The sequence below is a fragment of the Eschrichtius robustus genome, chromosome 11 (assembly GCF_028021215.1).
Source record: "Eschrichtius robustus isolate mEscRob2 chromosome 11, mEscRob2.pri, whole genome shotgun sequence".
In the NCBI taxonomy this organism is placed as follows: Eukaryota; Metazoa; Chordata; class Mammalia; order Artiodactyla; family Eschrichtiidae; genus Eschrichtius; species Eschrichtius robustus.
In genome coordinates, this window is record NC_090834.1 from 92,761,143 (window position 1) to 92,833,231 (window position 72,089).

Sequence of the window (72,089 nt, forward strand, 5' to 3'; positions counted from 1 at the left end):
CACATGAGCAAGACTCTCATGAAAGGCCAAGTAGAGAGCAGGTATTGTGAGGTTAAGAGCTCAAGAGAAGTATCAGAGGTCACTAAAGCTTGGGAAGTTTAGGGAGCTATCCTAGGAAGGATGTAAAGATCTCACTGTGATCCATGGATACTAACTGACAATCCAGAAATAACATAATTTCAAAGTAAAGATTATGCCCTAGATTAAGGGCAATAGAGAATAAATTTTACCTCATACACTGAGAAGCTAGGTTTGACAAGATCAAGAAAATTTGCATCCAGTAATTTATATGCCTGCCAGCGGAAAGCATAAAGCCTGAATCATGTTATTTTCCTCCTTAAAGGAAAATAACATAATTCAGACTCTTTATAACATGTTTTCCACAATATACAGCATTTAATAACAAAACAAAACAAAACATTAGACTTGCACTTAAAAATCAAAGGGGGGGAGGATTCTATGGAAATTCAATGTAAGATGCCACTGATGTTGCAATTAGCAGACAAGGACTTAGTCAGCTATTATCGTTATGTTCAAGAACATAAAGAAATAGGGCATAAGGACTATAAATATTATAAAAATGAATCAAATGGAAATGAGAGAATGGAAAAGTATAATAGGTAAAATGAAAAATTCCTAAAACAGGATTGAGATCAAGTTGGAAAGTAGATAAGAAAGGAACAGTGAAACAGAAACAAGTAAGAAGAAATTATTCAACCTAAAAAACAGAGGAAAAGGATTGAAAAAAATTAAATAGAGTGTCAGTGGTCTTGGGACATAATAGCCTAACCTAAGTATAACTGGAGACTAATAAATGGAAAAAATAGAGAATTGTGAAGGAAAATTTATTTTAAGAAATATCTTAAGCAATTTAAAAACATGTACACTGTAGTGTTTTTTTTTGCAAAATTTTATTTTGCAAGAGAAAATATAAATAACAACAACAACTAGAAACACCTAAATATCCATTTAAGAAAATTGTAAACTCACACTTTTTTACATCTATAATCTGTAATAGTTCACTGCACTCAACATAGAAACATTTCCAAGGTATATTGCTGTGTTTAAAAATAAAGTTGGGACTCTAATTTCAGCTCCAAAAAGAACAAAAAAGCTTGGAAGTCATTATTCCTGTTCTTACAACAAGAAACAGCTGGTCACACTGAAAACAACAAATTTGTATGGACCCATTAGAAATTAGAGGTTGCAGGGCAAACTATCACCCTGAAATCTGGAGACACAGTTTCATCCAGAAAGACACAACCAAGATCTTCTTACACAGCGTAAAGTGAAAGGAACACTTACTGTCAGTTTTTTGGTGACCATATTTTCTCGCTTAATGTCAATTTTGATCAATTTCTGGAGGCTCAGTATGAACTAGCATGAGACTGAGAAACCCCTGAGGATTACGGTATTAGCAGGGACACAAGACTTCCAGGAGCTTTATCTCTAGGAATACCCCCCACTCCCACTGGGTTCTTACCGTGGGGATCCAAGAAAGATCCCCACGTAGATCTGACTGGGGTAGGGAGAATTAATAATTCTGAAATAAGCTCAGCGTCTTCTCCATAAGGAAAATTTATGCTCCAGGTAATAAGACCTCATCATAGCCTTCTCCCAGCTAGGAAAATGACATTCCTTCCACTCCTGCCCTTACTAGTTTTCCAGATTCATCAAGGTAAGGAAAAGTATTCAAAAGGGGTCAAGGGCTTCAAGAGAACTTATTGATAATGCTGTAATCCCAGAAAAGAGTAGAGTACAGAGAGAGAACGTATGTGTGGAGGCGGGGGGCAGGGGGAAAATATGCCAAAAGAAAAACACTTGTGAATGTTACATATCTAACACATAGGACCACTGACTATTTTGTCAGAAGATTGTATTGAAGTCTCCCTTCTCTTCCACCTCATCACCACAAAAGAGTTCCAGTAAAGCAATGAATTACAGCAATAAAAGCTTCAAGAAAAAGACTTATTCTCAGTAGGAGTACTAAGAAAACCCAGAGACAAGAGGAAAGACAAAAAGGAGGACACTAGAATAATTTGAAACCTCTTTCGTTCATAGGTATGGCAAACATTGAAAACAATCCAACTTCTAGACAGGTTACTATAACTTCTTACAGGCTTGTCTACCTAAGTTCTTATTACAGATGTATACCAGAGTTTCAACAAAAAAATACAAGGGATACAAAAGACAAGAAAAAACACAATTTGAAGAGAATAAAAGAAGAAATCAGAACCACAGTCAGATGTGACAGAGATGTAGATTTTTCAGGTAGGAATTTAAAAATAACTATGGATAGTTTACCAAATGCTATAATGGAAAAAGTAGACAGCATGAAGAGGCAGTGGTAAAGGAAAGCAGAGAGATACAAACTCTAAGAAAAAATCAAGAGAAGATGCTAGAAATCAAAAACACTGTAACAGAAATGAAAATTTACTTTGATAGGGTCATCAGTATACTGTTGCAGCCAAGGAGAGAATCAGTGAGCTTGAATATAGGTAAACAGAAACTTTCTGAACTGAATTACCAAAACAAAAAAGAATGAAAACAAGAAAACATTCAAGAATGGTGCCAATTTCAGAGGTGTAACACAGGTGCATTTTAATTACCAGAAGGAGAACAAGAGAAAAGATTGGAAGAAATATCTGAAGTATTAATAATAAGGTCTTAAACTTTCCAAACTTAAGGACAGAAAAGAAACCACAGTCAAGAAGTTACAAAACCAAGTGGGACACACACCAAGGCTTGTCCGGCCCTGAGCTCACACACACCTAAGCATAACATATTCAAACTGCAGGAAACCAAAAACAAAGAGAATATCTTGAAAAAATCCTGTGGAAAAGAACCTACTTACTTAGAGTGGAACAAATATAAGAATTATCATCGACTCCTCTTCAGAAACAATACAAGTATGAAGAGAGGGGGATGAAATAATTTCAGTGTTGAAATAAAAAGCCATCTGACCAGCCTAGAGTTCTGTGTCTATGAAATTATCCTTTAAAGGTGAAGGAGAAATAAAGATTTTCTCAGACAAATAAAACCCGGGGGAATATGTCAACCACACCTCCTTATAAGAAATGCTAAAAGTTTTTTATTTTTATTTTTATTTTTTTTGTCAGTATGAAAATACTAAAGGTCAGTAACAAAGAGCTATCTAGAAAAAGAAGTCAGAGAAGGAACGAATGAGGACAAAATGAAATCTTTTATTTTTCTTATTTTTAATTGATCAAAAGTTAACTTTATGTTTAATATAATAATGGAAACAATGTATTAGGTGATTATAGCATGTAGCTGAAGGGAATGAATGCTGGAGTTGTCATAAGGGAGAAGAGGAATGAATTTGGAATACAATGTTTCCCTCACTACACATGAAGCAGTACCTGCAAAGGTGCCCCTAAAACTGGTTAAAAATGCAAAATATATACTATAGGATTACTACTATACTTATTTTCAAAAGAAATATATCTTATATTTTAAGGAGGGGAAGATAAAGTGAAATCATATAAATGTTCAATTAAAAACAGATAAGGCAAAGAAAGTAATAAAGTTATAAAAACCAAAATCGATGAGTAGAAAACAGTATAGACATGATAGATAATAATCCAATTATATCAATAATCACTTTAAATGTGACCTGACTAAATACATCAATCAAAAGACAGGAATCATCAGAGTGGATTAGAAAACATCACCCAACTATATTTTGTCTACAAGAAACCCTTTTTAAATATAAAGACTGACCTAGGCTAAAAGCAAAGAGATGGAGAAAGATATACCACGCGACAACTAATCAAAACTCTGGAATAGCCTTATTAATTTCAGACAAAACAGACTACAGAACAAAAAAGATTATCAGGGGATAATAAAGAGGGGACATTGCATAATAATAAAGGAGTCAATTCTCCAAGATAACACAGAAATCTTCAATGTGTGTGTCTTGAACAAGAAAGCATCAAAATACAGGAGGCAAAAACTGACAGACCTGGAAGGAAATATAGACAAATCTACCATTATAGTGAGAGATACAAAAAACCCACTCTGTTAGTAATTAATATATTATGTAGTTAGAAAATCCATAAAGATATGTTACCTGACCAGCACTATCAATTAAATTGATCTAGTTGCCATTTATACAATACTCCCTTGAACTAGAGCAAAATATATATGCTTCTTAAACCAATATGGAACATTCATCAAAATAGGCCACTTAATGGGTTATAAAGCTCACCTTAAAAATTCTAAAGAATAATGTTAAAGGTTGAAAAAATATGTTGAAGCTCTAATCCCTGGAACCTGTGAATTTGACCTTATTTGCAGAAGCAATCAAGTTATAATGAGGACAGGAGGATGAGCTCTAATCTGATATGACTGGTGTCCTTATAAGAATGGAAGAGGTGGAGATATTTAGAGAGTAAATAGCAATGTGAAGATGGAAGCAGAGATGGGAGTTATGTTGCCACAAGCCAAGGGGCACCTGGGGCTACTAGAAGCTGGAAGAGGCAAGGCAGAATCCTCCCCTTGAGTCTTCAGAGATCACATGGCTTAATTTTTGGACTTCTAGCCTCCAAAACTGAGTGAAAAATTTTCTGTAGTTTAAGACACTCAGTTTGTGGTACTTTTTTATGGCAGCCCTAGGAAACAATTACACATAGAAATCATACGAAGTGTGTTCTCTGACCACAGCGGAATTAGACTAGAAATAAATAAGAGAAAGATTTCCAGATCATCCATAAATATCTGGAAATTAAATAATACATTTCTAAATAACCCAAGAAAGAAGTCTTAATAGAAATTAAAAAAATATATTTTGAACCAAATGAAAATGAATACACACACAACTTGATCAAAGTCTATAGAATGCAGCAAAAACACTGCTTAGAGAGAAATCTGTATCTTTAAGTGCATAGTTAAGAAAATAAAAAAGAAATACCTAAATCAATAACCTAAGTTTCCATCATAGGAAACTGGAAAAAGATTGGCAGTTTCAGCTGAAAGTGAGAAGAAACAGGATACATTAAAGTTAGAGCAGAAATCAATGAAATTGAAAACAAGACAACCATAGAGAAAATCAACAAAATCTAAAACTGGTTTTTGGAGAAGATAGATAAAATTGATATATCTGTACTCAAGATAGCTAATTGTGAAAAGGAGAAGAGAGAAACAGAGAGAGAGGCAGAAAGTTATCAGAAACGAACATTTTCCACAAATATATACCTACACATTTGCAACTTAGATGAAATGGAACAATTCTTAAAGGTCACAAACTATCAAAACTCACATGAGACAAGAGATAACCGGAAAAGCCTTACAACTATTATAGTAATTGAATAAAAGTTAATCAACTTTCAACAAAGAAAGCACAAAGCACAGATGGTTTGACTGGCAAATATCACTAAATACTTAAATTAGAAATCATCCCAATTCTCCAAAATTCCTCCCAGAAGGTAGAAACAGCAGGAATACTTCTTACCTCATTTTTATGAGGCCAGCTTTACCCTAATTCAGAATTAGATAAAAACATTTCAAAAGAGGAAATCTAAAGACCATCTCAAATAAACATAGTTTAAAAATTCTCAACAAATATTAGCATATCAAATCCAATAATGTAGAAAAATAATTATAATTATACACCACAACCAATTATGCCAGGCAGGTTTCACATTCAAAAATTAATTAATGTAACCTACTGCATCAAGAAGATAAAAAAAGAAAAATCATATGATTATATTAATGCATGAAAAGAGCTTGAAAAAATCCATCATCCATTTTTGATAAAAACTCTCAGCAAACTAGGAATAGGGAAGAAGTTCCTCAACTTGATAAAGAACATGTACAAAACCCAACAGCTAACATCACAGTTAATTGTGAGAAACCTGATGTTTACCTTCTGAGAGTGGGAACAAGGCAAGGGTATTCTCTCTCCCCACTCTTACTCAATGTCATACTGAAGGTCCTAGCTAATGTAATAAGATAAGCAAAGCAAATGAAAGATATACATATGAGGATAGAAGAACTAAACCCATATTTGTTTACAGATGGCGTGATTGTCTGTGGTAGAAATGCAAAATATTGCAATCATTTTGGAAGACGGCTTGACAGTTTCTTACCATATAATCCAGCAATCATACTCCTAGGTATCACCCAACTTATCTGAAAACTTACGTCCACAGAAAAATTGGAACATGAATGTTATATCAGTTGAATTCATAACTGCCAAAACCTGGAAGCAACATAGATGTCCTTCAGTAGGTTAATGAATAAATGAATAAATAAACAGCAGTACATTTATACAATGGAACACTATTCATCACTAAAAGGAAACATGCCATCAAGCCATGAAACAAAAATGGATGAATTTTAAATCTACATTGCTAAGTGAAAGAAGCCAGTCTGAAAAGACTATCATTCCATTTACATGACATTTGGAAAAAGCAAACAATAGAGACGGTAAACATATATATGGTTATCAGAAGTTTTAGGATGTGGAAGTTTTACTGTGTGAAGTACGGGGGCTTCGGGGGGGTTGGTGAAACTAACTTGACAGCAGAACTTGACAGAACTTGACAACACAAAGCATATACATTCAAGTATGCAAATTTAAAGAAAAAATGTAGGCCGTTGGGGAAACCCAGGCTAGAATGTAGACTATGACAAAACAATCTGTGTTAGGAATATATGAAACAATCTCATTAAAGGGGGTGGGGGAAAATGTTGCTGACTTAAGTAACCTTGAAAATGAGACCAAAGGCAAAAAGAGCTGTGTATATTTACTGTTCTCTTGTTGATGAAGTTTTTTCTCATGGGGTTACATGTTATCAAAACTGTCAAGGTTATCAAAAGCAGTCTGAGAAATTGTCACAGCCAGGAGGAGTTGAAGGAGACATGACAACTAAACACAATATGGTATTCTTGCACGGATCTATGCTAGAATAAAGGGCATCAGATTAAAACTAGAGAAATATGAATAATGTATGGACTTTATTTAATAATAATATATTGGCATTGGTTCATGAACTATGACAGATGTGCCACAGTAATGTAAAATGTTAATAAAAGAAAACTGCTTGAGGGATATATGGAAACCTTGTATATACGTCTTTGCAAATCTTTGCAAATTTTCTGTAAATCTAAAATTATTCTAAAATAAAAATTTTCTTTTAAAAAGTAGTTTAGGAAAATTGTATGCTATGCTATGATTTATTTTAAAAAAAAGACCATCACATTTTCTGTGCAGACATACTTGTGTGTGTGTTGAATGTGGAAGAAAATATTCTGAAAGAATAGACAAAAAACATAAATATTTTTGTAGAAAATTTAGAATCGAGGTTATGATTTAAATCGAATCTTAATGTTATCTATAATGTTTCAAAATGTATGAGGAGAATTATGCAACGGATTACTTTAGTGAAAATTTTTTTTTTTTTTGGAATATTAAAGGGGCTGTGTACTTAGAATCAAAATATGTGGGCATTAACTGCCATATCATTCTTTGTTAGCTGTGTGGTTTGAAAAATTCTTGAACAACGTTTCCCTCCTGTGAAAAATATAAACAATAATATCTACCTTAATATTGCAGCAGTTACCTTTACCTTGTAACTCTCACCTCCCCACACATAGAATTATTTTCTAAGCTCTCACTTCCTTCTCAAATTATTTTCTAATTGAGTGATCTATATAGCAGAACAACTAGTTCACCGTGTTAAGGATCTCTGGATAGGTGCAAGAGTTGAGGTGAGAGATTTGTTGACAAGGTTAAAGATTAACTTTAGATCCCATATAATGGTTCTCAAAATTTATACTATTGTCTAGTGCATAGTTAATCTGTAAGGCAAAAATACATTATATAGATAGCTAGTGGGAAGCAGTTGCATAGCACAGGGAGATCAGCTCGGTGCTTTGTGACCACCTAGAAGGGTGGGATAGGAAAGGTGGGATAGGGAGGGTGGGAGGGAGGCTCAAGAGGGAGGGGATATGGGGATATATGTATACATATAGCTGACTCACTTTGTTATACAGCAGAAACTAACACAACATTGTAAAGCAATTATACTCCAATAAAGATGTAAAAAAAAAATACAGTATAAAACCAAAACATCAGCCATTATATAAGCAGTTGTATACTTATGTACAACCATCCAGAGTACATTGTAATTCAACATTATGTACATAAGTCCCTGTTTTGCATGTATTTTTTCACATATAAATGATTCATCTATAAATGAAATCTGTCACACATCTGACTATATCACATACACAGTGTAATAAAGGCTCTTAAACAGACCAAAACAGGAATCTCAGCAAGTGTTGCATCTACAGTTTTTGTCAAGTTACCATTTGTTTCCCTTTTAATTCCCTGAAAATCCTAAAACAGTACTGCTTGCAACAGAGGAGCTACAGAAACCCAATACCATCATAGCAGATTCTGAAAATGGCTCAAAAGCCTGGAATATTTATGTTAGATTCATTTTATATCTAAATCATGAGAGGACTAGAATAGATCATCTCTAAAATCCAATCTTATGCATTTTCCGATGCCAATAAATATATAATGTCGTGTTAAACTAGTTAAACAAGGCGGCTATTAGATTGAGGTGGCTCTTATGCTGTGGTGGCCTATGTAAGCAAACCAGAATGTAAGCCTGGAAATGCCTCGACATCATGAAATCAAAACACTAGGGACGGGGCTTCCCTGGCGGCGCAGTGGTTGAGAATCTGCCTGCCAATGCAGGGGACACGGGTTCAAGCCCTGGTCTGGGAAGATCCCACATGCCGCGGAGCAGCTGGGCCCGTGAGCCACAACTACTGAGCCTGCGCGTCTGGAGCCTGTGCTCCGCAACAAGAGAGGCCGCGACAGTGAGAGGCCCGCGCACCGCGATGAAGAGTGGCCCCCGCTCGCCGCAACTAGAGAAAGCCCTCGCACAGAAACGAAGACCCAACACAGCCAAACATAAATAAATAAATAAATAAAAATTAAAAAAAAACAAAAAACAACACTAGGGACAACCAGTTACAAGCAGCCAACTAGGTTTTAAGCTATAACCAATCAAATAATTTCCTTTCTCTGCTTCTCACTTTCTCTGATAAGTCTGTCCCCTGGCTCTCAGGGTGGAGGGCTCCCAATCACTTCCGGTTTGGTGCTGCCTGATTCCAATAGATTTTTGCTCAAATAAACTTAAATTTTTAATATTCCTGAGTTTATCTTTTGATAGTTCACAGCAGAAAAAGAAGGGGATTTCCCCGAACAGCAATACTATCATTTCTCAAATCATATAAGGCATTGGTTTCAAAATAATACTGAAAATCCGAATTGTCTTGCTCCAAGTTCAGGGGTTTACCAAGGAACATGTTATAGTTTGGACTATTATGACTTGAGTCATCAGTGGTCCTCAGAGATCCCAGGGTAACCTGGAGAGTGAAGACCTGTGTAGATTTATATAGATCACAGGACATGTCCTTTTCTCTGGGGAAGGAGGAGCAAAAACATTTGCTGTCTATGTTTTTCTGGCAGGCAGTGTTTTTTATGACATGTTTAGCAAGCAGAACTTGATGTTCTATCTCCACATTTCTGAAATTCAAAACAACAGCTAATTTTGAGAGTCCCAGCTTGTCTAATATTGTAATATCAGAAGGAAATGTAGACGAGCATTCATTTTATAAAAGACCAAGCATAAGAGATAGGTGTGATAAATGCAAACTAAAGAATCAGTTAATCTAATAGGAGGAAATAAGGAAATTTTATAGGTAGGGAGACAAAAATTACTCCTTAGGTGATTCTTAGATCACCAATAATAAATATGAGTGTGTTAGCATATTCTAAAGTTTGTGCTTACTGTAGTACTTGATCCTCTCTGTTCAGAATATATCAACATACCTTACTGCTTGGAACTAACAAAGTCACACAACATACATGATTTTAGGCTATAGAATGTACAACCTTGCTGAAAATGCTGTGAATGATGTACAGATGAGATCAACATGACCTTGCATACATTCAAGGCCAGCAATCAGAATCTTTATTTATCCCTTTATGGTATGGGTATGTCTGGATATCAACTCTTTCCCAAAACATTTCTCAAGGTGTGGATGTTCTGTAAAACCGCTTCAAATCATTTGGATCTTTTCTTCTGAATTCTCTTAAGGCAGAGGGAAAACCAGGGTCTAATTTGTAACTGAAGACCAGGACCTAATTTATAACTCTGAAGTTCACTGGAGATTTTAAGATACAGCAGTCTCAGCTCACTGGCTACTGAATGAAAGGTCCTTTTTTATTTTTTAGGAACAAGCATTATATTACAGCTGTGTTTAGCCCAGCTGGGGATGCTTAATGTAGCTTGAAATAAGTTTTGTTATGAAGTAGTGATTCTGAATTGGAATCTCTAGTCTTTGCTGGCCAGGGGTGTTTACAGAGTCTAGCACCATCTTGGGAGAAGAAATCTGAAATAAAGGCATGCATTGTAAGGGATTATAAATGCTGCTCCAGCTGCGACCACAGGGTTTGTGGTTTCATTTGTTTGCGGCTCTGTTCCTGTGCTGTACTTTCCCTTCCTCCGATATTGCTAACTTGAGCTTCTTTGGTTTCCATAGTGATATCCCCAGGGAATTTCTCTTCTACTCGGTGTTTGGCTTAAGATCGCTGATTTCTGGTCTTACTCTGCATCATAAGCCCATTTTATGCTGAGTACCACCGAAAGGTATTAGAGAATCCATTTGGAGAATCAATTTGTCAGTCTTCTACATTACCCAAACTGGATAAGGCTTGAGATTCTAAAATGTAGCAATTCTTCTAAAAGAACCAGAATAAATCCTTAAGAGCAAGCAGTCCCAGATACTTTCCAAATAAATGTTAAAAAAAAAAGAAGGACATTTACCCAGATATTTTTAAATCACCTCAAAAGCAATGAAAAAATCTACCTATAATGATTAGCTAAACTTTTTGATTAGTGATTACTGATGAGCTTATTACATAATTTAAAATATTAATTTAAAAGACAGTATTAATAAATTTTAGAGGCAAAAATTACCATAAAGACCATTGGGTAAGACACTATGGGAATGGCATGGAATGAAATGGGATGGAAGTTAACAGTCTGGGCTCTAGTCCTGGGATTTAATCAGAAGCTACATGACCTTGGGCAAATCAATTCATCTTTCTGGGTAAACACTTTCTCAGCACTCACATTTTAACGAGTACTCTAAGCACATTACATGCACTCGATAAGTACTGTTATTTTCCCTATTTTTAAATGAGGAAACTGAGGCACAGAGAATCTAAGTGATATAACCAGGTTCACACAATTAATAGGAGACAATGATATTAATCAGCTTTTAAACAAGTCCAAAAGCACGTCTGCTCTCTTAACCTAGACAGTGTATGTTATTTGAACTGAATAACCTTATATGCTTATAGAAAAGTAGACTGAGGTTAAGTAACTCACGGAGGGATACTTAGCTACTCGGCAGCATCTTTTAGATGTGTATCTTGTATTCTTTTCTCAAACACACATCATAAGAATGTCTTCATTTTTTTCATACTCAGCTATGCTTTGTTCTTTGAGAAAGAGAAATTAAAAGAAGCAAACACTGTAGTTGAATTCTTAGGAAGAAAAATAACAGGGCAAACATTGTAAATGTACACTTAGGATTCTCTCAAACAACTGGAAAATATTAGAGAGGAAACTTAATCTTATTCTCAGTGTCTATTTTCAAAACTAAAAGATCATTTAGGATAAAGAATGTCTTAAAAATCAGCCCTTGTCTTATAAGAGTTACTAAGTAGTGTTTTACCTACTTATGGATGAATCACACACCTCGGAGTCCTCCCAAGACTCCACAGCACTTGTCCTGTGACTGACCCCCATGCTCCAAGATCCCACTGTGCTTTTCTTTGACTCGGACCATTTTTGTTGTAACCAGCTTCATTCGGCTGTGACCCCATCTTGCCTCAGCTGAATCTTCTTTTTCTGCCCAGCTTGTTTCTGAGGCTTCAGTCTGGGACAGGCATCTTTTGGAAACTGCCAACATTTACACATCTGTAATTTGGAAAGGGGTTAACTGGACCAGTATGGGCATAATGCTCATCTGTGCTAGAATCACTTCACCAAATAAACTACACGCATGTCATCCCTTGACGTGGTTTCTGCTTTTTGCGGAAACCCAAGCAAAGACGTGAAGTTAGAAGGTCTAGAAGCTATATTTTTGTGACTTTGCCCTTACTTTCTACCTGTATCGGTAGGGTACATATTATATTTTAAAGATTTGTATGGACATCCTTGAATGGGTTAATTCTGAAGTTTGTTTCAAATAATCAACTGAAAGTTACTTTTCATCAAACTCAATTTTTTAATGCTGTGCATTGGAATATATATATATATATATATATATATATATGTATACACACACACATATATATCTTCAAAATATAATTAGTCAATTAAAATCAATTAAAATGTATACATCTGGATATATATTAAGTACATATCGTATATAAGAAAACATATTATATGCATGGTATATACTGTTTTATAGTTTGTTAAACCTGTAATTTTAGACTATATTAAAACAGAAATAAAAGGATGCTATGAGATAGAAACCAGCCTATAGGTTTCATAAACGGTTTCTTCCTTATTTAGTGCAGGGCCTAGCAATATCTAGAAATCATGGCCTTGCTTTCAGATGTCTGTGGGCCCTTTAATCTGCTGAATGGTTGTGAGCCTCAGACCAGCCATTTCTCATTTGGTGACTAAGAGCAGATGACAAAGGTGTCATGCTTACTGCCCAGAGCTAAGGCAGTAATGTTCAGAGTCAAAGGTGGTGAGAAGAAGTGGGCAATGATCTATCCCCCTATATTGCTTTTCTCAAATAAGAAAGTAAGGATCCATGGTAACCTCCAAACACAATTTTAATATTTTTGATTTTGGACATTAAAAGGCTGGATTCTCCTTATTATTGAAATATGAAGGAGAATAAGAACGACTTCTAAAGAAATGTGGTTAAAGCACATGGTATACAGATGTCTAACATTCACTGTTTTTGAAGATAAGCAACCTATTTTGGTAGGTGTATACTGATCATTGTACAACTTTAATAATGTTAATATTCATAGTAACTGTAACAAAAACTGTATAAGCTTTTAAGAACGTTTATGGAGCATAGTACATTCATATAGACCAACCTCTAGTTTCTGATTAATCTTCACTCACCCTATAGGTTAGATAATTATCCCTGTTTTATGCACTGTAGTATGTTCTTGGCATGGTTACAAAAAGTTAACTATGAGTTAGGTAGGTTATTACCTCTGTTTTCAATAGGAAAAAAGTAAAGCGCACATAGATTAAACTCTATGCCTAAGGTCGTAGAACAAGCTTTGGAACCATGATGGCAGCTGGACAGTCTGACCACAGAACCTACAGCGTTGAGCATTGAGATGCAGGGCTTGAGACTGTCAATGGACAAGAATTCCCAGATTATTCGTGTCAACTCATGAGAAGTATAAGCTGTTACATTTGTGGGTTACAGAATGATGGGCTTTAGGTAGAATTTTTTTCTAAAGGGTCTCCCCCCAAAAATGTACACAAAATGCAGATAGTGATAGAAATTAGTGTTTATTTTCATTTTGTTTGCTTTGTTTTTTTGCATTTCCAAATTTTCTATAATGAACATAATTACCTTTGTAATAAAACTGATCATTAAAATGTATTTGTGTCATAGAGCTACGGAAAACATCTAACAAATAAATCTGTAAAGTATGCCACAGTTAAAATTTGTATCCTTACAGTAATATTTTAATTATAATTTTTATATTATATGTTTCTGTGTATTACATGCCAAAAGAACTCTAATCATATCTGTCTCAATGGAATATTAAAATACTGAATTTATAAATATAATGTTTGCTATTTAATTTTATGATGACAATTCTTTGATATACAATCTTTAGTTATTTTTCTGTCATAATATTTCAAACTGTAAAAGTTATCAATAAAATGACATATATAAATTTTATATCACACTATATATGCAAGAGATATTTAAACACCTCTAAAAGAAAATCTCTTGCTGTATCCAATAATTTCCATATTTTTATAATCTATCTTTCATATAGAATTATGTTTCATATAAATGAATGTTTTATATTTATATCTTAAGAACATATTTTAATCTTCATAATGATTAAAAGATTGAGTGTCAGTGATTTTTTCTTCCACAACAAAAGCCTGATGGTATCTGTCACTTATTAACTCATCATGAATATATTAACAATCTCACTTTTCCCCCAATTATTTGACTATGGGTGCGAGAAAATCTCAAGGTACATATTCACTCAGTTCAGTTAAGTTAGTACAATTGCTTTTATTTTTAACTAGCTTAATTTTTATAGAAAGTTCCCATTTCAAGATATGGCAAGATTTATTATACGTATCAATTAAATCAGCATTCTCTCCACCATCCTTGGGTTCTATCTGCATTGCACTGTGCAGGGTTGTGGCTGGGATCTGACTTTGATGGTCCACATCTCTCTTTCCTGGTACTTGGTCTTTATCCCTACCAGGTCTCCCTCCTTTGGACAGTAAATGTTACTACTTCATCCCTCTCTGCTGGACCTCAATGTCTCTCCAGGCCAGTCTGCTTTTAAGAGGCTCATACAGTTTTCTTTGGCTACTGGAAACTCAACAAGGCTATTTATGGGGCTTCACAACACTTGTTCTAACTTTGGGCACATGAGAAATTGTTCCACTACTTTCTAATCATTGTTGGGATAAATAGGATTTCATTTTCAAGGTCATCTGCCTAAACATATTAGTTAGCCATTTTTAATAGGCCCCATGATATGCTGCACTTAAGAAGATATAGGACTTTGTACAGCCCTGGGCCACACACAGGCAGAGAATTCTGATCTCCTTTGCTTTTACTTCTCTCAATCCAATCTAGAGTTTCTGCTTGTATTATGATAACAGTGAACCAGTAGAAGTAATTATTTATTTGTCACCATGAGTTATTGCTGGAGTAAAGCAACATATACATGAAGTGAGTGATTTCATTAACATGTAAACATATAACATTTTCTTCATATTCATTTCCATTTAATAAAATCTAGTAGGCTTCCATTCTTAAATGTTATTTATATAGTATCATCGAAAACACAGTAAGGATGAGACTAAGTTTTGTTGAGATGGCATGGATAAAGTGAAATCATTTCTTTTGAATCAATATATTCATCAACATAATGTACCAACCTTAAAATTTCAGTGGTTTGACGTGTATAACATTTTCTTCTCATTGTATCACAGTCTAATGACTATGTTGCCAGTAGATGCCTGGGTCCCTTAGTATGAGATGGTGAAATTCCAAGATGTTTGAGCTAAAAGCTCAGAATAGTTCACTATCTCGTAATGTAGACAGAAGAATGGCAACTAAAATTCAGTGTATGAAATGTCAGTCATTATATTTATTGAGGAATTTAAATTATATTTATGAAACTATAGCCTCTGAGCTTAGCTAGAACCCACAAAAGTGAACTAAGTATCCTGTGTGCCACTGTGGATAAAAAAGGATCATCACATTATCTTTATCTACAAACACGGTGTATGTGTGCCCAGACTTCCGTATGATGTTCTGTTTGTAAGTTATAAGACAGTATTTTCTTTTTTGCCCAAGTGGGAGAGAAATGCAGAGAACAGCTAAAGAAATAATCAAAAGTCCTTTTACAGGATTAAACTGAAAACAGGAATTCATTATTTATAAATCTTTACAGATAAAAGCTAAAAATATGATCATCCAAGGAATGGAGTGGATGAATATCAAATGCTCACCAATCCCTAACCATTAATATGTGAGAAAATCCTTTGAGGCAGCATAAGGCATCATAAGGCCTCATAAGGCAGATCAAAATAAAATAAAATAAAATTACTGTCCTGAACCACAAAAGACAGACTGAGGGTGAACAAAAAATGGAGTAAATTAAATTTAAGCTGTATTTGTAATGGGAATTCAAAAAATGATCTGTTTTATATTGTTATGAAAAGATAGAGATGTTTGAAGTTATATTTATCTATCCATCCAACTGCAGTTCATAATTACATCTAAATATACACACACATATTCCATTTACATGTTTACATGTTATGTAATTACTAAAATTGTTGATAAGGTTGTGTTAATATACACCATATTGTTATTCATTTTGTATAGACTTATCTGTTTTATGTTTCTTTGAGTTTGCTTTCTTGCCATCTTTTAGACTAATCAAACCTTTCTATGATTCTTTTTTTTTCCCTTTTATTTGTTGTTACACCTTCTTTTATTATCCTTGTAGTGGTTACCTTACAGATTAGCATATGCATTCTTAATTGACTAATGTCTGATACAAATAATTTAGTCTGCTCAAATATTAAAACCTTTAAATTTGATATATTACCACCTTTTGCATCATTTTAACTTTATATACATAATTTATGTATTTTAACTTTATATACATAATATACATTTCATGAGACATTATAATTACTGCGTTATAAAGACAATATATGTATACATAGATTTACCTTTTATATTGTTTTTCATTACGCTTCTACACATCCATGTTACTATTTGAAATTATTTTCTTTTACTGCAGAGCTACTGGCAACATGTTCCCTCAGTCTTGGTTTATCTGAAAACATCTTTATTTCACCTTCCTTTTTGGTATATTCTCTAGGTATACAATTCTAGGTTGGTAGTTATATTCTTTCAACAATTTAAAAGTGTTATTACATTTCCTTCTGTCTTTCCTCATTTCTGTTGAGATGTCAGCTGCCAATCTGACTTTTGCTTCACTGAGAGCAATGTGTGGTGTTTTCCCTAGTGAATTTTAGATTATTTTTCCCTTGTTTTTGGTTTTTAGCATTTATACTATAATGTGCTTAAGAGAGGTTATCTTTGGATCTATTCTGATTGTGATTTGCTGTGTTCATTGGGTCTGTGGGTTGATATTTTCTTTTTCCTTATAAAAGTATGTCTTACTTGTCTCTTAAACTCTAATCTAGATTCTTCTTTTCATTATATTTCTATTCCTTTCTCTCTTTTTCTCTCTCTTTCTCCCTGTATCCATATTTCATTTTATGTATTTTCTGTTGATCTTTGTTTAATTTCATTAATTCAGTGTTCTGTGGCCAATCTGCTTTTAAACATGTATATTAGGATATTAATTTCAGAAACTGCATTTTTTCAATTTCAGAAAGTCCATTTTATGACTTTAAAACTTCTAAACCCTCTAGTGAAATTCTATATATTTTCATTGATTTTTTTCTTATGTTTTTATGTTGTGTTTAACAAGTTCATCAGAGCTAATTCTTTGTATCCAATATCTGGTACATATCTTTCTTGCTTTTCTTATTAATTGTAAATCATGTATCTTTGCCTCTTTACAAGTCATATATATATCAGACTTGCTTACAAGAACTATATAGACACTTAACTGATGTTATTTTCTCCTTTGGGCAAATCAGGAGGTTTTAACCCCAATCTAATCAGAAACTGAAGTGAAACTTCATTAAATTGCAGGTTTGATACAATCTACATATAATTTTCTCTTGCTCTCAGGGTGATACCCCTTCCAGGATTCTGATTGTGAGTTTGGTAGGTCGTGGACTTCTCAACCCTGAAAAATTGTGATATTCAAGCCCAGACTGTCATTACAAACAGTTTTTAGCTCAGAAAAAAAAATTTTCAGTGGATATCCATGACGTGGTTGATAGGGATCCATTTCCAACAGTATGCTGTTTCTTGTCTATTGGGATGGGAGATTTAACTCTGCTTTTTAGAAGCTTTTAATCTATGTCCCATTTTGCCCATAGAGCATTGAACTCACCAAATTTTGGGACACTGAGTAATGTGCTTGAATCCTTTCTGATATCTAACTTTTCACTCCAGCCCCAAATGTTTGCTGGTTTCCTTTTTCCCTACAAGAGGCTCTCTACCTGAGAAGACCAGAGGCTTAGACCATGGTATTTTGGAAAATATCCTCAGGGGGAAAAAAAAGTCTGCAGATCATTAGGCAAACTTGAAAAACAACCTCTTCTCTCTGAACTTTATTTAACCTAATTCTCAACAATTCCTTGTCTTTTAATATCTTTAAACATAAAAAACTTGTAAATTGTTCCATTTTTCCTATTAGTTGTTGCAGATCCTTGCTTTGCTGAAAATTACTACTAAGACAATGTACTATTTTTAATTGGAAAAATACTGTCTGTGCTGTTGGTATGCCACCATTCCATACACAGATCAGATTTTGCTAACTGGAGGATATTTTTAATTTTACTTTTTTATATTGAAATGTATAAATATTTTAGCCCAAATATTTTCATTGATACTGACTTTTGCCTTCATTTATAATTCATATTTTATATTTTTTATAAGACAAAATTCATCAAATAATCACTATTTATGACTACTTTGAATAGTCTACCAAACTTTGTTAATGCAAAATTGGTTTTCCCAACTCGATACAATTCTGGAAAAAAACTAAATCCATCTAATTTTGAATGAGGACTTCATTAAAATATTGCCCCTAGGTGATGTTTAATTTTATGTGTCAACTTGACTGGGCTTAAGGGATAACCATATTGCTGTAAAACATTATTTCTGGTGGGTCTATGAGAGTGTTTCTGGAAGACATTAACATTTGAAACAGTAGACTTAGTAAAGATCTACACTTACCAATGGGGGCGGGCATAATGCAGTGCATTGAGGAACCAAATATGACAAAAAGGTGAAGGAGGGGTGAATTCTCTCTCTTCTTGAGTTGGGGCATTGATCCTCTCTGGCCCTCAGACATTGGAGTTCCTGGTTCTTGGGGCTTCAGACTCCAAGACGTTCACCATCAGCTTGCCACTTCTCAGACCATTGGCTTTGGACTGGAAGTTACACCATCAGCTCCTCTGTTTTTCAGGCCTTTGGACTCAGACTAAATTATACCTCCAGCTTTCTTGGATCTTTAGCTTACAGACAGCAAACTGTGGGACTTCTCATCTTTCCTAACCATGTGAGCCAATTCCTATAATAAATCTCCTCTTCTATCTATGTCTCTCTCTCTGTATCTATTATCTATCTATCTATCTATCTATCATCTATCTATCATCTATCTATCTATCCATCTATCTCCTATTGGTTCCATTTCTTTGGAGAACCCTAATACATTCTACAAGTAGATATATTTTAAATTTTTAAAATAAAATGTGTAATCATTTGAATTTTCTATAATTTATTTTTTCACCTCCTACACTGATTTTGTAAGTACAAATTTTAATGATGAATTTTTTGAATTAAATCTTCAAAGCTAAAGTTTCCTTTACTACATTTCTTGAGTACTCGAGCTTAAAATCTTTGAAGGATTTTTAATCAGAATTAGAAATTTAGATAATTCTTTGCAAACAAGACTTCTCGCAAAGCTATTTCAATAGGGGAGAGAGGCCAGAACTGAGTCTGAACTCAACTCCACTGAAATAAAGTGGAGAGTTTTTAAGAGCTGGGATGGGGGTGGGTTGGGATCATAAGCCATCTATGATTGCTATTTGGCTTTACCCAAAGGGAAAATAAAGTTTCTCATATCATATCTTCATTAAAGGAGGTAGTCCTACAATGTGGAGTGGGACAGCCACTGAAGTCAGGCTCCTACCCTCCCACAGAGACTGGGAAATAAGGGTGCTATTCTCTTTGATGATGACTTTCAGAGGATGGCTCTCAGTCCCTCGAGAGAGACAGTCCTGGCAGTAAAACTGGCAAAAATCTTTTAAAAAAATTTATATCTCAAAGTGGCAGAGAAAGAATTTGCAATTTCATGTTTCCTAAAGTAAATGCTCTAGGAAATGGAGATCAGAAATCTGGAGGAAGGAGGAAGCCTGTCTAAAATTTGTTCAAGCTGAAGGAAACTTTAAGGCCGTCTTGGTTACTATCCCAAATTGGGATATTCGATTATCCTAGCTACAAATAATTTTCTATGTTCCTTCAAAGTATTTCTAATTAATCTTTATTACTACTGAATATTTTTCTATCACCTATTGGTAGCATCATTTGTCTAATAATTCCTTATTGTTGGACCATTTGTTTGTTTTCTTCCTTTGTTTAAAAACAATTAGTCAAGGATGTGCACTGAACTCCCTATGTTACCTGCATCCACTTCTTAGAGAATCCACCTCTATAAATAGTCTTGCTTAATGTACACCTCCATATATTGAGTCTAAACAAAATGATTCCACATCTAAGTTTATGGGTGATTGGACAGAGTGGAACATGATTGAAGAGAATTTCATGTAAAGGCTATAAATAAACTATAATTTCTTAATCTAGAATAAGTGATGGACTGTTACAAGTGGATTCTTCTCATGAATTGGGACAATGAAAGAATGTTGGCACCTAATTGTGTGGAATTGTCCTAGACTCAGAAGTTAAGGAAGCCATTTTAAGCTATATGAGAAACGCTAAAAGATTCGTAAAGAGGTGTAGGGGAGCAAAACTTGCCACCCCAAAATGCTCTTTGGCATGTGAATTATTTAGAGCTGAAAATAATCAAAGCCCAAAAGACACAGGAAGAAACTTTTATCTTTCCCCTAGCTGCCTAAAAAATAATACTAATACAATTTTTAAAAATTAAAAATAAAAATTAGATAGAGGGCCTGTTCCCAGAATAGAGCCAAAGATATTTTCAAAGAATATGAGCTATGTGTGGTGTGGAAAACCCAGAGATCAGAGCCCACTCTGTACTGTCTCTGCAAGGACCAACCAACATTTATTTACCAAACATTCATTTTTCCATCTCCATGTTAATTACCTTGTTCCCCTTTGAATTCTCAAAACCCTACCCCCAACATCCTGTTTTGTCTTTAGCTGAAGATGATATTTAAGGTGAGGGGTTTCAGCCATTTTGGTGAGTTACTCATTTTACCTGGGTTTCTCTCATGTTATTAAATGTTGTTTGGTTTTCTCTCATTAATCTGTCTCCTGCCAATTTCATTTTTAGATCAGTCAGAAGAACCTAGAAGGGTAGAGGAGAATGTCTTCCTCCCTAGCAAAGGAAAAGGATATGGAGGAAAATAAAGTACCAGAAATAAGGGAAAAAAATCATAAGGGAAAGTTTCATTAATTCTGAATCCTTGAAGCTTGTTGTGCTGTTTTTATATGATTTTATTTTATTTTATTGCTAGTGCAAGTTTACCTTTTCGAGAAAGCAACCTGTTCCCCAATACCCCAACATATCATAAATTAAGTAGCATACTGTACTTTGCAAACATAAAAGCCATAAATGGAACATCAGTTTAAAGCAGCTTGTTTCCCCTGTGTTGTGCATTATTTGAACATGAAAAAAATTATTGAAATTGTGTTTCAAACAAAAGTAGGTATGTTACCAAACTCAGGTTCAGCTACTCACTCCTCAAAAGCCAATAATTTGAGAGGCGAGTGTCAGTAGAAAGGAAAGATGCTTTAATCAGAAAAGCCAGTAATCTGGGTAGAAGGTGGACTCATGTCCCTAGACCAACTCCAAAGGCTGCTCAGCCATGACAGTTTTTAAAGGAAAAAAGGGGGAGGGGGGAAGAATCTCAATGAATCATTGAGTCAGGAGGTTGGGTTCTGCATCATTCTCCATTGTGTGCAGGCTGGCTGACTCTCTCTTCAGATGTTATCTTGCCCACATAATCTGCCTGCAGTATTGCTAAGGGGGCTATTGGGGGTAGAGAGCTAGTCATTCTTCAACTACTTAATTCTTCATTCTTACTTCTTTTCATATAGGAAAAGAATCAACAGGTTAATTAGGTTCTTTCAAGGTTAGAGGGGAACAAAAATGGGCAAACAGCAAAGGGGCAAAAGAACTGCTTTCAGATATTTTCCCACAAAATATTTCCTAGTCTTTTTTTTGACGTGGGGGGGGTGCGTGTGGGGGGGCAGAGAGATACCATTGAAGTTAATGGATGAACTCTATGTCTCACTAAAAATAATTCTCAGTTTATGTTTATTATTTTAATAATGAATAAATTCCCCAGTGTCTACAATTTACATTTAGTGAGAGAGGTGTTTAAAATTAAAGGCGCTAGGTCCCATTTGTTTATTTTTGCTTTTATTTCCAGGAGGGAGATCAGCTCTGTGCTTTGCGATCACCTAAAGGGGTGCGATAAGAGGGTGGGAGGAAGACGCAAGAGGGAGGGGATATGGGGATATACGTATGCATATAGCTGATTCACTTTGTTATACAGCAGAAACTAACACAACACTGTAAAACAATTATACTCTAATAAAGATGTTAAAAAAAATTTATATGAACACCATCAAAAAAAAATTAAAGGTACTTTAATAGCTTACTGTTTTTCAACAATAATAATAAAACTAATTTTCATAACGAATTCATTTGACTGTATACACTTTTAATAATTACAGTTTTCATCTGGAGTAGAAAAGCATATTAAATTTAACACATCTTTATAGAGTACATCAAGCGATGGTGAATATCTCAAGTAGATCCAATTCTGCTTGACTTGTGCAAATTTCATTTACAGAGGAGGTTGAAAGCAAATTTTAGACTCATTGAAAAAACAGAAGCAACACATTTCCAGGTTTATGTAATGTAATGTAAAATATAGACTCCCAGGGATATATATATATATATCCCATATGTAGTTCTCAGATTTTTGATTGCAGTTAAAAAATAAAACATATTCATAAAGTTAAATGGTTCTCTACAACTCTTATCCTTGAAAATGAAGTTTCTTATGGTTTTTATTTTGGGGAATGGGAAGAGTCCCCTTAAAAGAACATTGTAAATTCACAGTGATGGGCTCTGGCAGCCTATCATGATTAGTAGTGCCTCACTACCCTACTTCCACTAATTTAATGGTGTGTTTGAAGTGAAGTACACTTTAAAATTGGTAGGATGTCAGGCAGGTTTGAAAATAACTCTCATTAGCGCAGACAGTGTAAACTGGTCAGCAGGTGTTGTTATCAGTGTCTTGTGATTCTCCCATGTTTACTGGATTATTATTGGGAGATGGGGCTAAACATAACTTAACACTGAAAATTTCAGCATCTCATTTTTAAAAACTTAATTGAAAAGGGTCTGAAGGTTCATAGCAACAAATATTCTCTTGCTAATAATCTCCTCACAATATACTCATTAGCGTTCCAGGAATACAAATTCTATCTGATGCATGTTTGCTCTCCCACCGAATGGTGTAAATGACAGTCAACAGTTGATTAGAAAATCACATTTGGATTACAAAAAGCAAATTGCCTGAAATTGCAGTTTCACAGCCTTTGCAAAGGGAAATATGTTCCAAAGTCAAGCTCAGAGCTGAAGTCAAGTACTTAAGGTATTAGATGTTGATTCTAAAGAGGTTTCTTATTTTCCTACTGACTTTCTGTATGACTTGACAACTCATACAAAAGCACCAAATGAACCAAGTTGGCCTTTTTCTAGATACCTCCATTTGTTCTTCTGCATAGCAACCCCTCCTTATTCAACAGTCTCTAGAGTATTGAATTGTTAGTGATAGGAACAAGGCAATTTTTTTCAAGATGTGCATTCTAGAAGTCATAGCCATGTCTGAAAAAGGCTAATTTTCTAAATTGTTTAATTTATTCCCCTCTTATTTAATAATATGTAGACATTTTTCCTAGCATTTTTCTGAACATGCTGAAACATTGTTAATGAAGAATTGGAGCCTATTTTGAGTATTCTAATTGAGGTAAAATTTTGTAAATTCAAAGCTGTAAATGATCCTGATTGATATCATTTATTGAGTCTTTGCTACATGACAGAAACTAGACAAAAATCATATACATAATCTAATTATACTTTCACAATTATTTTAAGAGTTAGGATTTATTATCAACATTCTACAGAGAGAAAACTATCATTTAAAAAGGTTAAATAATTTCTCAAGGTCACAAAATTGATAAAATATATAACTTTGATTCTAATCTTAGTCTATCTGACTTGAAAATCCATGATCTTAATCACTCTGCTAAACTATGTGTGTCTAGATATATTGGGAAAATGAAAGGGGGTATAGGATGATATTGGTATCAATACTGGTATTTGATTTCAACAAAGCTAGAATGAGTGAATACTAGTATATTCTCTCATTTCAATTCTCTCTCAAATATCAGAAATGGATTTAAGGGATAAGAGCTTAGAATATTCAAATTTTAAATATGGAATTTTACATAGGGAACAATCTTTAATAACTGCTTTTTCACAGGTAAAGTAAGAGTTGTGACCAGACGAGCAATATTGAATTTCCAATAGTGTTACATAATTAATAATGAGATACATGGAAATAGTTTTCCGAGAATGAGAGGTGAGAAAGCTGATTTCTTCAATACTACATGGCTAAATTTCCTTAAGGAGGTGTGATCATATCCTAACAGGAAACAAAGGGATCCAGGTCTGAAGGAAAAATTATTTTTCCATTAAAAAAATAATATCTTCCCTTGGACTAGCTATCCCATATTAACCAACTATAAATTTGTACAAAACATACAAAACAACTGTTTTCAAATATTGGACATAGGATGTGCAAGATTATAGTCCCCAAGAGAAAGGAAAGAAGCAAGGCCATTCTCCCACCCTGATCACTCTGACATTCTACCTGGAAGCATTTTCTAGACCACAGCTTGAGGTGCTAGGGAGCTTAAGCAGATAATATTAGTGTTACTGAACTGTGGAGATAAGTTGGCATTCTCAAATTTATGAGACAAGATACCAAAAAAAGACAGAGCTGTACAGAAGCATCTGAAATCCAACCAGAGAATCATTTGAATCTTTAGTCAAACAAACACTAATATGCACACGCACAGGGCAGGTCTGAAGGGTTAGAGAAAGTATAATTACCAAGGTGATGTACTGAGATTCCACATATTGTGGAAGGTTGAGATTGGATTTCTGAAAGCAAGTGTGGAGACGTCTCATTGAATACTATGGACATTCAGTAGGAATCAGTAATAGAATACTTTGACATTGGGACTACCACAATCTTAAATAAGATCTACTCAGAACATACTTTACAATGCTTAAAAACCAAGTCTTGAAAGGATCAAGACAATCTCAAAATAAATTATCTGAGAAAATAAAACTTAACACTCTTCAGAGAAAGATAACAAAACCTAGACACTAATAATACAGCACCTACAAGGTCATAAATATACTTAAAATTATGAGACATGTGGATAAGAAGGAAATTGTGACACATGAGCAGGGAAAAATTCAGTCACAAGAAACAGACATAGAAAATACAGAGATGGTATAATTATCATAAAAAGACTAAAATTTTTTATGGTTATGTCTAAGGATATAAAGAACAAAATAATGAGAAAGCAGATGGTGAATCTAAATACAGAAATAGAAATAATGTCAAAAGAATAACTGAAAAATTCCAGAATAAAACACTATATCTAGAATGTTAATCTATAGTTACTGGATGCTTTTTATAGCATAACAACAAAATCAATAAACTTGAAGACAAAACAATGGAAATTATCCAAACTATATAACTTCCCTATGTACCAGCAATGAACAAGTGGAATTTGAGATTAAAATGTGCATCATTTACATTAACATCCACCTAAATAAAATATTTAGATTTAAATCTAACAAAACATGTACAAGATCAATATGAGGAAAATAAAACTCTAATGAATGAAAGCAAAGAGCTACATAAATGGAGAGACATTCCACATAGGAAGGCTCAATACTGTAAACAATTTGGTTTTTCCCAGTTTGATCTATAGAGTCAATGCACTTGCCATCAACCTCAGCAAGTTATTTTGTGGATATAAAAAAACTGATTTTAAAGTTTACATGAAGAGGCAAATTACCCAGAACAGCCAACGCAATATTGAAGAACAAAGTTGGAGGACTGATACTGACTTCAAGACTTACTATAAAGCTACAGTAATCAAGACAGTGTGGTATTCATGAAAGAAAAAATAAATAGATCAATGGGACAAGAGAGTCCAGAAATAGACCCACATGAATATAGTCAACCAGTATTTGACAAAGGAACAGAAGTAATACAGTGGAGAAAAGATAATATTAAACAAATGGTATTGGAACAAGTGAAAATCCGCATACAAAAAAAAAGGTAATCTGGACACAGACTGTACATCTTTTAAAAAATTAATTCAAAATGAATCATAGACCTAGATGTAAAATGCAAAACTATAAAGCTCCTAGAAGATAACATGGGAAAAACCTGGATTACCTTGGATATGGTGATGACTTTATAGATACAGCATCAAAGGCCAGATACATGAAGGCAATAATTGAAAACTAGACTTTATTAAAATTTAAAAGTTCTGTTATATGAGAGACAGTCAAGAGAATGAAAGAAAATATTAGCAAAGGATACATCCAATAAAGGACTGTTATCCAAAAGATAAAAAGAAAGCTTAAAACTCAATAAGTGAACAAACAACCTAATTAAAAAATGTGGCAAAGATCTTAGATACCTCACCAAAGAAGATACACGTTATGCGTCATCAGACAAATGCAAATTAGAACAATGATATACCACTACAGTTTTGCAGTTTCTTACAAAACTTAACACTAAACACTAATATATATCCTAATATACTATTCAGCAATCACGCTACTTGGTATTTATCCAAAGGAATAGAAAACTTATGTCCATACAAAAATCTGCACAGTCATACTTATAACAGTTGTTAAGGTTAATTTCATGTGGCAAATTGACTCATCACAGGGTGCCTAGATTAAACATTATTTCTGGATGTGTCTGTGAGGGTATTTCAGGATGAGATTAGCATTTGAACTGGTGGATTCAGTAAAGGAGATTGTCCTTCCTGATGTGTTGGGCGTTATCCAATCCACTGAGGGCCTGAATAGAACAAAAGGCCGAGGAAGGAGGGATTTGCCCCTTTTTTCCTGCCTCAGTGCTGTGCTGATACGTCTCATCTCATCTTCTCCTGCCCTTAGACTGGAATTTAATCATTGGGTGTCCCGGTTCTCAAGCCTTCAGACTTGGGCTGAATTACTCCACCACCTCTTCTGGGTCTTCAACTTGTAGACAGCACATTGTAGAATTTCTCAGCCTTTCTCTTTCTGTCTTTATTCCTTCCTTCCTTCCTTCCTTCCTTTCTCCCTTCCTTCCTTCTTTTTCTGTCTCTGTCTCTGTCTTTCCTTGTGTGTGTGTGTATATATATATATATATATATATATATATATATATATATATATATATATATACACGTCTCCAATTGCTTCTGTTTCTCTGGAGAACCCTGATTCCCTGATTAATTAACACAACAGCTTTATTTATAATCGCTCAAACTTGGAGCAACCACGATGCCCTTCAGTATGTGACTGGATAAATAAACTGTGATACATTCTGACAATGGAGCATTACTCAACATTAAAAAGAAATGAGCTATCAAACTATGAAAAGACATGGAGGAAACTTAAATGCATATTACTAAGTGAAAGAAGCCAATTTTAAAGGCCACATACTGTTTGATTTCAACTATATGATATTCTGGAAAAGGCAAAATTGTGGAAGCAATAAAAAGATTTGTGGTTACCAGGGATTAGGTTGAATAGAGGGATGAATAAGTGAGGCACGATTTTTAGGGCAATGTACCTACTTTGTATGATACTATAATGGTGGATACATTTGTCCAAACCAGTAGAATGTACAAAACCAAGAGTGAACCTTGATGCAAACTATGGACTGTGGGTGGACTCCATGTAGGTTCATCAATTGTAACAAATATACTGCTCTGGTGGAGGATGTTGGTAATGGGAGCGACTTTGCACGTGTGAGAGCAGAGGATATATGGGACATTTTTATACCTTCTTCTCAATTTTGTTGTCAATCTAAACCTAAACAATAAAGTAAAGTAGGTAGATAGGTAGATCAGTCGATAGATACATAGATACATAGATATTTAAATATGTATCTGAATCTCCAATTCTCTGTGAGCACCTTAGGGTCAGGAGAAAATTGCTCTCATGTCTGAAGTTCTGTTTTTGTCTGGCTTAGTGTTTGGCACATAGCTAACGATTGTGTGAACTGATTCAATCATATATTCTGCGGTCCTATTCTTCTATAGGATAGAAGAATGGTGAACTAAAACAGTGTGGAATTAATTTCAGGGAAAGCTATGTACAGGGACTAAGTCTTGGGTTGACCAAGAGTGTAATTAGGTCAATATATCCCCAAATCTTATTTTACCTGAGAAGAATTTCACAATATAAAAATACTTTCTTCCACTTGATTCATTAAAACCACACTCCCCTGATTTTTCTACTATAACTATGGCCACTTATTAGTCATTTTATCTTCCTCAGATTTCTTTCTTTTGCCTTGAATATTTAGCTTTTCAATACTCATTCCTAGGTCTTCTCTTCTTACTTTCTTTACTCTGTGTTCTCTCGGTCATGGCCAAGATTTCATTCTTAACTAGTCCCCTGCCTCCTCTCTAGCTGCTAAACTATTCCTTGTACTTGATAAACAGGGCACTCTTCTCAAATTTCAACTCTGATTGTGTGACATTTCTACCCCCTCGTTTAAAAATATTTAATAACTTCCGTTTTCCCTTTGTATCAAAATGAAGGTATTACAATTATCAGAATAATCTTGCATAATTTATCTCTTAAGCTTCATTTGATTCCACTCCCTACACCACCTCTCTCCCAAGACTTCCTGTTTTGTTGCCAAGGCCTCTCCTTTCACCTCGTAAGTCCCCATAAATTTCCTTTATAAAATGCATCACAGGTTGATATATATTTTTTAAGAAGTATGGGAATTTGGTTTAAAAAAGCAAACAAAACTTTGACTAAGACTTTACAGTTATAAATGTGATAATATACATGTAGTTTGGGTCGTCAAGAAACAATAAATTATACTGTGTTTTCCAGGAAAACATTTTGGGATATTACAAAATGGATTAAAATGACCAGTAAACTCTAGGGTATAGGGCCTGTGATTGAAACTCTTAGTTTGTAGCTTTATAAAAACTCTAGTAGTTTTTATTTTCTTTCCAATCTGCTCAACACCATTTCATAATATGAACCAAATAATGAAATGCAACAGATGAAATGAATTCTCTTCTCTCCTTTACTCCAGAAAGTAATGACCCTTCCTCCCTGCTCAGTTCATGTCACTTTTAAGCTACTTAGAAACTCACTGTTTCATTCTCGTTAAATTATATCTCAACCAGGAACTTTTTTGAGGTATGTAGGAGGTCTCTATGGGAGCCAACAGGGAAGCTTTTAATTGGCTTTCAAGAATTGCAATAAACAGCCTTTAAGATATTTCAAATACTAAAGGAAAATGCTGAAGACATTTGGAAAAAGCTTTGAATTTAGTTAGAGTCAAACTTGACTTTCTTGGCCAGATGAAATTATTGATATGTGTTATGTTGCAAAGAAAGTACCCACAGAATCTATAAGCAAGGCACATCCTTTTCTTTTGAGAGTAATTAGGCAATTCTCAAGTAATGCTATGAAGCAAAGATAGCATAGAGAAGGCATTCAATTTGCGTTAGAGAAAATGAATGTTGCAGTAAGGACAGTATTGCTTTCCCCCAGGACGAATGTCTTTGAATATGATGGTGCTGTTGCTCTCAACAGACTACATAGAAACCTCTTCAGATTTTCAATGGCCCAATGTCCTTATAGTCCTGCCCCCCTCATCCCAGTAGTAAAGCCTATCCTCGGATGCTTTGTTTACATCAACATTATGTGTACATAAATACATGTTGTTTCATATATATATATCATACATATGTACATGCATACATTAAAAATAACAGTTTATTATGTTATTATTACTCTTTATGTGGTACCTCTACAAAATTAATATCTGGGTACGTCCCTCCACCCATAATTCCCCAGGGCATATTGTTGCAGGCTCCCTGTACAGGCCTTAAGCCAATGCCTCTGTTGCTTACTTACCAGGTATGAGCATCAGTTATAGGCCCTGTGTTTAGAGAACCCACAGACCATGTTTCCTTCCTGGCCTTGGTGATTTTAACTCATCCTTCTCTGTGTTCTTCTCTGTACATGGTTTTCCATCCTAAAAGTTTCTCTGACATTCTTAAAATCCTCACTCTTTCTACTCTGGCTGCCTTTTTTAACCTCTAAGAACCTGGAAACAACTTGGTAAGGGGTTGGCATACTATGGCCTGTCAGCCAAATCGGACTTGCTTCCTGTTTCTGTACATCCTACGAGCTTAGAATATTGTTTCTACATATTTATATGGTTGAAAAATCAAAGAATCATATTTTATGATATGTAAAATTATAGGAAATTCAAGTTGTAATCCTGTAAGTTCACTTTTGTAGGAGGGAAGGGGCAATCTGTAAGGGCAGCCTATCCAGGTAGAATTGTGTTCTGCCTCCTATCGACTGCTGTGTGAGGGGATTACAGCCAGTCAGAGTATCCCTAAGAGGATGGTGAAGCAAACCGGAGCACGGGCTCAGACCTCGAGGGCCTCAAGAAGCTAGCTCAGGGTTACACAGGTTCAAATCTCAGGAAGGAGTTTTTCAGACATAGTGTTTCATTTCTGCTGAGTTAGGGAATGTGTTACTCTGCCGGAGTATAACTTTTTTACAGATCATTAAATAAAGGTGTATATGTCTCATTGTTAAAAAAAATGTTTCAGAGATTGACATTTTATGTTTAGGCCTATGATCCATTTTGTGTGAATTTTGGTGAAATGTGTAAGGTCTGTGTCTAGGACCTTTCATTTTCTGTTTTTGCATATCAATGTCAAATTTTTCTCAAACCATTTGTTAAAATGCCTATTCTTTCTCTGTTTAATGGTCTTTATGCCTGTGTCAATAATCAGCTGATTTATATTTGTGCAAATCGATTCCTGGACCTTCTATTCTGTTCCACTGATCTATGCGTCTTTTGCTAATACAATACTGCCTTAATTACTGTAGCTTTACAATAAGTCTTGAAATTGATAGTGTGAGTCTGCCAATGCTGACCCTTTTCACTCCTGTGTTGCCTATTTTAGTTTCTTTGCCTTTCCATATAAAATTTGGAATTATCAATATCAACAAAAGAGCTTGCCAATATTTTAATTTGGATTATATTGAATCTATAGATCAAGTTCAGAAGCATTGGCATTTTAACAATATTGAGTCTTCTAATCTATGAATACAGAATAGCTCTTCATTTATTTAGATCTTTTTTGATGACTTCAATACATGTTTTGTAGTTTTCTGCCTACAGATCTCGTACATATCTTGTTAGATTTATACCCATGAAATTTAATTTTTTGTTGTTATCGTAAATTGTATTTTTGGACAATTAAACACATTTTTATACAAACCATCATGTCATCTGTGAGGAAAGACATTTATCATTTCATATTCCCATCTGTATACATGTTCTTTTCTTTTCTTGTATTATTGAACTTAATAGGACTTCTAGTATAATATTGAATAAACATGGTAATAGAAGATATCCTTGGAGTTTAGAGGGTGGAAAACATCCTGTCCCTCACCATTAAGTATTATGTTAGCTGTTGGTCTCTCATAGATGTTTTTATAATGTTGAGAAAGTTCCTCTTTATTCCTAGTTTGTTTTATCATGAATTGGAGCTGTATTTTGTCAGATGAGTTTTTTGCATCGATTGATGTGATCATATGATTTTTCTATTTAGCCTGTTGATATACTGTATTACATTAATTGATTTTCAGATATTGAACCAGCCTTGCATACCTGGAATAAAGTAATTTATTTTTAAGAGTTTGAAACTAACTGCACATTCTTACATTTATACCTATTAAAGTTAATTTTATTGAAAGCCTAAATCTCTAAAATGTCTTAGTTCTTTATGCATTTTTTTCTATTAAATGCATGTCACGTCTCATATAGCTTCATGTACATGTCCTCTATATCCTATTAAGTTACGATGAATAGGAGAGAAGCTAGGAAAAACTTGGATCCCATGTCCAAAAATTCTTCTTCAAGATGAGATCAGTTAGCAGGATTTTTTCTTCTTTTCTTGGTGTATATTTGTCACTTGTTAGGTGTGTGAACACAGATAAGAATTTTATCCCATCTAAACTTCAATACATGTAAAAATATATTGCAGACATATTAAGGGTTGTATTAATAGTAATTGCTAATACTAATATCTATAAATCAGATTCTAATTTTTTAATAGTTCTTGAACATACCCGCCCCATCCACACACACACTTTGTTTGCTTTATTCACAATGATACACGAATACAACTTTACAATCTTTTAAAGTCACAATGCACTTTCTAGGTAATTCTTTTTATCTCTCAATGAAGGAAATAAGATTAACTTTGTAGGATGTATTCCTTAGAATGCTTATGAATCCTTATGAACTTTGCACCTCTGGCTTCCTATTTAATGTTTTCCAAACTATCTCTTTGATAATCTATATCTAGGACTGAAGCTAAACTCACCAGTCTAATGAGTTCAACATGTCCTTTTACAGGAGAAAGTTTTATATGTTCACATCTTTTGAGTTTTTGAACATTGGTTGCTAACAATTTGCTGAACCTGTTATAATGAATCAAGGAGAAAATTCTGTAAAGAAATTTTTATTATTAATGGCATATGCATTATATGAGAGGGGCCATCTCAGATGCCAGGGCAAGAAATTAGTAGAACATTACTCTCTTTTAAATGTATCCATTATTCTTGCAGAAGGATCACTGTTATTTTTACTGATAGAACATTCAAGGGGTCATTAAAATTACTGGACAGGATAGATAAAGAGTCTAACATTTAACCGTTATTAACCTTTCCTCTTCTCCATCCCTTAAGAAATCAAACTATATAGTTAAATGAGTACTGTTTTACTATTGATTATTATCACTGCAATAAAATTGTCTTTTATTTCAGATTCATGGTCAAAAAATTAACTAGTTTTTTTTCTTTTCTTACTCTGCATGTTCAAGTCTCCTATGGGAAGCTTTGTCTTTTGCCTGTCATTCTAAAAGCAGTCAGCCAGTGGCCCAGGCCAGAACTTAACCACTATCTTCTATTTCAGACTGCATCAAGGACAATACAAAATACTTTGATTTTTCAATCCAAAATAGTCATATTGGTAATATGGTACTCCTTTGCTAACTAATAAATTATTCTGCATCTCAAACCATGTGGCCTGGAAGACAAGAAATCTCCAAGAGCAATGAGGGCAAAGGGGTTCACACACATAGCAACGAAATTTGTATGTCATTCTGCTTGTATGGATTCCAGTCTGTAGTGTTTTCAATTTGAAACTGCGTATTTTAAAAAACAAATTAAATCAAAAATTTGAAAAAAACCGATATAATTGCATATAATTGTTTGCATCAAAAATTTATCAAAATAACTGTGATGTGGAATATGCAAATGCCTCCATATGTTGCTATTTAAATTAATGTATTTTGAAGAAAAAAATACAGACAACACACATACACACATTATATATGGAGGAAGAGAGAGAGATTTATTACCTTGTTATCCATTCCATGCTGAAATAGTATCCTTATTCTGTCATATTTTTTGAGGGTAAACGCTTTAAGAATAGGAATAAAAAGAAGGTTGTGATTTTCCTCCCCTCAGTAAGAACTCCTTGTAACTAGGTTTGTTCGGGGATGTAATGTGTGAAACATTTAAGATTTGAAGTTTAGAACATTTTTTTGTTTAATCTGCCATGTTTTAAGCATAGACAAAGGATTTAAACCATTTGCACGAAACTGTGTCCAATATACTACATCTTTAGTACAAAAGTCCCATTTTTGTTCACTTAATATGCCCAGCCGGTCACCAAGCTGCACTTGGTATCTATAAAATGCTGTTTCTTGTCAATTTTAGCTTCTTTGTCAGAGGAAAAATTACTATTTTCTTATCCTAAGTCTAGAAGCCATTTTGACATACTTGTAATCTAATGCCATTTATCTACTCCTATATATTTGAAAATAAGAAATTACAGAAGAAAGCCTCTCCAAACATCCCACTCCATCGGACTCCTAGTCCTAAGCAAACCTTGTAGTCTCCACTCTGCCAAAAGTTATCCTTTAAGGCTGAATTCCAATTTCCCAATTCATTTATGCAGTATTCTCTCATTGTATGTTTGCCTTGTTTATTTTTATAAGTTGGTGGAACCTGAAAGTTGTACCACAATTGCTTCACATTTCCTCAATCTATCTAAAATCTCCTTTTTCTTTACTTATCCTAGTTGTCACCCTGGCAATAAACCTGAAACTCCGTCACTGCCAGGATTCTCTGATGAATGGCTACAATAATATGGATTCCAAAATAGATTCTCTACAACCTCTACATTCCACCAATAACTAGGTACTCATATGCTTAAAGTCTCATGCCTAGAAATTTAATCATCTCTCTTTCCAATTTGTAGGGAAGGATACTGGGATACTTTGAGCACACCTAGATCCATTTCCATTGTCAGGAATACGGAGAAGCCAGACAAAAAGTGGGAAACTGCTAATATGATCACATGTCCATATACATGTGGAAGAAGAAATTTTTATAAGCCCTATATAATTTCCTGTGATATTATTCAACATTTAAATTTCCTTTAGGTGCAAAGAATTGGACTAACTGTAATCCTTGTTTTTTGACAGCTTTTCATCTTTTTTTCCCTTGAAATACCTTATTGTTGATTTTTTTTCTTTCCTTTATTATTTTCTTCGCATTCATTGTGTTGGGAATTCCCAAGACCATACTTATGTTTGATGGTTCACTAGGAAGACTCACAGGACTCAGCCTACAGTTGTACTCTTCATTATGATTTATACCAGCAAAAGATACAAAGCAAAATCAACAAAGGGAAAAATACATAAAGAGAACCCCAGAAAAAAACGAGTGTAAGTTTCCAAGGGTCTTCTCCTGTAGAGTCACACCAGATGTGCTTAATTTCCCCAGCATCAAATTGTGACAATACGTGTGAAATATCATTTAACAGGGAAGCTCATTAGAGACTCAAAACCTAAAGTTCTTATGGGGGCTTGTCACATAGGTATCATCAGCCTAATTATGTACCAAAATCCAAATTTTCAGAAAAAAAAGCAGGTGTTCCCCATAAAGCACATTGTTTGCCCAGTCTAGGCACAGTGAGCTGCTCTTACCATTTAGGGAATTATTTTTTTATCATTGTAGGGAACTATTTACCTTTCCTGTTGCTAGTTGTTAGCCAAGAGCTAACCTTGAAAGGAGGCCTCTCTAGGGATGGCAATCTCATCTTACTATGTTAATTCTTTTCTGCACTGATGTGTAGACAATTGTACCAGACTTTTACAAAAGAGAATGTTACATAATTTTTGTTACAGATGCAAGTTTTCTAATCTATTTATAGTGAAAAGTAAGTATAATTTGTAATACCATTTTTACAACAGTCATGTGAATGTCAATATCAGGTTCTAGATGGAAAACATGGATGACAGTAAATCACTATTTTTTTTCAGGCAGTGATAGACGCACTTAAACGTTTGTGTGGCGTGGCTTCTTTTTCTTTCCTACTGACTTCTCTTTGACCATCAGTATTTCTAAAACTCTTCCATGAAAACACCATCCCTCATTGGTTGCTCTCTCTTCTGATTGCTTTTGCATTGTTGAATGTAAAAATGATTAAAAAGATGGCAATATCTTACTATGAAGACATCAGTTTTGTGCTTGTACCTTCAGTTTAAAATCCATTGTGTGTTTCTTAGGTTTGTGTGTATTATACATGTATTATTTCTTAATTTTCCTCCCTAATCTGTAAAGATTTGATTAATTCAGTCATCCTCTATAATTCTGTCATCCTACCACTATGCTTGGATACCTAAGGATTCTTCAATTTTTTCCTTGAAGAGTATGCCAGAGACGTATAAAGCCCAGCTGTTTATATATTACAAATATGGCCAGAAATTTCCTAAACCAGTTTTTAGAACAGTTTAAGAACAGCTAAACTTCTAATAAACAGCTTCTAACAGGTAACTTCTGTTACCTGACCATCCACTTCAAACTATCTGAACCTTTATCCCTCATACTTTCAGCATTCAAGATACTAAGTATGGACATCTATTGCCCTTGCATTTTTAACTTAAAACGCAAATGATCACACAACTCTATCCGCATTAACCCTATAAATCCTAAAATAAATAAACTTCTTGTCAAATTATTTCTAATATTCTTTCTTTCCATAGAGCACAATAAAATAAAGCAGGAATTTAATCTTCTTTGTCCCATCATCAAGGGGAAAATGTAACATTTATTTCTCAAAAATGTAACAGAGGAAATTTTATTAGTTTTTTTGTTTGTTTGTTTTGCAGCAAGCAAACAAACATACATCTACCAAAGTTTGTCTCAGAAAATAGACTATGGTGTCATGAACTGTGCACAGACTTTGCTATCAGACTAATTTGATCTTGACTCCAAAGTTTTCCACTTCCTACCTTTGTGAAAATGAACACGTTACTTCACCATCCTTACCCTGCTTTGAGTCCCAGTTTAAACATGTAAAAAATGAGAATAAAATTTATACATTATGAGCTATTGTGAGGATTAAGTGAAAATAAATGCAAGTGATTGTACTTCATACACGATAGGAAAGGGAATGGTAAGTTTCCCTTTATCTTCTACTTTTACTTCATCGTAATAATCTGGACATTTTTGTACCTAAATTTATTTTATAATCAGGGAGAAAATAGAAAATAAGAAAATCAAATAAAAATGTGAAATGGAATCAAATAACATTACTTGATAAAATTAATTATGGGAAAACATATTTTAAAGTCTTAGTATGTGATATTCAATTTTAAAAAATATTGAAATAATTAAAATATTTGCCCCATGTCAGGACTGACATATAAGAGATAAAACAGTTGCTATTTAGTATCTTTGTTGAAGGATTTCAAGACTCAACCAATTGCTACAAATTTCTAATTTGAAATTTGCAAATTTCTGAGAACATCAAAAGCTAACTATTTAGTACAAAAACAATGTATTTAATATCTCACAAAAGATATTTTGAGATCAGGAATTGAAAAGTATATTGTAGGAAAGTCCCAATATTTAATAATTTACTATTGGTCATTTTGGAGGCAACAAACCATGTGTTATTATAAAAGTACTTTGATAATTAAACCTAGAATTTTAATTTTATTTTATTTATACATTGAATAAGCCAAATTCACTGTAGCTCTAATTTTCAGAGTCTGTTGATACCTAAACTAGAGAAGAAAAACAAAACAAAACAAAACAAAACAAAACAAAACATGTAAACTCAGCATTGCCAAAAAGCAGTCCTTTGAGATTTCCATTAGTTATTTCAGTCTTGCCTAGTTGGTTCCAATCTGATGAATTCACAGCCTGAGACATTTGGCTGGAGTTTGCTTTAGAAGACATTTCCGAATTCTTCCACCCAAGTTCATTCCTTAACCTATTTAGCAGCATGAAATCCAAAATTGTCTGTTGGGAAATAATTATGAATTTTGATCTCTGCAAGAGTTTCTTATTTTTATTTTATTTTGGATACATATCTGTATGTTTTCTTAACTTATGAAGTTCATTCAACTCCATCATCAAGGTCATCCACAGACTAATATATATAGTAAATTATTTATATCAGCATAAACTCAAAGCAGTATTATATTTTTACCTTTTAATAGAGGTCTAAGAATTATTCAATCATTTTAAATAATTAAATATAATAAAATGTTTAAAAGGTTAATGTCAATAAATGTCAATGTTACAACCATTAAGAAAAAAATTTAAAAATGTTACTCTTATGAATACAGAGCAATGCTTTGATCTTATTGATGATAATATAAGAGGGCAGTTAAGGAAATGACAGCTGAAGATTTTCTTAAGACTTCATCGGTCCTGCTTAGAATTACTTAACAAACTTCCTAATAGCACAAAGAAAGACTCACTAGGCCTCAGAAATGGCAATTTGGGTTTCATAAGGCCTTTAGAATTCTAATAACAGAGTTAGAATAAATGAATTGAGAAAGCTGTACGAGGTCCCTCAGTCACTATTAAATAGCTGGCAACATTGATTGCAGATGCCTTGAGGGAAATAGACAGGAATTTAAGGACTGATAACAGAAAACACACTAAATAAAACAGCTTTTGAATATTTGCTTGTGAGTCAAAAAGGACTATGGGCTTTAATCAATCAAACTTGCTCTGTCTTCATAGCTCAAGACAAGTGCATTAATACCAATATAAATACAATCCAGGCTGCAGTAAAATCCTTGAGGGTAACCCTCATATGTACTGAGGTGACTAACACGCCCAGCATAGACCCAACAAAAACCGGTCAAGACCTTAAAAGACTACTAAGTGATAGCCTGTTAGTTTTACGGCAGGATTTCCTCTTTCTGAGAATAAAATGCCTATATAAATGGTATTGGAGGGAGGACTTCCCCTCACAATGGGGGCCAGGGAATTACAACATTTTCCAAAGCACTAGTCAGCCTGATGGTTTACTCTTTTCTTAAACTGATACAGATCTATATTACAAAAATAGTTTTAATATACTTCTAGCATTAACCACTTCACGAAGCACATAAACTATTTCTCTGACTGACTAAAATCATGCGTTACACAATCCAAACATTAAACCAATGACTGGTCCTGTTCTGTCCCATTGTAAAATAGACATAAGCCTTTGCTTATAAAATAGTTTTCAGTATGGGCTGCACATTTCCTTTCCATTACATTTTCAATGTTTTGCTAATTGGTTTCTTTACCATGTCTTCTAATCTCTCAGTTCCCTCTCCTGCATGTGTTTCTTTCTGCTTGTAAATATTCTAGTTAACTGTTTCAAAGAGAATCATTTGGCTGATAACTTTCTTGGGCCCTGAATGACTGAAACCTCATTTTTATTAGTTTCTCACACGAGTGTACGTAAATCTTCTTCTGAAGCCGTATGGGCAAAGGCACACTTCATAAAAATACAACTCTATGAATTTTCAGATAGAACCACTATACATATTAAGAAAAAGAATGTTTTGAGTGTCCCATAACCCGCCTCATGCTGCCTTCTGGTTTATAACACTAACTAGGGCCATCATTTTTCTCTCATGTAAGACCATATGCTAGTTTCTGAAATGTATATAAATATAATGATAAATAAAATGTTCTATTTTGTGCCTGAAGTTTCTTACTCACTGTGTTTCTCTGGTTTCATCTTGTGTGTTTAAATACATGTCTGAACAAAAGATATTTCCCATGTGATTATAATCTTTTCTTTCTATTATTTTGATTCTCATATTTGTGAGATTTATATACATGTGTGTGTTTGTACGTGTGAGGTGTGAGTGTGGTTAACCTTAATATTGTAAACATTATTTTGAATGCTCTCACTTTTTCTCCATTCCTACCTGAGAAGATGCTATAATACTATCCTAGAGCTTTGGTCTGAGGAGGAAATAAAATGTTGTCACTGGCTTGGTAAGAAAGGAAATGTACAAAGAAGATTCAGTTTAAGACTATAATAATTAATATGATAATATAATTATCATTGTAATAATTATTGTTATAACAAAAATGATAGCAGCAGCAATGTTTTTATTGTTTGTTTTGGACAGAGACGCCAATAAATAAATGATATACATTATTTTCAGGTTCACAAATATCCATAAAGTGTGTGTTACTTTTCCAATTTATACATAATTAAACCGAGATTTAGAATCCAACATAAGCTAACGGAAATGTGAAATGTCAGATCCGAAACCTAGGCTTACTCTTTACATCCTATTTCTTCTCTTTAGCATTTATTGAGAACCAGGAAGAACACACCCATTAAGCCACAGGAAGACTTTCCAATTTCCTCCCCTCCATATAATGGGTGGATTTAATCTCTTAGGTCCCTTTTTAGTTCTGGCACCTTCTCTGTTTTTAGAGACAAATCACTTTACGCAACTAACATGCTTTTATTCCACTTTAAGTATGAATTGTCAAAATGCAACTTTATTGTTTCTTTATATTTTCCTTGATTTTTTGATCTAATAACTGGAGTTTCTTTGGGTCTAATAACCGTGGTCTCGATCAGGAACTAGCATTGTTCAAAGTTATTACGATATCCCATTTCTTAAAGAGAATCGGATAAACTTTTCTCTGCATTTCCTCTTCTTGCCTAATAAAATGCATCAAGACAAAGATTTTAATTAAAATTCTGTCTCTAACATCTGTTAGCTTCTGGAACTTATAAGCCAAATGTATCTTTTTAGGAAAACAAGGCATAGCTGAAATATAGACTAACAGCAGGAAATTTAAAGTCAAGTGTGAAACAGCTTTATTCATAGTTTAGACAGACAGTCACTCAGAAGTTAAATAGCGTTTCATCAGTCTTTTTTTGCCCTGATCATTCTATTTACTTTCAATGGTCCTAGACAATGAGAAGCTTCAAGCCTGAAGCATACACGTGCCCCTGTTTAATAAGGAGACTAAGAATGAAAGTAAGATTTTTTTCCCCATGCACTCTGTTTCACTGTTTACCAAATGAACGCATATCTACACAGAAAATTTATTTTTTCCTCTTCTCTACTGTCTGAAGTTCTACCATGTATGATCAATTATAGATGATTGACAGGGAAGAGGAGATCTACAAAAAAGTTCCTAGAACACAGCATCCAGCTCAGCCCTATGTTCACTGAGAATTGGAACAAGTTTACCATAACTATTTCATTGTGCAGCATCAACATTCCTTACCCTACAAGAAACAACTGTAATTTGAAATGGAAAGCAAAACACATGTGTGTGTCAGTGTTTGTGTGTCAAATTAAGCATCAGTGGGCAACTTGAGTCACATCTTATTTATAGAATATGCCTTACAGATAAAAAATTATAAAAGGAGTTGTATAATCTAAAACCAAGACCTATTTAATAATAAATAGGATATAGGTTTTGTACTTGTTACCATAGAACCTCTGATGTCAATGGAGAATTCCTCTCCAAACCCACAATTTCTGCTTTAGTGCCCAGGGTCAGATGTGGTTAAGAAAGTGTGTAAATGGAGGGAAAATATCTTAGGATATAATAAATAATATTAATAAAATATTAATAATAATTATGACAATGAATATAATGGTGGTGATGATGAAATGACAATTTAAACTTCTTACACAATCAGGAACTTTACCAAGTGTTTCACGTGGTTTAATTTCATGATTAGCTAATCATCTGTAAAAAGGGAATAATAATAGCACTATAGTTATAGAGTTGTTAGGACAGTCCTACGTGTGAAATATATTACAACTTAATTATTATTGTTGTTGCTTTACTTTTATTGTAGTTATGTGCCATATCCTAAGAAACAGGAATTGATGTTCTAATCTATTGTTGTGACAGAGATCTTCAGTAACTTACCCAATGCCTCACAGTGAATAAATTGGAGAATAGTGACATAAATCTTTCTCACTCTGATTACCATAGTCCATGCTCCTTTACTGTGCTACCCTATCTCCTTTGCTATCAGGAAAGGGGTAGACATAAGCTCTTTGCATATATCTACAAAGTACTTACACGCATTACTCTCTACATATTGGGCTAGCTATAGATCACATTTCTTCTTTGTAAAATCATGAGATGGACAAAGAAGTGATTTTTTCCCCCCTGAGGCATGGAATACTACTTTTCATTTAGCCAAATAACTCTAGTTAATCTGTCAAAATTCATTCCATGTGTATACTTGTAGGCAATATAGAGCCACCTCTATAAACTCTCAGCACTACAGGTGTTTTCATCAAAGATCTTCATTTGATCCATCTATACTGCTTTGAAATATTCTGCAGCAGTATAGCGAAAGAGGAATACAGCTTACTTCTCTGGGAATCACTAAAGCAACTTGTAATAGATGTACAAATTGGGTAATTTTCACCCATTCAATGTAAAGAAAGGAAAAAATTAAGGAGAATTGTTGCTACTTGACATTTCTTTCTTTCTTGAGCTGAGAGCAATGAGAAAAGATTCTCACTCAATTTGTTTTATATAGAACCCAAATTAGACTTAAAAAGAAAAGTGCTTCCTTTCTCTGTAGGTAGCACCTTGATTTTGTTAAGTTAGCACTCGTTCTCCCTTCTTCTATTAAGTCACTCATCAGTTGGTAAACTGAGGCTTATTACACATACAGCAAGTGAGAGCAGAAACCCAAAGCCATTAGCTATGAAACTGAACATACCAATGTATCAAGTGACTTTGCTGAACTGTGTTCCCATGAGGCACATGAGGCTGGCTAAAGAACACATGGATGGCTTTATAATCCTAAACTTGTTTTTCCTCTTTGCCTATTCTGAATAATTTTAAGGTACCTCAAAACACCCTGGGGGTGAGAGCATAATTACTATTATCCCATTTCCAATTTGAAAGAAAGCAAAAGGTAAGAGATTAGACTCTCAGGAACTCTGACAAAGAGCCACAGTCAGGTACCAACTTATGAGCTAAATAAAGATGTTCCTCATTAAACAGGATGTTCCCGAAACTGGATTACACCTCCTAACTTTTCTGTAAAGTGAATTTCTATTCACATAATCAATTTCCAAGCTGTTAAATATAAAAGTCAAATTATGGTTTTGATAAACCAAGGGCAAGGGCTGCCACACAGAAAGCATGAGTAGGAATGAATGCAGAAATGAATATAACTTTCAAAAAAAAAGACATGCCCTTCTGGAAGTGGTGAGTGCCAAAACCATCCCTTCATCCTAGCCTAAACCAATACGAAAACCATGCCACCCTCTTTTATGACTATCCCTCAACATACACCCTTTTTCTTTTTCCAGATGTATTAATGGATGCCTTCTGACATGTGAGAAAAGAAAATATCAAAGTGTGATCTGCATTATGATTCTGGCCCTAACTCATAAGGCATCACATACTGCATTCATTTGTGCAACAAATATTTTTGAATATCTCTTAACTATGCAGTGTTCCAGGGCCCTACCGTATATTACTAACAGAAAAAGTGAAAACAATGATCATACTAGAACTTACAAAGCAAATGGAGACTGATAATAAATAATAAGTATAATAAATAAATTATATAGTATATTTGTAGAGGAAAACCCCTATGGGATAAATAGAGCAGGAAAAATAGTATGAGGCATGTGTGTGTGCGTGCATGTGTATGTATGTAATCTGGGAGATAGGAGTAGGAGGGTGGAAATTCATAAAGTCCTCATTAATAAGGTATCACACTGAATACAGACTTGAAATATGTGAGAGAGTTAGCCATGACGCTATCTGGGAAATACAAATTGTTAATGGTAGAGGGACAACGAAACCAACACAAAATATCCCAAATAAGACACATGTTCATGGAACTTCAAAATGGCGAGCGTTGTTGGGTGTTCAGCTTCAATATAAAAAAAAAAACAAGTAGTAGAATACAATAAAAGAGGAAAAGAGAGAGAAAAAGCAATGAAGATCATATGGGGATGTCTGGCCATTATGATCATTTTGATTTTAACTTTGAAATGAGGTCCTATTGCAATGTTTTGAGGAGTGGAATGACAAGACTTGACCTGCATTGTTAAAAGGTCACTTTGGATGCTATGTGGGTGAGGGGAGTAGTAATAGTGGAGGCTGGGAAACTAGCTAAGAAGCTAGTAATAACAGGTCAGTATCAGAATTTATTTTGAAGAAAGAGTCACTAAAAGTGTCTCATCCATTAGATGTGGGATAAGAGAATGGTGATGATCCCCAAGTTTTTGATGGGGGCAAATAGAAAGTTGAGTTGCCATTAGTGAATTGGGAAGGCTAAAGGTAGCATAGATTTTGAATGGGGGGAAATCACGAGTTAAATTTTAAATGAGTTAAGTTTGAAATGTCTGTTAGATACCTCAGTGGAAAAATCAAGTAAGCAGTTTAATATATGACTTTGAAGTTTAGGAGGGAGCTAAGGTATATCCTCAAGGAGTTTTCAGCATACCAATAGTATTTTAATATGTGATAATGAATTATGACAACAGGAGAGTGCATAAAGATGGACAAGATACCAAACACTAAGCTCTGGAGTACTAGAACGTAAAACTTTAGGGAGAAGTGGGGACACCAGCAAACGGTACCGGGACCAGGCAGTAAGTCAGCAGGTACGAGGGAAACCAAGAGAGAATGCTGACTTGCATGCCGAGAAAAGCAAGAATATTAAGGCAGAGGTAGTGAGCAATGATATCAGATAATGCTGATAGGTCAACTAAGATAAGGATTATGAACTGCCTAAACATCTAGGAAGATCTGCTGTGCAAATTGCAACAAACAAACAAAACAAAATAAAACAAAAACCTGATCACCAAATGTTTCAGCCAAAACTAAATATGGAAACATAAAAATACAGTTGACCCCTGTACAACACCAGGGGTTAATTTGCACATGACTGATACTCAGCCCTCTGTATCCAGGGTTTCTCGGTGTCCAGAGATTCAATCTGCCAGGGACCTTATAGTACTGCAGTATTACTATTGAAAAAATATCCACATGTAAGTAGGCCCATGTAGTTCAATCCCACATTGTTTAAGGGCCAAATATGGTTGACTTCATAAAATGTGGATTATTTTCAATTATCTTTTTTTTTTTACTAAATTTTCTTCATTACCATTATAATAATTTTGATAAAAAGAATGTATATTTACATTCTTCCAATGAGCATCAAGTTACAATGATCATTGTGGTGGATATATCCTTGCTGGGAGTTTTGTGAAGTGGCTTGTATACTTTCTTTCTTCACTGGCTCTTTTTTCAGGATATTTTCCAAATCCATTAACACTGTTCACAATGTCCTCCATAATTCTAGCCACTCAGCTTTCACCACTGCCTTTGTCACATTTTATGGATGATGACACGAAAAACTACATTTTGTTTGCTGAAACTGACTTGTTTTTTCTCTAAATTCCAGGCCTTCACAAAAACTTCTGCTTTCACAATCAACTTAATATCTACTTGTTAGTCCGGAAGTTTTGTCATCATCTCCTCCTAGAAGCCTCTGTTAAACTGCAACATTAGTTTAGGTTTCCTCACAGGTCCAAAACTAGGGAAACTTTTCCCTATCTAGTAATTCTCCCAGGTGGCAGCATTTTTCCTAAACTCTCAAAATACAAGGTGTCTGTCTGCATTTCCTTTATTGCAATATGGGGTCACTCAACATCCTCCTAAAGAAAATACCTTCTTTGCCTCCAGATAACCCTAATGCAGTGGTTGCTTTAAAGAAAACTCAGAGTAATTTACTCTTTTAAAGGAAATTGCACAAGTGATCCTAATGGGAATTTCTTTCACCTATCTCATTAGGGAGATGGAAAGAAAACACCACCACCACAAAAACAATACAGATTGGATCACAGGAGAGACCCCCTTCTACTAGAGCATCCCAATATACCCATTTCAACCAGTCTCAATTATGATGACAAAGGGTTCACGGTCGGCCCTACATATTTGTGGGTTCCATATCCATGGTTTCAACCAACCACGGATCAAAAATATTGGGAAAAAAAAAAATTCCAGAAAGTTGTAAAAGGCAAGATTTGAACTGCAGCACGCCAGCAACTATTTACGTTGCATTTACATTGTATTAGGTATTATAAGTAATCTAGAGATAATTTAAAGTATATGGGAGAATATGCATAGATAGTATGTAAATTTCATATAAGAAACTTGAGCATCTGTGGATTTTGGCATCCATGAGGGTGCTGGAACCTATCCCCTGTGGATACTGAGGGACGACTGTATTTTTCTTGTTCATCTTTACGTCTTGAGAGATCGGCACCCTGCCTTGAATCTGTTGAAGGAGCTCAATATATCAGATATCTGTTCAATGGATGACTGAACCTATAAGCATTACGTCTGGAATGCTATTCAACCCATTCATTTCAAAGAAGTTTATAGACAAACCTGATTTCACATTCAGAACATATAATTCACACTGGAGATCACATCTAGGCCAGGGAAGAGGACTGCTGTCCATGATGTAGAGTTCTGGCATCAGGAACACCTCGGTGTGCCACTCTGGACTGCCCTTAAGTGAAATAAACATTGCAAGTAGGCAGGTTAGGATTGTGCAGGCAGCTCTGCACAGGGAAAAATTACACAGGCCATTACCAACCAATTCCAGGTGATTGCTGAAGCCGCTTGGGTCTCTCTCTTTCCTCAGCATCAGCACACAATGAAACTACCATTACCCCTTTTAAGAATCTCAGGGAACAGGTGTATGTTAACTTGTCTCTCAATTACCTCTGGGAAAATCAGCAGTATTTTTTTTGTTTTGTCTGCATATAAATACACTACAACTTGGAATATATATACAAATAGTCTTAGAACCTAGACTTTGAGAATAAACATTCATTTGTAAGTAATCATTTTTTTCAGGGATACAAATGTTATTTCAATATTTCAATGAAATCTGAATATAGGGGCATGCTATTCAAGAATACTGAAAATTTTTAAAGCATTCAAGTTTAATGTATATTCAATTCATGATTTATGTAAAACACAGACAGAGGATATTAGATTCTACATATTGAGTAATCACCACTTTCTTTTTTAAGAAAACAACTTTATCTACCTTAAGAAAAAAAGGCCAATGTAAATATAATAAAATATATACTTTGCTCGATCTTGGGTAATAATTGTAGAACTATAGTTATTTTTATCCATCTTTTAGTATTTATTTATTTTCCAATTATTCTTTAATGAAAATGCATTACTTTCAAAGTAACTGCAAAATTGTCTTGAAGTTGACATTTGAGGAATTTTTACTTTGAGTTATTGAAATTTTGCAAAGGTTTGTTAGTGATTTTGGAAGACTAGCTCTCTTTTCCTTTCTAGTGGTATTTTATAAAGAAAGTAATTATATAGAAATGAAGAAAGTAATTATACGGATTTAGAAAAAGACATCTTTCTTTCACTTCTTCTATCTCTGTAGAATAGTTGTCTGAATACTAAAATGGCTTAACACGAAATTGCTACAAACTTCAGAAATGCCTTTACTCATTATCTTCCTGAGACATCTGTCAGTATTTATTTGGTAATAGACTAAGCAATCAGCCTCAGTAAATAAAATATCAGATCCAAATACATACACCCTTTTAGCAATTAAAGGGATATTAGAGATAGGATATTAGCATGACAATTATGTCAAATATCCTACTTATACTGATTTTTTCTTCATAAAAATTAATAGGCAGTGAAACTGGCAGAACTGTAATGACATTCCTTAGGTTTTCCTCCTATTGTCCAACCACTGCATTGTTGACATCTGTGAGATGCTTAACTGGAAGCAAATGCCAGAATGAATAGGGCTCCAGTTTATAAAAGTAAGGTAAAAGTCCAGGTCAGCTGCTGGTGATCAACTAGAGCAATAGCTGTTACGCGGAAGCAACAGGTTTTCTGTTACCTTGGTAAAATTGACTCTCTGCTTTGTTACTAGTTATTAAGTGGCTAACAGTGCCTAATAGCATTTGATTTACTTATAAACTTGAGGAGGTTACTTAAACTCTTTGAAGCACATAAAAAGCATCTATAGTTTGGGATTATAAAATATATTTCATATAAATTGTGAGAATTTTGAGATAAAATGTGTACATGTTTCTGCAAAATATCCAACACAATAGATTTTCAAAACATGTTAGATCAGTTATGATTAGTTAGAGAAACAAAAAATTGGAAGGCACTCAGTAAATAATCAGATCCTTAAAATAATTGTCCTTTGTCTATTCTACAAGTAATGATAATTTTAATCAAATTCTGAAATGACCTCAGCATTTTGGACAAACCTGTAGGTACATGCAGTTGTGGATTTGTACATGTTCGTTTTAGCCCTGGCTATACTCCTGAATGATGTGAGGTTTCTGAGATGTTTTTCCTTCTCTAGGAAGGGGGGAAAAAAAAATATATATATATACATATATATATATATATATATATATATATATATAAAAGGCAATATAAAAATATGTATGTAATATATGTAAGTAAATATATTGATATACTATGTATATATTTCCTCCACTTGGAAAAATGGTAGTGGGGGGATATAAAATAGAAAATATAGTAAAGTACAGAAAGAAAAGAATGGCCTTAAAATAAAAGAGTTGTAATAAAATCCTAACTACCAGCTCTCAATAGTCTGTTGAATATCCAGACTTTATCTGAAAATTAAGGATAATGGTTCCAACTTACAAAGTTTTTGAGATGATTTAGTGAGCTAATGGATGGGACAAGTATCCATCACAGAGTAGGTTATTAATAAATTAATAACTTAGCTCCCTACTAAAATTCTACCTTCCTTCAGCATTAAAAAAATCATTAACTCCAAATTAAAATTGTCATTGGCAACTAGCCCAAGTTTATATAATATTATGAGAGAGAAAAACAGGTGACTATACATGGTTATTTAAGTGTAAAACTTCAATAACTCCAATCTGAAGAACTTTTGAAGAGAGACATGGAAGAGAAATTTGGCTGCGTACTCATTTTTTTAATGGAATATAAATGATTAATATCTAGGGATCCTAGAGCAATGAAAACAAACTCAATAATTTGTTAAGTATTGATAAAATAACTACTAAAAATTTCAAGTCTTAATAACTTTATACCAACCAGTCATTGCTTATATGATACAACACTCTCTTTATATAATGTCTCTGTAAGGTAAATGTGACTAGCAGCAGATTCAACTCAAGGCCATTTCTTAGGAGAACTTCTGCAAAGCATTTACCATAAAATAAAATGGCCATTCTATCTTTGTTGCACCTTGTGAAATGTACTATATTTCACAAGGTACAACAAAATCTTTCCAGATTTAAAGATGAAGCTTTTTCTCTGATATGATGATAAAATGGTTAATATAGACTAAAAGGAAAGACAAAATTCAGTATCATGTTAAAAAGCAAGAATATTGGATTTTTTCCCCTCTTTGTTGCATACATATGACAATTTAAAGAAAGAGCACGATGATAAGTCCTAGCTTTTTACAATGTGAGTTATAATACACAGGTAGTTATCATTGGAATATATAGGTTAAGATTATGAACTTGGATTCTAAGGTCATAAGATCTAAGGTCTAAAAGTCTAAGGTCAAATTCTACCCCTTCTGTTAACTCTATGTTTGATTTCTTTGTGTTTTCTCAAATATAAGATGAAGCTTTTGTCCAGATCCCATCATCTTGAATCCTACACCTCACAGAAGTCAGGGAACAGCAGTTATGTGAATCCACCTATTGGAAAGTTACTCTCAGGCAGAGAACCACAACACATCTTTATGGATGTCATCAACTTGTGATCAAACTGTAAAATTAAGTTTTGTTACATATACAGTCATCATCCTGTATGTTCCTTAATGCTCCCTTCTAGACTAAATCTCCTAGCAACCACAGATATCATTTCTATCACTAGAGAATAATTTTGCATGCTCTAGAAGTCCATATACATGGAATCATGTGTACCCATTCTTGCTATTTTGACTCCAAAGAATATTTTTAAAATTTCCCTATTGCTGAGAAGTGCTCCATTGCATGACTATACCAGAGTCTAATTATCCATTCTCCTGTCGATGTACAACTGAGTTGTTCGGTTAATAATGAATAAGCCTGCTATAACCATTTTTGTACAAGCCATTTGTAGACATATATTTTCATTTCCTTGAGTAAATACCTAGGACCAGAATTGCTTGGCTACAGGGTATAAGTGTATGTTAACTTTTTAAGATAAGGCAGTCTCACCAACATGTTGGGGGACAGCTCTCTACAGACTTCTCACATTTTGACGTGTTTTGTGAGCAGAGGTACTGACTGTCTTCCTTCAGGACACTGTGTTAATGTTGCACATAGAAAAGCCTTGGAAAGTAGAGATAGTGTCCACCTCTTGAGCAAAGGACAGGTTTGCTTACTGTCCAGTACAGTAAAGGCAATGCTTCCCTCCAGGACAAACGTCTCACCATTTCATTATATAAGATTCAGGTTCCTTAAGCTCAGGGTTCCTTCCCCCTAACAAGCCCCACTGCATGCCATGCGTGTGTCACTCGACTCTCCTTCCATCACCCCATGGGAACTGGGTCTCAGGGAACTGGCACAAATGCTTATACTCCAACTCCTGCCATTGCTGTGAATAAGGAACTGTCCTTTGTTTCTGACCCAGGAGTATTTTGTTTCCATGAAACTGTGGCAGAATTAGTTGCTGCCTTGCAAGTAGGGTAAAATCTCAAACTTTTCTAGTTCTCTGTGGTTTGGTAACAAGGATTAGATGTTGACAAGACATGGATTCCTGGAAAAGGAAAGATGAAGACTGTTTTATGAGATTTGAGGGAAGTACATTGGAATCGGCGGAAGCATGTAGATCGAACTGTATGGCTAACAGGTATGTTTATAAGGAGACATTGGTGAGATGTTTGCAGGCTGAGTGCAGCAAGTAGGTTAAAAACAACTGCCCACATGGTGAGCTGATTGCTGCTAACCCTCCTCCAGGTAGGGTGACTTCCTCACTAATCTGGCAATCATTCTCAAGTTTATCCATTATGACCATTAGCACAAAGATTTGTATTTGATGGCAGAAGCCTTTACCTGCTGCCCCCCCCCCACACACACACTTTAGGCCATATTTACAAAGACACACACCGACGCTGACAGTGAAAGGAGGGCTATTCACAACTGCTACGCACATAAACCAGGCCAATTATTAAATCTCTGGCGGGTAGATATTCTTGGAAGATGAGGGGATGGAGGTGCATGCAGCTTGTCAAGAAACTATGACAGCAGCCGAGCGTCTTCTGCAGTCTACCAAGCCAACCTTACATCCACTCAGACAGGAAACCGAAAGGTCTCAGAGGTTCTATTTATGTGTTTGTGCAGTGGGTCTTGGCTGCTGCAATAAAGCTCTGGCCGTCTCAGAGAGATTTCCCTAGGACAGGAAAAAAAAAAAATCTTTGGGAAATCATAAATGAGGCATTGACCACTATGCAAGCTTATACAGTGCTAGATTTGTTTTACAAGGCTGATGAAATGGCCCATTGGCAAATGGGCAATTTAATGTTTTTTGTGGTTCCACTGCTCACATACTATTTCTACTGATGTTTTGCATGCTTGTACTGTAAATACTTATGAAATCAAGAGGGAATTTGTTCCTTCAGGGACTGTGGCATGGAGAATCCCTACGGAGTCACTCTTCAATGTGTCTCCTTATCCTCACACAGATGGTGCAATGGAAACAGTACAGTATTTGAGGAAGGGAAAAGGAAATCACAACCTTGATTAAGGACTTAGTGCAACACAGGTAGTAAGAGACACAATATCTCACGACAACAACCTTGTATGCAAAGCTAACAGGAGCTGGAGTCTTACAGAAGACAGCCAGTTGAATTCCATTCTTGCTCTCATAGTTTCTGTTGTTGCAGATATTGTGATTATAAAAATATTGCAACTGTTCCTGAACCTTTTGCACAAACTTGTTGGTATGTCATCGTCTTAGATATTGCCAACACTTGTTTTTCTCTTCCAAAGGCACCCAACCAAGACTGATTTGCATTCACGTGGCAAGCTCTTTAACATACATTTGCAATACTCCCTCAGGGATATAAAAAATCCTTCCATTTCCCACCTGGGGCTGGGTCATGATTTGGTGTGAATGTCTCTACATTCTGTGATGCCAAGTTTTCACTATATAGATAATGCCCTGTTAGTTGGCAAGTCAGAAACTTCATTCCAAAGGTCCTGACTGCAGCGTTATCATACCTCCATCAACAGGAACGGTTGATAAACCCTGATCAAATTCAGGGATCCACTTACCAAGTAAAATTTCTTGAGACTATGTGGGTGGGTTCACAACTCTTAGTTCCTCTAGCATTCAAGGAATATTTCTCTTCATCCAACAACATTACCAAAAAGGAGACCCAGCACTTTATTGGACTTTTAGGTTTTGGAGACAGTATGTCTCACATGGGCATTCTTCTTGGTCTCTTATATTGGCTAACTGCAAATCAGCATGCTTTGAGTGGAGACCAAACCACAGGTTTCATTGGAAATGGTTCAACGAGTCGTGGTATGCTGTTTACATACGGAACCTCACCATCCTAATGATCACTTTAGATAACATGTTCCTCTGATGGATGATTTTGCCAGGTGGATCCTCTAGCAAAGTGTGTCAGCCTCCAGCATGAGGCCTCCTTTGGGCTTTTGACTCTTCACCTCCCCGACCCTGCTATGAGGTGCATCCCTTTTGGAAAACAACTGTTAGATGGCTACTGTGCTCTTATTAAATGAATGCCTGACCCAAGACATGGGTCATGACTCTGGCCTGATAGTCCCATATTGGTGTGGCTTAACTCAGACTTAATCACTATCAGGATGGGAAGGGCCCACCAAAACTCACTCATAAAATGGAAATGGCATACTCAGGAGCATGCTGGCAAGGCCCCTTCAGCACCTTGGCTTTACATGAAAAAGTAGCAGTTATTGTTTTGGGGGGAACTTTGTCCTCCTTCCTATGGCCTGAAGCAAATCTGCTGGCTCTGGATTCACAGAGGCTCTCGTAAATACTTGAGCTTGTTGCACGGCTGGTTCATCTAAACTGAAATGCAACGGCATCCACTGGGACGTTGCACCTGTTCAGACTCAGCACCAGCTCTGCAGAACTGAAAACGGACATGGTTGCTCTGTTCAGTGGGCAGAACTCAAGGTGATATATCTGGTCAATACTGCCTTTGATGAATTTTGCTTTTACTGACTCTTGGGCTATTGCAAATTGCTAACCTGTTTGATTTGCCACTTGGAAAACTACAGACTGGCAATTTAGAAACACTACTCTTTATATGTCAAATTTTTTTCATTATCATTATTTAATTATTGTTATTTTAACATTATTTCTCTTCTATTGTCATTGCTTTCTGTGTTCTCTCTGAGAAATGTTTGTTTATCCCAAAATTGTGGATGTGTATCCCATTTTCTTCTAGAAGTCATATACCTTTATCTTTTATGTTTAGGTCTTTGATGCATCTCAAAATAATTATGCCCTATAATGTAAGATACGGGTCGACGTTTTGTTTGTTGTTGTTGTTTTTTTTAATATGACATCCTCTCAACACTACTGGTTGAAAAGACTTCCTTTCCCCATTGACTTGCTTTAATGACCTTGATAAAAACCAAGTAACAGCTAATTTTTAAAAAAATCTATTATTATATGGCTGTAAATAGGATTTCTTAATCAAGATACAAAAAGCTAACCACAAAAAGAAAATGTTCATATATTTTTTAAAAAACTTAAAACTTCCATTAATCAAAAGTTAATTAAAGAAAACATAGGGGGGGGAGGAGAGAAGATGGCGGAAGAGTAAGACGCGGAGATCACCTTCCTTCCCACAGATACAGTAGAAATACATCTACACGTGGAACTGCTCCTACAGAACACCCACTGAACGCTGGCAGAAAACGTCCGACCTCCAAACAGGCAAGAAACTCCCCCCGTACTTGGCTAGGGCAAAAGAAAAAAGAAATAACAGAGACAAAAGAATAGGGACGGCACCTGCACCAGTGGGAGGGAGCTGTGAAGGAGGAAAGATTTCCACGCACTAGGAAGCCCCTTCGCGGGCAGAGACTGCGGGTGGCAGAGGGGGGAAGCTTCGGAGCCACGGAGGAGAGCGCAGCCACAGGGGTGCGGAGGGCAAAGCGGAGAGGCTCCCGCACGGAGGAGAGGTGCCGACCAGCACTCACCAGCCCGAGAGGCTTGTCTGCTCCCCCGCCGGGGCGGGCGGGGGCTGGGAGCTGAGGCTCGGGCTTCGGTCGGATCGCAGGGAGAGGACTGGGATTGGCGGCGTGAACACAGCCTGAAGGGGTTAGCGCACCACAGCTAGCCGGGAGGGAGTCCGAGAAAAAGTCTGCAGCTGCCGAAGAGGCAAGAGACTTTTTCTTCCCTCTTTGTTTCCTGGTGCGCGAGGAGAGGGGATTCAGAGCGCCGCCTAAACGAACTTCAGAGACGGGCGCGAGCCGCAGCTAACAGCGCGGATCCCACAGCAACAGGGGCGCAGAGGAAAAAGCGGAGAGACTCCCGCACAGAGGCTCGGCGCCGAGCAGCGCTCACCAGCCCGAGAGGCTTGTCTGCTCCCCCGCCGGGGCGGGCGGGGCTGGGAGCTGAGGCTCGGGCTTCAGTTGGATCGCAGGGAGAGGACTGGGGCTGGCGGCGTGAACACAGCCTGAAGGGGTTAGCGCACCACAGCTGGCTGGGAGGGAGACCCAGAAAAGGTCTGCAGCTGCCGAAGAGGCAAGAGACTTTTTCTTGCCTCTTTGTTTCGCTGCGCGCAAGGAGAGGGGATTCAGAGCGCCGCCTAAACGAACTCCAGAGAAGGGCGCGAGCCGCGGCGATCAGCGCGGACCCCAGAGACGGGCGTGAGACGCTGGGGCTGCTGCTGCCGCCTCCAAAAAGCCTGTGTGTGAGCACAGGTCACTCTCCACACCGCCCCTCCCGGGAGCCGGTGCAGCCCGCCACTGCCAGGGTCCCGTGATCCCCGGACAAATTCCCCGGGAGAACGCACTGCGCGCCTCAGGCTGGTGCAACGTCACGCTGGCCTCTGCTGCCGCAGGCTCGCCCCGCCTCCTCCGTACCCCTCCCTCCCCGCGGCCTGAGTGAGCCAGCGCCCCCGAAGCAGCTGCTCCTTTAACCCCGTTCTGTCTGGGCGGGGAATAGACGCCCTCAGGCGACCTACACGCAGAGGCGGGTCCAAATCCAAAGCTGAACCCCGGGAGCTGTGTGAACAGGGAAGAGAAGGGGAAATCTCTCCCAGCAGCCTCAGAAGCAGCGGATTAAAACTCCACAAACAACTTGATGTGCCTGCATCTGTTGAATACCTGAATAGACAACGAATCATCCCAAATTCAGGAGGTGGACTTTGGGAGCAGGATATATTAATTTTTCCCCTGCTCCTTTTTTTTTGTGAGGGTATATGTATATGCTTCTGGGTGAGATTTTGTCTGTATAGCTTTGCTTTACAATAGCTTTATTTTGCTTCACTATATTATAGCCTCTTTCTTTCTTTCTTTCTTTCTTTCTTTCTTTCTTTCTTTCTTTCTTTCTTTCTTTCTTTCTTTCTTTCTTTCTTTCTTTCTTTCTTTCTTTCTTTCTTTCTTTCTATTTTTTCTCCCTTTTACTCTGAGCCGTGTGGACGAAAGGCTCTTGGTGCTCCAGCCAGGCATCAGGGCCGTGCCTCTGAGGTGGGAGAGCCAACTTCAGGACACTGGTGCACAAGAGACCTCCCAGCTCCACGTAATACCAAACGGTAAAAATCTCTCAGAGATCTCCATCTCAACATCAAGACCCAGCATCACTCAATGACCAGCAAGCTACAGTGCTGAACACCTTATGCTAAACAACTAGCAAGACAGGAACACAGCCCCATCCATTAGCAGAGAGGCTGCCTAAAATCATAATAAGACCACAGACACCCCAAAATACACCACCAGACGTGGATGTGCCCACCAGAAAGACAAGATCCAGCCTCATCCACCAGAGCTCAGGCACTAGTTCCCTACACCAGGAAGCCTACACAACCCACTGAACCAACCTTAGCCACTGGGGACAGATACCAAAAACAACGGGAACTACAAACCTGCAGTCTGTGAAAAGGAGACCCCAAACACAATAAGATAAGCAAAATGAGACGACAGAAAAACACACAGCAGATGAAGGAGCAGGGTCAAAACACACCAGACTTAACAAATGAAGAGGAAATAGGTAGTCTACCTGAAAAAGAATTCAGAATAATGATAGTAAGGATGATCCAAAATCTTGGAAATAGAATAGACAAAATGCAAGAAACATTTAACAAGGACGTAGAAGAACTAAAGAGGAACCAAGCAATGATGAAAAACACAATAAATGAAATTAAAAATACTCTAGATGGGATCAATAGCAGAATAACTGAGGCAGAAGAAAGGATAAGTGACCTGGAAGATAAAATGGTGGAAATAACTACTACAGAGCAGGATAAAGAAAAAAGAATGAAAAGAACTGAGGACAGTCTCAGAGACCTCTGGGACAACATTAAACGCACCAACATTCGAATTATAGGGGTCCCAGAAGAAGAAGAGAAAAAGAAAGGGACTGAGAAAATATTTGAAGAGATTATAGTTGAAAACTTCCCTAATATGGGAAAGGAAATAGTTAATCAAGTCCTGGAAGCACAGAGAGTCCCATACAGGATAAACCCAAGGAGAAACACGCCAAGACACATATTAATCAAACTGTCAAAAATTAAATATAAGGAAAACATATTAAAGGCAGCAAGGGAAAAAAAACAAATAACACACAAGGGAATCCCCATAAGGTTAACATCTGATCTTTCAGCAGAAACTCTGCAAGCCAGAAGGGAGTGGCAGGATATACTTAAAGTGATGAAGGAGAAAAACCTACAACCAAGATTACTCTACCCAGCAAGGATCTCATTCAGATTCGATGGAGAAATTAAAACCTTTACAGACAAGCAAAAGCTGAGAGAGTTCAGCACCACCAAACCAGCTTTACAACAAATGCTAAAGGAACTTCTCTAGGCAAGAAACACAAGAGAAGGAAAACACCTACAATAACAAACCCAAAACATTTAAGAAAATGGGAATAGGAACATACATATCGATAATTACCTTGAATGTAAATGGATTAAATGCTCCCACCAAAAGACACAGGCTGGCTGAATGGATACAAAAACAAGACCCATATATATGCTGTCTACAAGAGACCCACTTCAGACCTAGAGACACATACAGACTGAAAGTGAGGGGATGGAAAAAGATATTCCATGCAAATGGAAATCAAAAGAAAGCTGGAGTAGCAATTCTCATATCAGACAAAATAGACTTTAAAATAAAGACTATTACAAGAGACAAAGAAGGACACTATATAATGATCAAGGGATCGATCCAAGAGGAAGCTATAACAATTGTAAATATTTATGCACCCAACATAGGAGCACCTCAATACATGAGGCAAATACTAACAGCCATAAAAGGGGAAATCGACAGCAACACAATCATAGTAGGGGACTTTAACACCCCACTTTCACCAATGGACAGATCATCCAAAATGAAAATAAATAAGGAAGCACAAGCTTTAAATGATACATTAAACAAGATGGACTTAATTGATATTTATAGGACATTCTACCCAAAAACAACAGAATACACATTTTTCTCAAGTGCTCATGGAATATTCTCCAGGATAGATCATATCTTGGGTCACAAATCAAGCCTTGGTAAATTTAAGAAAACTGAAATCGTATCAAGTATCTTTTCCGACCACAACGCTATGAGGCTAGATATCAATTACAGGAAAAGATCTGTAAAAAATACAAACACATGGAGGCTACACAATACACTACTTAATAACGAAGTGATCACTGAAGAAATCAAAGGGGAAATCAAAAAATACCTAGGAACAAATGACAATGGAGATACGACGACCCAAAACCTATGGGACGCAGCAAAAGCAGTGCTAAGAGGGAAGTTTATAGCAATACAAGCCTACCTCAAGAAACAGGAAACATCTCGAATAAACAACCTAACCTTGCACCTGAAGCAATTAGACAAAGAAGAACAAAAAAACCCCAAAGCCAGCAGAAGGAAAGAAATTATAAAGATCAGGTCAGAAATAAATGAAAAAGAAATGAAGGAAACAATAGCAAAAATCAATGAAACTAAAAGCTGGTTCTTTGAGAAGATAAACAAAATTGATAAACCATTAGCCAGACTCATCAAGAGAAAAAGGGAGAAGACTCAGATCAATAGAATTAGAAATGAAAAAGGAGAAGTAACCACTGACACTGCAGAAATACAAAAGATCATGAGAGATTACTACAAGCAACTCTATGCCACTAAAATGGACAACCTGGAAGAAATGGACAGATTCTTAGAAATGCACAAACTGCCGAGACTGAACCAGGAAGAAATAGAAAATATGAACAGACCAATCACAAGCACTGAAATTGAAACTGTGATTAAAAACCTTCCAACAAACAAAAGCCCAGGACCAGATGGCTTCACAGGTGAATTCTATCAAACATTTAGAGACGAGCTAACACCTATCCTTCTCAAACTCTTCCAAAATATTGCAGAGGGAGGAACACTCCCAAACTCATTCTACGAGGCCACCATCACCCTGATACCAAAACCAGACAAAGATGTCACAAAGAAAGAAAACTACAGGCCAATATCACTGAGGAACATAGATGCAAAAATCCTCAACAAAATACTAGCAAACAGAATCCAACAGCACATTAAAAGGATCATACACCATGATCAAGTGGGGTTTATCCCAGGAATGCAAGGATTCTTCAATATACGCAAATCAATCAATGTGACACACCATATTAACAAATTGAAGGAGAAAAACCATATGATCATCTCAATAGATGCAGAGAAAGCTTTCGACAAAATTCAACACCCATTTATGATAAAAGCCCTGCAGAAGGTAGGCATAGAGGGAACTTTCCTCAACATAATAAAGGCCATATATGACAAACCCACAGCCAACATTGTCCTCAATGGTGAAAAACTGAAACCATTTCCACTAAGATCAGGAACAAGACAAGGTTGCCCACTCTCACCACTATTATTCAACATAGTTTTGGAAGTGTTAGCCACAGCAATCAGAGAAGACAAAGAAATAAAAGCAATCCAAATCGGAAAAGAAGAAGTAAAGCTGTCACTATTTGCAGATGACATGATACTATACATAGAGAATCCTAAAGATGCTACCAGAAAACTCCTAGAGCTAATCAATGAATTTGGTAAAGTAGCAGGATACAAAATAAATGCACAGAAATCTCTTGCATTTCTATACACTAATGACGAAAAATCTGAAAGTGAAATTAAGAAAACACTCCCATTTACCATTGCAACAAAAAGAATAAAATATCTAGGAATAAACCTACCTAAGGAGACAAAAGACCTGTATGCAGAAAATTATAAGACACTGATGAAAGAAATTAAAGATGATACAAATAGATGGAGAGATATACCATGTTCCTGGACTGGAAGAATCAACATTGTGAAAATGACTCTACTACCCAAAGCAATCTACAGATTCAATGCAATCCCTATCAAACTACCACTGGCATTTTTCACAGAACTAGAACAAAAAATTTCACAATTTGTATGGAAACACAAAAGACCCCGAATAGCCAAAGCAATCTTGAGAACGAAAAATGGAGCTGGGGGAATCAGGCTCCCTGACTTCAGACTATATTACAAAGCTTCAGTAATCAAGACAGTTTGGTACTGGCACAAAAACAGAAATATAGATCAAGGGAACAGGATAGAAAGCCCAGAGATAAACCCACACACATATGGTCACCTTATCTTTGATAAAGGAGGCAAGAATATACAGTGGAGAAAAGACAGCCTCTTCAATAAGTGGTGCTGGGAAAATTGGACAGGTACATGTAAAAGTATGAAATTAGAACACTCCCTGACACCATGCACAAAAATAAACTCAAAATGGATTAAAGACCTAAGTGTAAGGGCAGACACTATCAAACTCTTAGAGGAAAACATAGGCAGAACACTCTATGACATACATCACAGCAAGATTCTTTTTGACCCAGCTCCCAGAGAAATGGAAATAAGAACACAAATAAACAAATGGGACCTAATGAAACTTAAAAGCCTTTGCACAGCAAAGGAAACCATAAACAAGACCAAAAGACAACCATCAGAATGGGAGAAAATATTTGCAAATGAAGCAACTGACAAAGGATTAATCTCCAAGATTTACAAGCAGCTCATGCAGCTCAATAACAAAAAAACCAACAACCCAATCCAAAAATGGGCAGAAGACCTAAATAGACAGTTCTCCAAAGAAGATATACAGATGGCCTACAGACACATGAAAGGATGCTCAACATCATTAATCATTAGAGAAATGCAAATCAAAACTACAATGAGATATCATCTCACACCGGTCAGAATGGCCATCATCAAAAAATCTAGAAACAATAAATGCTGGAGAGGGTGTGGAGGAAAGGGAACACTCTTGCACTGTTGGTGGGAATGTAAATTGATACAGCCACTATGGAGAACAGTATGGAGGTTCCTGAAAAAACTACAAATAGAACTACCATACGACCCAGCAATCCCACTACTGGGCATATACCCTGAGAAAACCATAGGTCAAAAAGAGTCATGTGCCAAAACGTTCATTGCAGCTCTATTTACAATAGCCAGGACATGGAAGCAACCTAAATGTCCATCGACAGATGAATGGATAAAGAAGATGTGGCACATATATACAATGGAATATTACTCAGCCATAAAAAGAAATGAAATGGAGGTATTTGTAATGAGGTGGATGGAGTTAGAGTCTGTCATACAGAGTGAAGTAAGTCAGAAAGAGAAAAACAAATACAGTATGCTAACACATATATACGGAATCTAAGGAAAAAAAAAAAAAAGGCCATGAAGAACCTAGTGGCAAGACGGGAATAAAGACACAGACCTACTAGAGAATGGACTTGAGGATATGGGGAGGGGGTGGGGTGAGATGTGACAGGGTAAGAGAGTGTCATGGACATATATACACTACCAAATGTAAAATAGATAGCTAGTGGGAAGCAGCCGCATAGCACAGGGAGATCAGCTCGGTGCTTTGTGACCACCTAGAGGGGTGGGATGGGGAGGGTGGGAGGGAGGGAGATGCAAGAGGGAAGAGAAATGGGAACATATTGTATATGTATAACTGATTCACTTTGTTATAAAGCAGAAGCTAACACACCATTGTAAGGCAATTATACTTCAATAAAGATGTTTAAAAAAAAAAAAAAGAAAACATAAAGATGAACCATTAACTGAAGAAGACAGTTGTGGCACATATAACGTATAGCTATAGAAAGACACAGATATATATTTCCACAAATAAAAATAATGTAAACAAATCAACAGAAAATGTGCACAGATATTAGCAAGCTGTTGACAGAAGAGAAAATATTAGTGGCCAATGAACATAGGAAGAAGTGTTAAACTTTATTAATAACCATTTTATATCCATTCAATTGGAGTACTTAAGACAATGCAAAATATTAGTAAGCATATGGATTTCTTAAAAATTGATGGTTAATACAAGCAATTTCAAAAGCAATTTGGCATTATCCTTTAAATTTGAATATTCAAATATCCTTTGACCCTGCTATTCTGCTTCCAAGTGTATATGCAAGGAAACTGTTATTTGTGTACTATGAGAGATGTATATGAGACATGTATATAATATGAGATATGTATATGTATATATGTATATAAAAATATCCATAGCATCATTGTTCTTCATAGCAATCAATATGGAAATGGCACAAGTGTCTACTGACAGGAGAAATAATCATTTTTGATGTTTATTCACAGCAGTGAATATTATTGAATTCAAGTCCCATGCAAACTATGAATTTTAATGTCATAGTGTAATATAAAAAACAAGTCACATAAGACTACATAAATTTTTTTTAACATCTTTATTGGACTATAATTGCTTTACAATGGTGTGTTAGTTTCTGCTTTATAACAAAGTGAATCAGTTATACATATATATATGTTCCCATATTTCTTCCCTCTTGCGTCTCCCTCCCTCCCACCCTCCCTATCCCACCCCTCTAGGTGGTCGCAAAGCACCGAGCTGATCTCCCTGTGCTATGTGGTTGCTTCCTGCTAGCTATCCATTTTACATTTGGTAGTGTATATATGTCCATGCCACTCTCTCATACATAAATTTTTTACAAAAGCAAAAGCAAGAAATATATGTGTGTGATAAAAATACACTAAAAAATCAAGCAAATGTTAAACAAATTAAAGACACTTTTCCACTTGGTGGTGGCAGGTGAGTAAGAAAAAGGAGACATACATATCCAGATGCAAGTTACTGGTAATGTTGTAACTTGAGGCACAATAATTTCACCAATATTCATTAGATTATTTAAAATATTTATGTGAATAAATATATATTTAAATATATACATCTAAATACATATCTGAATACATATACACAGAAATTAAACAATTAAAAAGATGTGCATGTGATTTAATTATGATAGTGCATTATGATCCCAGGATAAAATAATTAATTGAATTCTGTGTAAATGATCTCTCTGTGAAAACGCAAAAAAGCAATAAACAAAACAAAACAAGCACGTGGCAAAGCAAGGGTTGCAGCTACCATGAAAGCAAAAGTCAAATTCTAATATTTGTATTATAGTTTCTGCTCTTCGTTATTGAAATATTTACAGTGACCTGTAAATGACTTGCATGTTGAACATCAGTAGGAGTATGGCTACTGCGTTTCTGCAACTAATATTTAAAGCATCGTAGTTGCTGCAAGACTTTGAGTATGCACTTCATGTAGGTCCTCCCTTTTGGGAAGCATTCCACAGCAGCAAGGCTGAGACTTCCCGTGAGAGTAAAGAATATTTTTATTTTATCAGAGTATGCTCTTCTTAATCTCAGCTGCTTGAACACCGTGAATCTCCACATGCTCTGCACAAATGATCTGAGACACTAGTAAGTCATAATTATACCCTTAGATCTCAAACTTGTCGACGATGCTGTAGCTTTTGACATATGAAAGAAGCAAGGGCACTGGAAAAGATTATAGCAACATAAAAGTAGATGCCTTGTGTTGATTCTATCTATTTGTGACACATCCTAGCTAGTAAATAACAGGAAAAAAGATGAATATCCAAATAGATAGTGACAACTTGATCAAAGGAAGGAAAAAAAATGAGTCATGTACAACAGGTTTAATCAGGTTAATTAGAATCTGGGTTGCATCTTGGACCTGGGAATACTCATCAACAGGCTGTCATCTGAAGAAGGATTATCTTCACTTAGTCTAAGGAGGATGGCAGGTGTGTCACATGTGGATAGATTGTCTCACACCAGCTCTCTGGGAAGAGTCCCTCTCACAGAAATGCAATTTAGCTGACTGTCACAACATGAGCTGAAAAACATCTGGTATCCCTGTTATTCCAATATCCAGAAGCATCACTTTCTGGTGGAAGTGTTGGTGGAGATGTGAAGGAAGGAGGGGGGGAGGGGTAAACAAGGAGAAAATAGGAAAAATAATGGGGAAGAGAAATGTAGAGGAAGAAGATGAGAGAAGAAATGGGGGAGGGGGGTGGCTAGAAGGGCAATGAGAGAAGAGTTAAGAAAGAGAGCAAAGGTGGACGAGAGATACTGTGGATATTTAAGCTCTTAAATATACAAAATGAAAACAAATATATAAACAGCTAATGACTTTCAAATACAACACTAACCTCACCATGGGGAATGTAGTCTACTACGGCACTTTTTCTCTTGCTGAAATTCATACCCAAAATGTTGCCTTAGCATTTTTTCTTCTTCTTCTTCATTTCTTCCATCTCCTCCACCACTTTCTCCTTCTCTTATTAAATATGTGTACTATTTATAAGAACCGAAAGCACTTCCTTAAACAACCAAAACCACATATTTCAACTTGCCATAGACAAATGACAGGGAAAACTGGATGGCATAAAATACACCTATTTTCTTTGCAAATATCAGGTATTCCTTTGGAGGATAGAAGTTGGTTCAAATGCTTGCGTCTGCCTCCCCCTGGAAAGGCATAATGCGTGAAGGGATAAAATAAAGTCTTGCAGGGAAACATGTGACTTGTGGGGAAAAAATAGAAAAAGTAACATAAAATCATGTTTCAGTTGTATTGAGCACAAGAGGTAAAACAAGAACAATATTGTTGCTTTAATAAGCACTGAGGTCATTTTGTTATTGCTGTGGATTTATGACATTGTTTGTCCTTCTCTGAACTATTCATTTCGTTCTACTTTTAATTTCGTTAGATATTTCCATGCTTATTCTCTTCCACTAACACAAAATACACTTAACACTCATATATATCCTAGTAGATGAGAAGGCCCATGGTGGAACGTTTTATTTCTTACTCATAGTCTAGTTTCTCATTTACACGTAATATAATAGATATATACACTCTAGATTTCAGAAATTAGACTTATAAGTCTAATATACCTTCTGAATAACTCAGCTTACTCTTAACACTATAAAACTGTTTTGAACTAAAATCTAAAATATTTTAAGTCATAAACAATCGAAGCCTAGTTTTAGTTAAACTCAATTGTTATAAAACACAGAAATACAAAATGATCACTTGAATAGTCATATATTTTATAAGACTTTTGACAATTTTTCTGTCCCTTCTATACCATTCTAGTCCACTGCTTCACACCCCCTAGGCACCCTCTCTGAATACCTTTGAAAAGTTTTAAAAATATTTAAGTAATTTTTTCTGATACCAACATGTTCATTTCTAAATATGATGCTTAAAATGTATTTACTGATTTTTTCTTTGCATGTCTTCCTTCACTAGTTTTTTAGAGTTTAGTTCTTTTTTTTCCACTCCTGTATTCATAACCCTTCTCTCTGTCCTTCCCATATAGTTATATTATATATTTTGGTAAACTCAATATTCAGTATCTTTATTAACTTTATTAAATTATAAAATTTATCAAGTATTTTATTAAATTTATTACAGTAAGCACTTATAAGTGAGTTGAATAGTATATTATGATTATGTCATTTCCTTTATGTCTCCATTTATCTCATATTTGTCTTTTGTTTTCTATATTCTTAGCTTTTTTAGATCTCATCAGCAATTTATCTTTAAAATCTTCAATAAATCTGAAACAATCCTCAATATGGTTGATTACACATTTGAATAGATAGTTTCCTATTCATTTAATTGATGCCATTCCTCACAGAACTCACAATTCTCTGGTTCCAATCTCTATGTTCATTTCAGATACAACAAAAGGTATTGCACATATAAAATGAGACTATAATGTTATAACAAAGGAAAAATCAGAGGATATGAATGAAGTCATGTCATACAAGACAAACATGAAGCAATCAATTGAAGAGTTGGAACATACGCTAGGTAAATGGTACCAGAAAATAAAGAAAAACACTAAATGAAAAATAGTAAGTGATCAATGAGCATCTTCCTTAGATCATGTGTTAAAAACCTTGCTGGTTTATCTATCACTGCATGCAGACACCCTCAGAAACCAACAGAATGGATGGAAAAAAGCCCTCATTCTAATAAAATACAACCTGAAATATCTCACTTCTCTAGACTTCAGGTGATTTTCTTTTTACATACAGAACTAAGGTTTCTCATTTAGTTTGGGAGATAGACAAGTTACCAAACTGTGTGACAGGTGTGTACACAGAGTGCTTTAGGGGACAGAAATGAAAACCAGCTCTCTTCAGTCTAAGAGTGTGGCAGATGTGGATAGACAAAGAGATGGATGCTTCCTGAATGGGCTGATCCCTACGTTAAAAATCCAAAGAATGAACTGCAGTTATTCTAATGGAACAAAGTGGGAGAAAGTTTTTCTAGGCATCAAAATTCCCATCAGAATTCCTGCATCTCTGAGGTGCAGTGGTAGACTGAGAGCATCGGGTATATTCGTGGAAAGATGTTGAAAAGTCAGTGGGGCTCATGACAAGTTTGGACAATATAAACTGTCACCTAATTGATAAAAATCATTTATTTGATGAATCTGACCAGATCAAGCAATGTGTGACTAATGTGATGCTGGGAGATTGGCAGGAAAATAAGACATGCGCCCTGGGAAAGAGGGGGGAAATGACTATCATTTACAGAACTATGACATGCCTTCTCAAGTCACTGAATTCTCATTATCCACCTGACAGTCTTCCAGCACTAATGCACCTGTTGGAAGAATGTGGATGAGGACTTGTTCTAAGGACAAAAGAGACTGTCTCTTATCAAAGAGAAGCCAAACAAATGGTCTGAAGCCATTAGAGAAGGTTGTGCATTCCTCTATGGATGTCTTCTGGAGACGGAATGCACTTTCATAAAATGTCTATACAGCAGAGGGCCTTAAATATTTTATTTTACAGTGATGTAAGATAAACAATTTATCATTTTAGGAAGCTCATAGAGACTGCAACCTTTTTTAATTCATTGCCTACGTGCTTGGGACTTTGTAAAATTAGAAGTAATGGCACAGAAGGTTGAATTGTAAATGGGAAAAACGTCCACTGGGTTGTTTGTTCATCTCCTGTTTGTTTGCACCTGAGCATTGAATAAACCATGATCTCAGAAATGGCATTTCACGACTGACTCAAAAACTGAGGCTAAGATGTGGAAAATTATGTTAATTACTATTCCTGGTTAAGAGTGACTTTAAGGAGATGCATATACTTGACAGGATGAAAGATGAATGTTCTGACCTACAGAGAGATTACAGATGTGGTCAAGAATAAACAAAAGGAATTTCAATGTCAAAAATATTCAAAATCAATACAAAGTGGGCGCATAGGAAATCACTGCAATTAGGGACAAAAGGCACAGCTATTTAGAACAGGTTGCAAAATAAAATAAGATATGCACTCAAACTTGCCATTACTAGGAGAAATATAAGCTGTCAGATAGCTAGGAGCAGAAAGGTAAAATAATTATACACCTTCATAAAATGAGATTTCAAGTGCATTCTAAATTCACAATAGAGCACCCTCAATCAATAACAATATCAGATTTTAAGAAAGACACAAAAGGAGCAATCTCATAATTACAGCACAAGTGATATAATTACTTCAATATTTCAATCGTCTTTGCCGAATGAGAACAGTGAAAGTAACATTTCCTTAGAGTAGTAACTAAGATAATGTCAGAAATGTTCTCAAGTGTGTAATCTGAAACAAGATACAGATAGTATGAACTGTTCAAATAAAATTCCAAGTTGTTTTGAAGGTTTTTTTTTTTTAAAGTACACCCTCAGTGTTTGAATGCTAATTTCACCCCAACTCTAAGAAAATACAATATACAATATCTCAAACTTATAAATGTTAAACTAGTGTAGCCTTCTTCACAAAAAGGAATGTCTCTTAAAGGTACTCAGGGGTACCTTTGAACAGCAGATTGTGTACTGAATTTTGCATTCATGTCTAGAGATTAGAGATTATATCATTGGGGAAGGAATTAATATTTTGAGTATTTTTCACATGCCAATAGTTTTTATGCACACCATCTTATTTAGTCCATATAGCATTTTGAGGAAATAATCAATATTGCCTTTATTTTATACATAAGGACATGAGACACAGATTTTTTAAGACTAAAAGCAGAAATTCTGCCCTAACTCACTGATTGATTGATTGATTGATCGCCTGGGATCCTCATTGTGTTCAGCCTTCTCCTGAAATGTCACCTGCAGTTGCACTGAAACCCCTTAGCTACTGAGGTTCCACAGTGAATAGGCAGATTTAACCTAATGCTTTTACTTGGCTTATTTTCAATATTCTGTCATAATTAATACAGATTTTCATGTCTCTGTCTCTCCTGTCACATTACACCTCACTCCCTGTTCCCTATGCCCATGTGATCACTGAGGGATGGAATGTCCACTTGCCAGCCTAGAGCCTGTCTCTACACTCTCGTCCACTAGCATTCATTGTAAATTATCATAAATATTATATGATATATAAATACAAATATAGATATTATATATGAAATACAAACATTTCATATTTATTATATCAGTTATGTTTATATATATTTAATTAAAGCATCCTTTCCCATTTTATCACTAGAGTTAAAAGCTCAAATGAAGAGGCATGGGATGCAGTGTGAACAGAAAAATTAACAACACATGTAAGATGTCACTGTGTAATTCATCTTATTAGCTGCCTCTGTGTTTCCCAATCTCTTCTGCTTCCTTCCATAACAAAATATTCTTGTCATGACTACAGGCTTAAAAATTCCAGAGCAAACTGAGCAGAATTCTAGCCTGCTTCCCATACCATTTAAACTGTTAGCTAAATTCCAATTTTCTATTTTTTTAAATAAGTGGCAAGAGTGAAAATTCTCACAGTTAATTTTTTATTTTATTCCCAGATTCCAAAATGAGCTTTTTAACATCCACAATGTTGAAAAATAGCCTAAACATTTGTAATCTACAAAAATTGGACATAAGAGACAATAACAAAAAATTATTTTGAGATCTTTGATATCTATTTATCATATCACATTTTCTGACTTTAACAAAGCCAGTTTAAGGAAGTTCCTTGAAAAGGGAGGCTTAAAGATTTTGTTTTGAAAAAAAAAAAACACATGGATATTACTAAATATTGTCATAACAGATTAAATCCCTATGTCCAGTTCAATTGTGGTGTGGTTATTTTAAAACCAGTGTTTCTCCCAGATGTTCATCCTTGCGAAGATAAAGGGTCATATTGTAATAAACAACTTTTAGAGACTCACTTAATATTCTTCAGAAATACTTTGTCTTGAAAAGGTGCCTTATAGGTATTATAAATTGGAAGCAAGAAAACATGAAGGAAATGTTCTCAAAATGTTGACTTTACCATGGTATTCAAGGCCTCCCAGAAAGTATCTCCACCAGCCTACCTGTCCATTTTTATCTCCCCCACCTTCCCTGATAAAGCTCTTTCTTCCTCTAAAATGTTCTGTTTATTAATCACTAATTATGTCTTTTGCTTTTCTACCTTTATCTACTCTCTTTTCCTGGAATGACTTGCTCATTCCTCACTTTCTGCTCTGATACCCAAACTCTGTCCTGATACTACTGGCTCCTGATTATGTTAGCCTGACGCCTCTACTCTGCTCCACAGACAACCTTGGAAAATGTCAGGTTTCCCTTTTGACCTGGAGCTGTGATGATCACCTTAATATCCACCAGATTCTTCCACTGAAATTTTTTAGGCAACTTTCTGACATTTCCCACAAACTGCTTTTCACAACTTATCAATGGAATTTATGTTATTGACTTATATTCCTTGAGATGGTAGCACCTTTTCCAATCTCATCAGAGCAACAGAGGAAAATGAGGTTAGAATTGGTCAATTTACATATTTAATGTCACACATATAGTCTGTGAGAAACCTGGAAGAGGAAACTTTCCCTGAGATTAATAGTCCATTTCTACTCCCAATGATCAGATTTGACTCTACCTTCTGGTGTTACCCCCAGTACATGGTAATGTACTAGCTTTTTTCTTTGGATTCTCCACTGAGTCTTATTTATTGATTGCATTTTTAATTGAACTGTGCACATACAATTTGTAGAGCAGCTATAAAACTCACTTGCCTCGGATTTTGAATAACATATTGATTAGGTATACTTACCGGAAACATCAAGGCAACATTTTCTAGGCCTACAAAGTACAGAGAAATGGAATTGCTTCAGAATTCTATTTATATCTTGATCACATGTTTCCCCAAGACAACTGGTAGCTATAAAATAAATTGGACAGGTATAGACCTAAACTCTTAAGTAATTTTCTGGTTTTCTAAAACTTCGGGGATATGGTAGCACAAAATTGTTCTGTTTTCTAATATAAAAATACAATACTCTGAAAGGAGAATGTGTGGGGCTTTTCATATCTTTCTTTGCTTAAACTTAATCACATTACAAAAGGAGCGTCTGGCTATTGAAATTGGAGTCTGCATATATACAGCCAGGCTTCTTTTCCACTCAGACTTTTTCATAACAATTTGATATTACATTATCTTTTTTTGCATGAGATCTGTGTTATGTTGGAAGGATGAATCAAATAATAAAAACTCAATATGGGATCCCTGTATCATTTTATGTTTTCAAAAATGGTATTCCTTCATAGCCTCAGGAGAGAGAGATGATTTTATAGATGTCAGTGGCTCGTATACCAGAAGCCTCTGTGATTGGAGTAGTGTTATGTGTAAAGTTAAGATACTAAGAGTTAATTCTCTTCAATCAAGTACTTTTACCAGAAGTTATCTACACAAAAGTTGAGTGTATCAGCTAAAATACTCTATGAAACAATGTAAAACTCAATTTAAAATTTGAGTGGAACAAGCAGAAAAAATTGGCTTTTTAAAAAATTTTCTTTTCTTTTCACCCAATAAACTTCTGCAAACCAGCTAGTATCAGGATTCAAAAATCCAATTTTTTACAAAAGAAAAATCAGTTTATTTTTTTGAATAACACAGTGAAATGGTGGGGGGCCTTGATAGTGAAAAATTTCCCTACAAATTTCACAGATCCAAGGATTTTAGATAATCTAGATAAATTGAGATGTCCATTCACTTGACTAATAATTTTAGTCAATGCGTTACAATTTTCTACTGTTTTCTACTCTTATAATCTATGTAACTGTTCATATTTTAGAAATGGTATAAGGTAAATGGGAAAAGTTCTCTTTCCATTTATTATAGTTTTTCAAATTGTTTTTTTCTCTGGAATTTTTGATGTATATAAGACAGTTGCTAAATGTGACAATCTGTTACTGCCTGAAAGTAACGAATTTGGAGAGACTTTTATTTCAGAAGATACCAATGCATTGCCTATTTTTACAGAGGCTCAGCTTATAAGAAAGAATAACTTCTCAAGCCAAATGCAATCTCCTTGGCATATGTATATGCATATGGATAATTAGATATAGATAATAGTGAATTACTGATTTTGTGGGAGTTTAAATGTAACATCTGTTCCTAAAGATATTGAAGTGGAATTATATGGTTCATCAGAAACAAAAATGTCAGGTGGACATCCAATATTTGATTGATCTTGTATAAATTAGGAATGCTTTAGCTACAATTAGCAGAATATCTAAAGAGCAATGGTTTATCAACACAGGCCATTTACTATCTAATCTAATCTAATTACATAATTCCTTTTCTAATCTATTAAGAAATCTGAAATATTGGCTCACTTTACTCTCTCTGTGACCAAATAGTACATCTCAACCTTGATGTAATATTTGATCTAGTGGCCACTGGATGTGTAGAAATCACACATACTTAGTAACATAATTGTATATGAAGGCAGGAAGCAGCAAGAAACTCAAGGGAAAGGGGGAGGGAGAGAGAGAGAAAAAAAAAAAAAGGAGAGGGAGGAATATGATCTCTTCATGTGTGTCTTCTCTACTACCAGAGGCAAATAAATATATTTCACACAAGGTTTTCCCTTACATCGCTGCGACAAGTGTGCAATGGACACTTTAAGTGCTAAGAAGAATGGGTCAGCCGTTTTGGTTTTTCTTGCTCTTATTTTGTGAGGGGGGGATGGGAGAAGGATTGGGGGGAATGCTATTGGATATAAGCCAAAGGTTTCTGCCAAAAACATTTTCAGTGGCAAATATTTCAAAAGCCTGCACCAATATGTAAAAGCTCTGCCTATTTGAAAGTTCTTTCTTATAGTATTATTGTTTATGAATTTGAATAATATTCACTGCAAGTCATCTTCACATTTTTTTAACATGTAAAAATATTTTCAAGGGGGTTTTGGTAGATCCAGTATTTTATTTTTTTAATTGATTTTTTTTATTGTTAAATTTTTTTTTAACATCTTTATTGGAGTATGATTGCTTTACAATGGTGTGTTAGTTTCTGCTTTATAACGAAGTGAATCAGTTATACATATACATATGTTCCCATATCTAGATCCAGTTTTAAAGTAAATATTTTCACCTAAGTTCAAAATTTACGTTGTCTGAAGCTTACATTTTAAATTAAGAGAGATCTGGTTTTTAAAAAGATATTTTTTCTCATATTTTGATTGAAATTACCAATTTTCTAATAAGGAAAAATAAAGCTTTAACATTATCATGACTGGATTAGAATGAACAATGAAAACTGCCTGAGTTTTGTAAGCAGCATTAATTCTTACTAAGACTGAATCTAAGCAATTAGGAATTAATATATCTTACTGAATCAAATTCTATGCTGGTCATTTAAAATCAACTTAAGAATTGTTTTGTTGAAGTTGAAAGAAGCACATTTCACTATGGCTTAATTTATCAATAAACTGAAGCTTACCATTTAATACACAAAGTATACATATGTAAATCATCATTGGGTTAACTTTTAAATCTTAAATCCTAAAGTCATCTACCTCCTTAAAGTGAAGATTCTATAGAAATTAAAACTTTTCTCCTGAAAGAAGTCAATTTTTTAAAAAAGTCCTTTATTACTTCCACACTTCCACTCATCCCCAAATTATATCTTAATATTTTCCTTCACACAACTTAGTCCTTTGAAACTGAGAAATATGTAATTGTTGTCATGTTCGGCTTTTCCATTGCACCGTGTGTGTCCTGTCACTCTTCCTGGGA